This window comes from Vicia villosa, linkage group LG7 (assembly GCF_029867415.1).
Source record: "Vicia villosa cultivar HV-30 ecotype Madison, WI linkage group LG7, Vvil1.0, whole genome shotgun sequence".
In the NCBI taxonomy this organism is placed as follows: Eukaryota; Viridiplantae; Streptophyta; class Magnoliopsida; order Fabales; family Fabaceae; genus Vicia; species Vicia villosa.
In genome coordinates, this window is record NC_081186.1 from 128123626 (window position 1) to 128195714 (window position 72089).

At 34.5% G+C, this 72089-nt stretch overlaps 3 protein-coding genes across 5 annotated transcripts; 2 read left to right on the forward strand and 1 right to left on the reverse strand.

The window, feature by feature from the left end:
* The first annotated feature begins 10041 nt into the window (after positions 1 to 10041).
* LOC131616800 (protein RBL-like) lies at positions 10042 to 14538 on the forward strand. Its single transcript, XM_058888247.1, has 5 exons — positions 10042 to 10180; positions 10332 to 10436; positions 12155 to 13236; positions 13320 to 13581; positions 13764 to 14538. Exons 1-5 carry the CDS (start codon positions 10162 to 10164, stop codon positions 13943 to 13945), a joined length of 1650 nt encoding a protein of 549 aa, XP_058744230.1. The 5' UTR covers positions 10042 to 10161; the 3' UTR covers positions 13946 to 14538.
* A 2618-nt stretch (positions 14539 to 17156) lies between these two features.
* LOC131616801 (FAD-linked sulfhydryl oxidase ERV1-like) lies at positions 17157 to 27024 on the forward strand. 3 transcript variants are annotated; one of them, XM_058888248.1, is made up of 8 exons: positions 17157 to 17306; positions 17684 to 17753; positions 17878 to 18071; positions 19119 to 19196; positions 20737 to 20784; positions 21495 to 21559; positions 25356 to 25433; positions 26642 to 27014. In XM_058888248.1, exons 3-8 carry the CDS (start codon positions 17883 to 17885, stop codon positions 26748 to 26750), a joined length of 567 nt encoding a protein of 188 aa, XP_058744231.1. In that variant the 5' UTR covers positions 17157 to 17306; positions 17684 to 17753; positions 17878 to 17882; the 3' UTR covers positions 26751 to 27014. The 3 variants fall into 3 exon arrangements, with proteins under 3 accessions (XP_058744231.1, XP_058744233.1, XP_058744232.1); XM_058888250.1 differs by lacking the exon at positions 25356 to 25433 and having other exon boundaries at positions 26642 to 27024; XM_058888249.1 differs by lacking the exon at positions 17684 to 17753 and having other exon boundaries at positions 26642 to 27015.
* A 32905-nt stretch (positions 27025 to 59929) lies between these two features.
* Positions 59930 to 60774, reverse strand: LOC131618537 (MLP-like protein 34). The gene is made up of 2 exons (XM_058889741.1): positions 60529 to 60774; positions 59930 to 60450 (listed from the first exon to the last, which is right to left on the reverse strand). Exons 1-2 carry the CDS (start codon positions 60713 to 60715, stop codon positions 60161 to 60163), a joined length of 477 nt encoding a protein of 158 aa, XP_058745724.1. The 5' UTR covers positions 60716 to 60774; the 3' UTR covers positions 59930 to 60160.
* Positions 60775 to 72089: the final 11315 nt, after the last annotated feature.

Genomic DNA, 72089 nt, shown 5'->3' on the forward strand with positions numbered 1-72089 from the left:
CGGTACTATGTATTAAATGACCATTGCCATATATTAATTGATATATAACAAGTGACAGTAGATGCTAATTTGGGATACTGTAGCGGTAGCTGTTTCAGTGATTATTAGTAAATTGAAAATCCATTTCAAGTTTATAATATATAATACTTACTAGTGAGTTATAGCAATAATAATTATAATAAAAATAATAATTTAATATTATTTAATATCATCTTTTAGGAATTTTGAGTTAAGGATAATATTTGGATTATTCGACCAACTTAAGTGATTTTTAATTCTGTTTGAGTTGTCAATAGGGTTGTCAGAGTTGATTCCGAGATGTTTAGAATTAAATCTAATGAACTGTAAATATTAAAATTGAAGGTACTTGACCCTTTAGATCTGTTTTATTATTACTTGAGTCAGACAATTAGCCAATTTGGTGCATAAGAGTTACCCTTATATGTAATAAGAATTGTCAGTAGGGTATTTTTGGGCACTTTAGAGTTGTATGAATTATTGTAGAGTTGTTTAGAGTCCCTTCGAAACTCTGTCGAATTATAATTATATATTATTATAATTTTTATAAGTTAATAATATAGAATAATATTAGGAGTGTTCGAGAATAATTCGATAACCGTTGTGCTTGCGGTGTTTTTCATGATGTTGAGACGTGACATATTTTTGTGAGTTTTGTGAAGTATGGCGATGTTTGCGTGAATTATCTGTGATTAATTATTGTTGTTGAGTTGTCGTGTGATATATTGCGATGTTGCGATGAGTTTTTGTGAATTCTTGCGAAGCGCGGGATTTAAGGTGACGATTGTCTATCAATAATTATAGATATATTTTGGCGATGTAGGCAAATGCCTTTGTGACGATGTTTGGCGACGTATTTGTGATTTGTTGCATTTCATCAGTGTCTCATGATTTGCATGTTTTAGCGACGGCCTGGATTGGCAAACAGCGACGAAGGCTTATGCCTGTTTTGATGCCTCTATTTATTGGCAATTGGCGATGGGGGCTGAAGCCCTGGGTACCACATGCATGTGCATTTGTTAGAGTTGCATTTCATTTGTGTGATTATTAGTTTATGTGTTGTGATGTGTGAACTTATGCGAATTGTTGTGGAACCTGAATATGAATTTAGGTGAGATTTCGTGATGTGTGTTGTTTTGATTTAAACAGGGAAGTGAATTAGACGGTAACGATTATACCGCAAAGTGATGATTATTATGACTTAAACCGTATATATACTGTTTATCATCACCCTGTTTATATTGTTTGATATCTCACTCCTTTCTTTTGTTTCACCGTTACCTTTATACTGGTAACGTGCAGGTGATAACTTTGATGAAGATTTAGACGTTGTGAGTTGAGTCGGTGGTCGCTCTAATACGTAGCACTCGGGGGGATAAACGATTGTCTTAATTATTATTTGTTATGTTTGCTGAATTTTAGTGATGTTTTATTGTTGAATTGTAGCTTAAAGCTATTCTGCGAAGATGTTATGATTAAATTGAAAATTGTGAAGTTTTGTGAATTCCGCTGCGAGATAAAATAATTATTTTGATAAAGTAATTTTTTAGGATTAATTTTAAATTCCTATGCTATGTATCTATGTGAAGGCAAATAAGCCGTAACTGTTTTTGAGATGACGAATATGTGATACCTCAAATGAACTTGTTTGGAATTTATACTCTGATTTTTCCGTATAATTTATCGAGTAGATTTGGGGTGTTACAGTATGCATGTCTATGATTCCTGTTCACATGTTTTATCTACGATTCCTATTTGCATGTTCTATTTGTGATTCCTATTCACATGTTATATTTGTGATTCATGTTCACATGTTATATTTGTGATTCCTGTTCACATGTTATGTTTGCGATTCCTGATCGCCTGTTTTATTTGCGATTCATGTTTGCCTATTATGTTTGTGATACTTGTTCACATGTTATGTTCGCGATTCCTGTTCGCATGTTCTATCTGTGATTCCTGTTCACATATTGTATTTTTGATTCCTATTCGCATGTTATATTTATGATCCGTGTTCACGTGTTATATTGGTGATTCTTGTTCACATGCTTTATATTCGTGATACTTGTTCACATGTTCATATGTTATTTCGTGATACATGTTCACATACTTGTCGGTGATGCTTGTTCACATGTCTTACCTGATATTTTTCTAGGATCTTTGTGACGTTTCTTGTTTGTTGCATGTTCCCTTAGGCTCACGATTCCGTCTTACTAGGAGACATGGATTGAGATAGAAACAAAATGTAGTTAGCCGAACTACGACGCTCTGATTTATCTATTACATGTTGGAGGTACGTAGGCATAGGGTACGAACGCCCTATCAAATGACTTTTCTTTTTATCTTGTTTATCCTTTCATTGTATTTTCCCTTAGCACATCACATGTTACACACACACACATACACCATTTGATTAGAAACTAGCACGAATGGATCCTGTGGAGTACCACAGACGTGAGTGATGCTAATACCTTCCCCTTGCGTAACCGACACCCTTACCCGTTTTTGGTGATTTGAGTCAAGTAGCAAAGTAGTATGGAACAAGATCCACACTAAAAAAGAGACTCTTTTTTTATTCAATTCAAGAGTAAAGCATGATTCGACTCGCACAGGCTATGATTCGAATCATGGTTTGGTCATGATTCGACTCAAACTTGGCAGAGGCTGAAGAAAGATTTGTGATTCATCTCATGTACTAATTATGATTCGACTCACAAAGTGCATGATTCGAATCAAGGGAAAGTTATGATTCGACTCACAACCTCCAACATAACCCTGATTCTCCTCTGCCTTGTTTGATTTGACTTAAGAGAACGTGTGATTCGAATCACACATCCAAAATCTCAAAAGCTCAAGTTTTCAAAGATGTTTTGAGATTATACTTTTGACATGACTTGAATTAATCTCAATTATGGTTGGCGTTCCAAAAACTTGACTAATTGACTTAAAGCATAATGTTCATACTCAAACACAAAACATTTTGAATTATGCATGCTAAAACACAGATAAGAAGCTTGATCTTTAAAGATGCACAATTGAAAATGAGACTCAAATGTAAAACTAAATTCAAAGTAAAGCTTAAGGGAATCGCAACAAAACCACCTATAGGTCTCCTCTTTAATTTATTAGAGACATGTAACTTCAATGGAGAAAAGAGGAATGCGAAAAACATGATCAAAACAACATTATGAAAGAAGAAGAATGAAGATAATAACGAGGATTAGAAGAAAAAGAAGGAAAATTGAGAAGAAAATAAGTTATAGCAAAAAAGAATGGAGAGAAAGGGAAAATTTTGAAAGGAGAAAGAAAGAATAACAAAAAGTGAAATCTAAATATTTTGAAATTTAAATTAAAGAGATGTTGTGACAATTTTTTTTAAAAGAAAATTTAAAACATGTTTCAAAGGAAAATAATTGTGTGGTAGTGGTTATTTAAAGTGTAATTTTAAAAATAAGAAAGAATAATTTTAAAAACCATTAGATACATGATTGATTAAGGACAATTACATCATCTTCATTATTTTATAGAGATTAATTAGTATGTATTATCAGTGCAACAAAATTTACACCATCAATACATCATAATCATCTAAATAGATGACTTTAATAAAAAAAAATTAAATATTTTTTATAAATTAATAGTTGTGATTCACTAATAGTGTAAAACTTCTTCACATTGTTAGTATATTTTAATTAAATTCTAGTTCATAAACAAAATCAACATAAATAAGAAAGAGATAATAGAGAACTCAATATCAGAAGAAAAAAAAACACATGAAAATTAATAAAAGGAACCAAAGCGATAAAAAGACAACACCTATGTTTGATTCTATCATGAACGAATTGATTGTGTAAAGTTAATTTAATTATACGTGAGTTGAAGTTAAATCATATCATACTAAATTATAATCCTATAAGTTATTTCCACAAAATTTCCCACCAAAATCTTTAATAAATGATAAATTAATTAATTAAATAAAAAATAAATATTAATAATAATAATAATTTAATAAAATAAATAATAAATTAATAAAAAATAACTTACTTAATTGGATAAAAATTATTTAAAAAAACTCACATCCCACGTTTTCAATTTCAACTACTTAGTTAAATAAAAATCTTACACCTCACATTTTCAATACACCCCACATTTTTCAATTGCTTAATTAAATAAAAGACTTAAAAAAATAGCTCTCATTTTTCTAAATATTTACGACTACTTAAATAACCCACTACTTCTCCCACTAGCAAAAATAACCACCTTCGTTAATGTTTGATTCAATTCCACGTTTCTAAAACTACCACATGCTATGTGCAACTTCTATATATATTGTTGACATGAAACACTTCATTTAAAAAAATATGCTTCATAATGGTTGACATGAAGCACTTCATGGCTCATGTTCTTTCTCTCTTTTTCATTTCTGTTTTCTTATTTGCCCAATTTAGAGGAATTACACATAGAATCAATATATTCTTCATTAAATTGTTTAATTTTCTATTTTATTAGTTTTAAATTATTTAAAACTTTTTTCTTATTTCATTTTTACAGGTATGAATATGAGATAAATGGAGAAATTACACATAGAATTGAGGTATTTATTGTTCAGTATTTTTTATGTATCTTACCTTGTATTCTAACTTATGTATGTAGTTTTTAAATATGTTTTATTTTTTAAAAATTGTTTTCAACTTATTTTGTGCATCTATGACTTCAACCGTCAATGTTGATATCTATAATATAAGAAAATTAATGGCTCTGGAAAACACAAATTTAACCTTTTGTCTTTGCCCTCCACCTCATCAATTTGGGGGCATTTTGTGTCCAAAAATTACTTTTTGCAACTGATGATGTCATGTTGTTGAATTCTAACTATATGCTTATAGTATTATGTCTTTGCTTATTAGGTTTGAATTATTTGATGATGTCACTTACTTTTCTTTGGTTCCAAAATAACCTATCAAATTCAAATTTTTCTCTTTTCTCTTTTCCCTCACTCACCTTCTCTATCTCTCTTAGTCTGCTTTTTTCTTCTCTTTCCTCTTGTCCCAATTCACCCTCTCTTTTCTTCTCTAATTACTCTTCTTTCTCTCTTTCATTCTTACCACTTCTCTCTCTCATTCTTACCACTTCTCTCTTTCACTCAGATCTCATATGAATGTATTGTTTTTTTTTCTACAACTTCTTCTTCATCCATTAACTAACACATTATGTTAATGTTTTCTAGGTTTTCGATTTTCTTCAACTGTTGCCATCAACTTCAATAAAGGTTTCGTTTTTGAATTTTTATTTGATTGTGTGTCATTTCCATCTTTCCATGTTTGTGTGTTTAAAAAATTGTATTTTTATTCATTTTTGTTCCATATGAAAATCAAACTTGCTGTATATTCTTTCATCAACCATGAGAAAAATGGTTCCTTTAACCTTTATTAATATTTTTCTTCCATCAACAAAGTATTCGTTTTTACTTTTCTGACATATGTGAGTGTATTTATAAAATTCAACTTTTAAACTTTTTGTTACATCAACCATGTAAAAATGCAACCTTTCATGTTTTTTATTTATCAACCATGTAAAAATACAGTCTTTCATGTTTTTCTTGCATCAACCATGAAAAAAATGCAAGCTTTAAGCTCTTTCTAACATCAACCATGTAAAATATCAACATTTTCTTTTATTTTGGTTTTGGACAAATTTTATTATGGTTTTGCAAATTTGAAGTTGTATGTTTCAAACAAAATATGATTTATTGTTTATTGAATAATAGTTTGTTGATTCAATTTTTTTTTTTTTGGACAAATTTTGTTCTGTTATCATTTAGAACTTTGTTTTTCAGAATTTGCATTGTAGATCTACTCTTATTATTTGCTTATTTTTATTATTTGCTTATTTTTATTATTTGCTTATTTTTGAAAACTAACCTCAGAATAAGAACAAGGAAGGGAAGCCGCTCCTGGTGATGTAATTTTTTTTAAATCTCCGGTCGGCCTTCGTTGCTTTTTGGACAGATTTAAGTTTTAATATTTGTGTTTATGGAAGAAGAAGAGTGGATCGTGAGAATAGAGAGAGGGGGGAGATGATTTGTCTAATCTGACTATTCTCTCTCCAAGTTTAGTAGTATTCTCTTTTATTTACTTTTTAATTTTTGACTCATTATCATCAATAAAGGAGGTCTGACCAAAACATTAATTGGAGAGAGGAGAATCTCCTTCCCCTTTCCAAGGTGTGCGCGTGCCACATGAAGGAGAGAAGGAGAGATTTGATTTTCAAAAGCAGACATCATTTATTGCATTAATTTACGTTATTTTTTCTTTGATTTTTTGACGAAGAAGGACCGATTGGTCCTAGAGAGAAGCAAAAGATATTCCAAATATTCAAATTTATTTTTTATTATTATTTCTATCTTTTATTTTTTAAGATTTTCTGGTTTTTGTTGATTTTTTTTCGTTGGAAGGTGTTATTTGGAGGGATGAATATTGGATGAAGGTGTTTTGTGTTTTTGAGTGTTGTTCTTGATATAAATACATGTCAACCAGGGGTGTGCATGGATCAATAACCAAATCAAATTAAACCATATATATGGTTTGGTTTGGATCTTAAAACCATTTTTTTGAAATTAAGGTTGTTCATTAATCATATCATGATAATTTATATTTCCAAAAAAATAATAGATTTTAAATATATCTTTATCACAATAAAAAAATAGCAAGAAAGGATGTTTTTTCGATCAATTTTTAAATTTAGGATCACAATTATTACATTAAAAGAAATAATTTATTTATTTATTAAACAATTTAAATTTTAATATTTTTATTATTTAAGATGACAATTATATTTAAGATCAAAATTTAGTTAGGATCACAATTATATTTCAGCATATAAATATTGTATTTATTTATATTTGAAAAATATTAATAGAAATTTTAATATATTTTAAAAATTAAGATAAATTTAATATATTGATCTATCTTTCTCTCTCATCTATCACAAAATTTACTCAAATTTAATAGACTTGACCTATCACTCTCTCAATTTTCTTATGTCACTCTCACTTCTCTTTCTACGATTTTTTAAAATATAATAAAAGGAGATAAAAATTTGTAGTCATTGATGTCTTTAAAGTTGTAGATGTTGAAGTGACCCGAAAAAGTAATAAATATTGTCACCATATAAGAATTCATTTAAGTCATTGATATAATAATAAAAATATGAATGATCAAAATTTATGATAAATAAATTAAATAATGAATATATTTTTAAATTTAAGATATATAAACACAATCTTATTAAAATGTTGTAATTTGTTTGTATTTATCAAACAATAATTGTAATATTTTTCATTGATGTTAAAAATGTTCACATCTTAAATTCTGATTTGAATTATTTTGTTTTTTTTACTTGAACAAAAATAATATTTATATATGGAATAAAATTTATTACTGCTCTACATATTTTTATATAGAAAATGGTATTTATGATCCAAAAAATTTTGATTAAAAAATAGTATACGGGAAAACAATCTACTATCTATCTAAAAAATTTTATATATGAAAATTTACTATTTATTCAGATATTATGGTAAACGATACCTAAACAAAAATAATATTTATATACGGGATAAAATCTATTATTGGTCTACATAGTTTTATATACGAAAAATAATATTTATGATCCAAATAATTTTGATTAATGAATAGTTTATGGGAAAAAATTCTATTATCAATCTAAATATTTTTACATAGGAAATTTTGCTATTGATTCAGATATTTTTGTAAATGATACATAAACAAAAATAATATTTGTATACAGAAGAAAATCTATTATTGGTCTACATAGTTTTATATACGAAAAATGATATTTATGACCCAAATAATTTTGATTAAAAAATAGTATACGAGAAAACAATCTATTATCAATCTAAATATTTTTATATATGAAAATTTACTATTTATTCAGATATTATTGTAAACGATACCTATACAAAAATAATATTTATATACGGGATAAAATCTATTATTGGTCTACATAGTTTTATATACGAAAAATAATATTTATGATCCAAATAATTTTGATTAAAAAATAGTTTATGGGAAAAAAATTCTATTATCAATATAAATATTTTTACATACGGAATTTTGTTATTGATTCAGACATTTTTTTAAATGATACATAAACAAAAATAATATTTGTATACGGGATAAAATCTATTATTGATCTACATAGTTTTATATACGAAAAATGATATTTATGACCCAAATAATTTTGATTAAAAAATAGTATACGAGAAAATAATCTATTATCAATGTAAATATTTTTATATACGATAAAATCTATTATTGATCTAGATTTTTTTTTCTTTTTTAACTTTCTATTTAAAATAAATATATTATATAAACAAATGCGCGTAACAAACCAGAACCCGTGCGTATGCACGGGTTTGTTACTAGTTTATAGTATTAAGGCTTGAGATTCGTCTTCATCTTATTCACACACTTCTCTCTTCTTTGATCTATACTTGATATGTTTATTTACAATTGATATTTTTCTATAATCAATAATTTGGTTAACAAATTCTTATCTATTGCTATAGACAAAACTGATACATATATTATATGTAAAATGCCACAAAATTAAAATAGGTAGGTCATTTGTGATTACTTTTAAGGCCATATCTTACTCTCCTATTTCTCTTAAATTTTGTTTTAATTTTATATAAAATATCACATTGTATTCTAACTTAATAATATATTTTATTTTATATATATTTGTTTTTTGTTTAAATTTTATATCTTAAAGTATACAAATAATAAAAATAAGTTATAAAAAACATGGGGTAGAAAGTGGGTTTCAAAGGTTTTTTTTATTATTTATTTAATTATTATTTTTATTATAAGATAGAAATATGAGATTTTTACCTTTATTGTTTGTTTTTATGTTTTAACTTATATTTTCTTTTAATTTTGTATGCAGATATATTAACATGCAGTGATTTTTATTTCCATAGATATAAATATGTTATGGATGGAGAAATCATATTATTTAGAGGTCAATGATGGTTTGAGATTTGTAATTTAATACATATTTTTTTTTTCAACTATGATTTTAAATTTGTGATTTAATTTATAATTTCTTCTTTTATTTTGAAGGTCAACGATGGTTTCAAATTTTGGATCTTAACCAATTTTTTCTTAGTAAGTATCATTGTTGTATTGTTTATCATACACAAATTTTAATTTTATGTTATATAGTTGTTATGCTGTTTTTTTCTTTTTCATTTAACGTATGTGTTTTCATGATACTTTTGTTTTTATCTTTTAATCAATTTTTAGAATAAGCTTTCGTCAAGAAAATTATCATATTATTTATACAGATAAATATTATTTTTCTATAATATCTATTTAAATTATTAATACTTTTTGTTACATTTATTATTTATACAGATAAATATTATTTTTCTATAATATCAATTTAAATTATTAATACTTTTTGTTACATTTATGTTTAAAATACAATTTATTTATTTTATCAATTATTTAAATAAATCTGTGCACGGCACGGGTGTACGGACTAGTTGATTTATATTTGTATAAATTTATATGAAAATGAGTTAAATAGTAAATTGTAATATAAAAATCATTTTTAAACTCAAATTATACATTTCACTTTAAAAAATTAATTTTAAAATTAGAATTAATTCTACTTTATAATAATCAAATTTCTTAAAATCATTCAAAAATTAATTTTTTTTTTTGAATTTAATTGGAATGCATCAATTATATTAAAAATTGTTACACCCAGTGAATAGTAACAGTCAGATCTTCAATTGAAACTCCCACCGTAATTTTCAAAAACTACTATTAATAGATTTTATCCACAATTTTCTATTGTAATTTTTAATAAATTTCAAACATAAACAAAAATTCATTACGACCTAAATTCCAAATTAATATGAAATAAATAAAATTAAAAAAGAAAAAGAAAAAGAAAGAGTTAGGGAAAATTTTGTCTTCTAAAACATGAGTAAGAGACTACTGATGTTGTTTCTCACAAGTTTTCGCATTCCTCTACCGTCTACTTTCAATAGCTTCGGTTTCTCGCCGTCCCAACTTTGTCACCATCCTCTTGAAGCTGCCATTGAAAACAATGAACGCATCTATAATCGGTTAGTTTTCTACCCTTCTTCGTTGTTAGGGCACAGCTTTTAAATTTCATCAACCCGCATTTAATTATTACCCTAATGTTCATGTCAAATTTTAGTTTATATTGTTGTTATTCAAAGTTCTGACAATTAATTATGCTGTTCCATATTGAAGATCCGTTGCAGGGAGATTTCCCTGAAGTGATAGAGGAGTATCTCGAACTGGAACATGGAATTATGAAATGTATTGCTTTCAACCGTCGCGGTACCCTTCTTGCTGGTAAACAACACTTATTTACCCTCTTTTTTGTTTGTTTGAATAATGCTGGTTTTAAGAAATTCTGCGTTTTTGTTACTGAATTACTTTTCTCTAGTTGATTGGAAAAGAAATAGGCTTAGTTAGTGAATGATGTAATTTGTTGGACTATAGTTCTGTAGTAAATAGAGGCTGTAACGACGAAATAGCAGCGCAGACAAATAGAGGTTGTTGTCGCAGTTGCGCTAGTTGCTACAATGAAGTGCTTCTAAAAACCCAAATATGGTAAATTTGTGAAGGATGGCGGCGCCATATGTCAGGTTTTCGGCTCTTTGCCATTGATAACATGGACTTATCCCGTTCACGCTTTGTATTTGAACTTTTAGGTCCTTTCACCCTAAAACGTATTGAGTATTGACTTTAGATTATTCACAGGGCCTAAATTTGAGGCCTAAAGCCCCACCTTTAGTGGCTCTAGGATGGGGCTGACCCTACTGCTGGATTGGGCTGCCCACTATAGCATTTTTGGGGTTATCTCTAAACTCCTCAATCTGCCATTGACTACATAGAACTTTAGAATTTTTGGGTATTTAATTTGCAATTTTGTATTTGTAAGGAACTGTGTAAGGAACTGGCTGCATTTCCAGCATCGTTTAGTTTCTGTCTACCATATAATATAAGTCAGTATTTGATCACAAAACCATCGTTCTTATTCTCTGGATATGTTCAGAATTCAGATTCTTTGGATACCATATAAGTCAATAATTGCTCACAAAATCACCGGGATCCTAACTGGAACTTTCAAACTGGCCAGACCCTGAAGCAGCATGTCTAGATTGATTTTGACTTTCTAATAGCAGATTGCAGAAAATATCCTTTCATCAAAAATCCAATGTAAGAAATAGCGAATAGTGTAGGAGGCAAATAGAAGAAGCTGCAAGGCAGTTGAAATAAATAATTATAAAATATAGCATGTTGCACATAAATAAAAGCTTACATAAACAGAGGAAAATATTCTGGAAAAAAAACTGAGGAATAGAATAAAGAAAACAATAGGTAAAAAAGCATTTTATTTGCATTTGAGAAATTGTTCCCCGTATTATGGTTAACTCCAATTTTAGTATTTTCTAAATATCTCAAGACCCTTTAGCTTGTAAATATCCAAGTGGTTATAATGCATTAAACTCTTTCGGGAGACCGTGAATTGGGTTCCATGTTCTCACTCTCTTGTTTCATCCTCTATTTTATGGCGGCACAGCCTTAATACTGTGAATTCATACTTCAAAATGTCCATTCTTCTTATCCTTTAGTGAGTGTAAATGTGTTCGGACTTTAACTGCGTGCTGCTAGCGGTAACATTTATATATTTTTTATTATGAACCTACTTCATTTAACTACCTAGAACTTTTGGGTCTGGTTATGTGCGCTGCATGTTAACTATTTGGAAATGAAAAATTCAGTACTTTTTAAGAATTTACTATTAAAAACTTTCTGAGTATATCTTATTTACACAACGATTTTCCTTTACTTGTGGGATTAGATTTCAGGAGGTATTACTAGTGTATTTCTTTCTGGTTTATATTGCAGTTCCTTTTTTTTAAGCATATAGGATTATATTTGCATTTGGATGTGTGGATTGAATAAAATTATAAAAAGTGTTGAATTTTTATTAATTATTCGTTGGAGGTATTACACGTTATCAACTTCTCATTCTTGATACTTTATTTGATGAATTGAATCAGCTGGCTGCAATGATGGAAGTTGTGTTATCTGGGATTTTTTAACCAGGGGCGTTGCTAAAGAGCTTCGAGATAGTGAATGTTCTTCTCCCATTACCAGTATTTGTTGGTCAAAGTGTGGTAATCGAATTCTTGTATCTGCTGCTGACAAATCGTTATCCCTGTGGGATGTTTTGAGTGGTAAGAGGATAAGAAGAATAGTTTTGCAGCAAACCCCTTTACAAGCCCGTCTTCATCCAGGCTCCTCCAAACTCTGCTTGGCTTGTCCTCTCTCATGTACTCCGATGATTATTGACTTAAACACCGAAGATACAACTTTTCTTAAAGTTTCTGTCTCTGAGAAATCAAGTGGACCAAACCCTGCCGCCCGCAATAAGACTTCCGATGGAAGTACCTCCTTCACACCTACTGCCGCGTGTTTTAGTAAGTATGGAAACTTGGTTTATGTGGGAAACTCTAAAGGGGAAATTCTTGTAATTGACAGTAAAGACGGTGAGGTGCGTGGCATGGTTCCCATCTCTGGTGGTTCTGTAGTGAAGAGCATTGTATTCAGCAGGAATGGACAGTATCTTCTAACGAACTCAAATGATAGAGTAATAAGGATCTATGAAAATCTTCTTCCTCCGAAAGATGAAGTTAGAGCACTAGATGAACTGAATAAGAACCTCAGTGATCTAAATGGTGTTGAGAAGTTGAAGGCCACAGGATCAAGATGTTTAACTTTATTTCGAGAGTTTCAAGATGCTATAACAAAGGTGCACTGGAAAGCACCCTGTTTCAGTGGTGATGGTGAGTGGGTTGTTGGTGGTTCTGCTAGCAAAGGAGAGCATAAGATTTACATATGGGATAGAGCCGGACATCTTGTGAAAATCCTTGAAGGGCCTAAGGAAGCCCTTATTGATTTAGCATGGCATCCTGTACGCCCTATTGTTGTATCTGTTTCTTTGAATGGCATAGTTTTTATCTGGGCTAAAGATTACACCGAGAACTGGAGTGCTTTTGCTCCTGATTTCAAAGAGCTCGAGGAAAATGAGGAGTACGTGGAGCGGGAAGATGAATTTGATTTGAATCCCGAGACTGAGAAGGTATGTGAGATTCTTATGGTCATACAAGTCTTATTATTCTTTCCTTTTCAATTTTATGATCTTAAAAGTTCATATCCTTGCAGCCAAAAGGATCTGATGTCAATGAAAACGAGGAAGTTGACATTATGACAGTGGAGAAGGATCCTAATTTCAGCGACTCTGATATGTCCCAAGAAGAATTATGTTTCCTGCCAGTATCTCCCATACCCGATGTTCATGAACAGCAAGATAAGTTCTTAGAAAGTTCTTCAAAGGTGGTGGACAGCAATAACTCTGGATCCCCATTTTCAGAAGAGGCTGTTACAAATGAACATATGATGAATCATGCTTCAAGTCCAGTAGAAGGTAATGAATGTCGTCACGCTATGCAAAATATGCTCTGTGAGGCCTTTTTATGGGCTTGAGTTTTCATCCCCATATTCTCGAATTCTCGAATTTGCATCTCTCAAATACATTGATTCTATTATTTAAAAAACATTACTGTAGTGTTTGCATTTGTGACATTTTTCGTTCAACATTATTTACAGATGATGCTATGGGAACACGGATTAAAAGAAAGCGGAAACCATCAGAGAAGGTGTTGGAGTTGCAGGCAGAAAAAGTCAAGAAACCTTTGAAATCTAGCAAATCATCGAGAACCAAAACAAAATCTTTGGTTGATGAGAATGCTGATAATGATTTTTATTATGACGAGCTTTCTGATGAATAGCAGCAGATTCTAATTCCTTTTATTTAAAAATCTATCTTCCTTTTTTAGTTTTGACAATTCTTGCCTTTGCATTATGTTGCATATCCCTGCCACACTATGTAATTTGGTTCTGTGGTGGTGAGAATTGATTTTGGGTTAAAGTTAGTTGAACGGACATTGATTTAAGTTTAGATTAAAAAAAAAAAAAGTAAAAAAAGTGATTCTTTTCCATTTACTTATTATCCAATTGTTCTTATATCACTTCTAGCACATCCAATAATACGAAAGATTGAAGAAACTCTAGGGACGATTTGTCTAATATTATTAAAGTGTCGAGAGTGACGTAAGATCTAAAACCTGTAGGTGAAGGCTTATAAGGAGTACAGGAGAGTCAATGACCATGAAACATCCATCTTTTTTTCTGAATTTTCTTCCATGCTTCCTACTTTCTATCTTTGAAAATGCACTCGTCTATACTAATTCCTTTCACAATTGAATTTAGCTATACTATTTCAAAATGGTTGATAAAACTAATTAAGAAAAACACAAATTGAACCAAGAGTTATAGGGTGTGATTGTTTCATGATGCAAATAGGATTCCTAGAATATAATCTCATATTTGTTTGAAGTTTTAACAAATTATTCCGAAGTATTTTTTATTTCTTGGAATGTAATTTATTTATGAAATTTTAAAAATTTATTTTGATGGAAATGTAAGGTGGGATAAAAATTTATTCTCATGTCAAAAGGTGGAAATTTCCCAATTTACATTCCCATGAAAATAACTAATAACTAACTATAACTACCCACTTATATATTACTTTAATATTTTTGTATTTATTTTAAAAATTATAAAAAAATGAAATTTCAAAATATTCTTAGAAACCTAAATAGCTTGCCAATAATCATTATAAATTGGGTCTAATTGAATGACCTAACACTTGATTTCATGGCCTTGCCAAATCGATAGGAGTCGGTTTTTAAAATATTTTTCAATCCGTCTCTTTGCTAAAATCTGTAAAATTATAATATTACAAAATTTTAAACAAAGAAAATACATTTGAAATATCTTTATGATAAATTTGACTCGAATCAATTGTTCATTTAATCATCTATTTTTGTACCTTACCTCTATCGTCTATATAACCATCTTTGTCATTCTCTCCACATCATATACATATACACTAATTGATGATTCAACTATAATAAGAAAAATTTATATCTTCATAAATCTAGAAAAACTTGAGTGTTCTTTCTTTCAACATTCTTTTTCAAGTCAAGTCTATAGAAAAACTTCATAGTGTGTTAATTAAGTTAGTTATGTTTAAGAGTTGTGTGAGTTTGAATAGGATAGCTAGTCATTTTCAAACTTGAACCAAGGAACTCTATTGTTGTGGTACTCATATCTAAAAATTGAGTGTTAGTGGTAGATACAAGGTACATTTAAGATTATAATGTTTTTTTAAGCTTTTAGTATGTATCCAATTGAAGATTTAATATTGTGATTATGTTGTTTGGAGAGTGACTTCCAACAAGGAAAATATTATTTTCTTATCCATGCGGAACGAATTTTGGAATTTCTAAGATCTTTGAGTAAAATAAAGGCTCAAACAAGGTAGGGTGGCAAACAGACATGCCTGTCCCGTTTAGGTTCGTCCTGCAAAAGCCCACAAGAAAACGGGACGGGGCGGTCATAGTTGAAGGTTCAGACCTAAAACCTTGGCCCTCACGACAAAAAGTGAGGGCGGAGCGGCTAAGTCCACGGGCACTGCATTTTTAAGTCTAAAAATATAAAATTTATGTTAATGCATGTGCCCGCAAAAGTCTGCATAAAAAACGGGGTGGGGCGGGACGGTCACACTAGAGGGTGAGAGCCTAAAACCTTGGTCTGCCCCACACAAAAGTGCGAACAAAACGGGCATGCCCAACGGGCCGAACCCGTTTTGCCACCCCTTCAAGGTACTGATAGGGTTGATAGAAGACTACCGCGGAACTGAAGTTTGGAATAAAACTTTGAATCTAGCAAGGAGTTTGGGACAAGATCAAGTGAAGATCTTGTGAATTCAACTATTTTGAGTGTTATGCTATTTTGAGTGAATTTGACTATTTTGAGTGATCCTGTGTTAGCTTAAGCAATTTGGCTTGAAGTGTTAAGTGTTGTTTTACTTGTCCATTGTAATAAAAACTCTTATATTTTAATTTGCAAAATAGTGAAAGACCTAATGAATTTTCCGTGGTTCACCATTAAAGACTGAACTAAGCATAAAGCGAGGACGAATGTGTTGAACGAACATGGTGTACAAATCTCTCTCTCTCTCTCTCTCTCTCTCTCTCTCATATACTTTATGACAATTGTAATTGTATAAATTGTTAATGTTAGATTGTCTATTCGATTAATCAAAGTTCAATTTGAACCTTTTGTATAAATTTGATTATATTAATTGATGCATTGCTTGTTTAAGCAACTTCATATTTCTCAGTTGTAATTTCTAATAAACTGTGCAAATCATGAAATCCGTTCAAATATATCTTTTATAATCTATGCTATCTTTCACTTCGTTCATAATCTACACTTCTATTTGTAAAACTCTGATTTTCAAAGAAAATGTTTTGGAGAATTATTTTAGGGAAAATATTTATTCAACCCTCCCTTTTCTAAACCATTTGACACCTATATTCTTCTCTAACTTAGTCATGAAGTAGAGCTCATATGAAATGAACTAATTTTTTGATGTGGTGGATAAGACTTTGGTGCGGTGGAGTGGGAGTGGACCTGCAAAACACTCAAATGCAAGTCAATGCATTAGTGAAAAATAATTTTAAAGTAAGAATGAATTGAATATCTGATATGACGCGAAGTAATCTTTATATGTGAGCGAGCGAGTATTCTAGTATTTGCCATACATTTATCAATATAATTGATTCAAATTCCTTTAAAAATATATAATAAATTTCACATTTAAATTTAATATGATAAAATTATCCCATGAATATTTTGAACTATATTTAAATTAAAATAAAAAATTTAAAAAATTAATAAAGAAAGAAAACATGTATAAAATGAGTTTTCTCTTTTTTTCATTTTAAAGATATTTTAAAAAAATCTATCTTATTTATTTTTCATTGCTTTTAAAATATATTTCCTTCAAAAACATGTTTTTAAAATTAATTTATAAAAATAAATTTAAAAAACCAAAAAAAAAAAAAACTTAAAAAAATATCTTTAGTTTTGGATTCGACTTTGAGTTTGAAGAAGCCCACCACTCCCGAAAGACATTCCCCGCTATTTTGAAAGCATTGCAAGAAGTTGCACTGATTTCAACTTCCAGTAAACGCACACGAACTTTGCAATCGTTGGAAGCAAAGCCCCAACAATAACACAGTAAGAAACTCTTCCACCCTTTTCTCTTCTTACTTTTTCTGTAATCTTTCATATTTTCCTTTGCATTTTCGGTAGCGTGTGCGTGCGAGGATACAATTTTGTAACTAAGCTTTTCTCATAACTATCAATGTTGTCAAAATAGCGATCATAGTGGTACCATAGGTAGTTGAATTTGAATTATATTCTATTGTTTTGCCATACAATGCAATTTCTTATCGAGTAGATGCTATAGTGGTAGGCGCTATAGCAATTTAGGGCAGTGGAATTTTAATTAATGGTTATTTTCCTTAAAATTGGCAACACTGATTGCATACTGCATACAAATCTGGCTTCTGTTATGTGATGAGTTCTTTTTTGTTCGCCACGCCGATTTTCAGATTCCTTTGTTTATTTATTGTGAGCAAGCTCTTCTTGGAAGCCTAGAGCTGTATACTGTTGAAGTTATTGGTGCGTTCAAATTGTAGTTATTTGTTTGTGTATAAATCATATCTTTTGTTTGGAATTTTATTTTTGATTTAATTGTTTGATGAGCTTTGCCGACTGATATATTTATCCCCAACTTGAATCTTAGGTAACATGTCTGAGAATCCAGTGCAGGCCTTATTTTATAACTTTGAGAAAGTCGCAAGTTTTGTTCAACATCATGTATCTAATTTTATAGGCCATCATATCCAGTCATCAGGAACCGGCTCTGTCAATGCCTCTATCAAAGCTCCGGTTGTGAAAACTACATCTTCTGGACAACCCCGTGGTCCTGTTGTCAAGGTATCCATCATCAATGGCTTGCAATCTTAGTTTTTCAAGACTTTTATCATGAATCTAGTGGTAGTGATAATGGTTTTGTCATTTGTTCTTTGGGCTTATGAACTATAATATGCTGTTATTATTATCATCACTGGTTAGTATCCCATGGATTAAATAGTATTTTTAAAACAAATATGTTACTTGAACATCAACTTGGGATGCTTAACTTTGACAGCAATTTAATTGGCTGATGTCGTTCTTACCTATGGTTAATGAAGTATTAAGTTTGGTTAATAGATACATCAGATGTTGCAATTCATTATCATCTACTGAATTTCATTAATCATGAATTTGATGAAATTAAGAAAGAGAAAGACATATTTTGATTTATATGGTTATATCAAGTGTTGAAAGTAATAACAAACAATTCTAGGATTGACTTAATTTAAGGAATAGTATTCAAGAAAAATAAATAACATTTTAAAAAAAATCAAAGCCTTCATGTAGGAGGGAGTTAAATGGAAGATTGAAAGAGAGTAGATCAAGAATTAGGATTGGAATTTAGCATATAGGGGTTAATATGTTGATTGTGTGTTCGATTGATCTCATTGTAACCTTTTCAGTAATCAGGCAGGGCAACATTTCAAATAGTAGCATACACAATAAACATGGCTTTTGGGGGAATATTCACTAGTTTATTTTGCTAAGATGCAGTTCTTGCAATGTTTTCCTGAATATATAACCCTAAAATGTTTCTATTGCTAGTGAATAATAATTTTTCATTTTTATTGGGAGGGTTGGAGGTGAAGCAGAACTTTGTACTCATTGATTATCATTTTTTGGCAGTTATATAGGAAGTTTTAATCCATTTAACTCAGTCCGCCTGAAGTTTTATGCATTTTACTATATTTACTATTGTAATTGTAATATATATCTGCATAGTGATTATATGTTCTCCTTTTAGAGAGTATTTATTGAGTCAAGTAATTTATTAACCAATGCAGTATATATTTATACAGATATGGATTTATTTTGATTAATTTATTTTTCATCATTTTATTTTTATAGGGTAAATCGTCTACCCCTGTGACTAAAGAAGAGCTTGGAAGGGCTACATGGACTTTTCTTCACACTCTTGCTGCTCAGGTTTTGTGACTTCTGTCATTGCAACTGTCCTGATAGTGATTCTATTGGTTCCCCCATTCTTTTCAATCACCTTATTTTTGCCATTACTTTATCTGAGAAGTAGGTGGACAGATATATTAGTGAGTAGTGACCATTTTCCCCGTTCTCGATGATGTTATTGCCTCTTAACTGCTTTGGATGGGATTGAGATGTTCTTTCAACAAATTTAACTTTGTATTTGTGATACATTTTCATGTGGTTAATCACTATTGAATGTTTGCTGTGTAGCCATTGATCATTTAACCCCACATTAGAAAAATTGTATCCGGAGCTGTTTCTCGTTATCATGGAGTTCTACCAACCTGTTACCAAGTTTTTCAATATCTTCAAATTTTGCTTCCTTCATTCCCACAAGTAAGCTAATGTATTATACTAGTCTATGTTATCAATCTCGTATAGCGGCACTGCGCGACCATCTCTAGAAATGGAACGGGAGCAGGAAGCAGAACGGCCGATATTTAAGTGACGCGGATACTAATATAGTTAATATTAATAAACACGTAATTGTCAAAAACTAAAATAAATTAATAAAAATTCAGGAAGTATTCATATTTAGAAATAAAAGTCAGAAGTCTTGAGCAAAACATATTTGCAAATGCGAATAAAATAACCTTGCTATCCTTAAAAATTTACGACTGATGCGGCCGGAGCGGCCGCTTTGACGCGGTGTCATTTTGAATCCAATCCCATTATTACGCTTGTTCCAGCCGAGTCACCCATATGTGACGGAACGGCACGGCCTGACGTGGTTTTCTTGATTTTGCTGTTCCGTGCTGAGATAACGGCTGGAACAGACGAGTTTAATAACAGAGATACTAGTTTTTCTTAGTTGTTGGCTCCTATGAAGCACGGATACCTCTAGAAGTAGGCGTATCGTGGTGTCCGACACTCATTGATGTTTGACACTTGTATAACACCCCTACGACATGTGCTAGAAAAGTCAGATAAGTGTCTTAAAAATAATTTTTTTCTTTGCTTCGACACCTTGAATCAATGTCCAACACATGTATGACACTTACTACAACACATGTCAAACCAATTCAGACAAGTGTTTCAAAAAGTTTGTTTTTTTATACATTTTATTTGACAAATCTCATACACATCTTTAAGGGTTAAATGTGTATTAAATCAATGTTATCACAGAAGAATTAAACATTTTAATTTTAATTATATATCGGTGTCCTATGATTTTGACATTATTGGCGTCGGAGTATGCGTGTCGGAGTCTGCGCTTCATAGGCTGGCTCTCAACTTCCCAAAATCTTTACATGCTGTTAAGTTTTTCTACAAATTTGGTTTATTATTTTATGACGCACATAATTTTTTTTCTTCAATTTTGTATCTGAGGATGTTCTAAAGGGAAAATATAGTTACAATTTATCTTGTTTATGGGGTTATAACGGGTTTGATTTTGAAGTTCTATCACACAACTGAAACAAGAAATTGAAAGATTTGACATTTTTAAATACACAGTTTTGAACAACCTAGTTTCTATTTTCAGTATCCAGACAATCCTACAAGACAACAGAAGAAGGATGTAAAAGAACTGGTATTTTCTTTCCCTACTGTTTCCCTGTTATAAATTATAGAATTTCATTGTCAGAAATTAGATAACACCAAGTTTTTTTAGTTTTATAATTGATAGAAGAAAACCCTTTCAATTAAACTGATGTTTTGTTATTGTCTTATGAAACTATGATACTGATATATGATTTATCATGTTGACACGATTACAAAATATTTTTTCTTGTTTTTCCTTTCCTTTAATTAAACTTTTTCATTTAGTCAAATACAAAGAGTTATAAAACAATAATACAAAGAACCGATAATACCAAGGTCTTATTTAGTATTATAATTTTTAGGAGAAAACCCTTTCAGTAAAATTAATGCTGTGGTATTGTCTTACGAAACTATGATACTTGTATAAGATTTATCATATTGACAAGATTTAACATTATACTTATAATTAGTTTGAGATAAATTTTCAATTTTTTCCCTTGTTTTACCTGTCCTTTAATTAAACCTTTGGTTCATTCATTTAGTCAAAACATAAAGAACTGTAAGCGATAATATAAATGGTTCAAAATGCAGATAACATTGAGTCATCTTTTACACATTTGATTGGCGGTTTCTTACAATGGATGAGTATATGAGATATAATTTACTTTGTTGAAATTTTCCTCCATATGGTAGAGTATATGCATTTTGTTATCCTTTTGGAAAATAAAATACTTGTAACAGACTGTATTTGCACCACAGGTACAGATCTTGTCTCGAATGTACCCGTGCAGTGAATGTGCAGATCACTTTAAAGAAGTTCTTAGGTATATTAATCTTTCGCTGTTTAATTGATTAGGATTTTTTGTTTTGGTTTTGTTCCACTTTTAATCCAAATAAATTTTCATTCTTGTTCTGACTGTCAGACTATCGCTTTTTGTCAATTATGTTTTAGTAAGAATGAACAATAAATGAATGATATCCTTAATGCAGTGGTTGGACTAGGATTATTTTGGTGAAGGTGAAGCCTTTACCGCAATATGACAAGTTTTTCTAATTATAAATTGAAAATAATTCTTCCTTTTTCTGTCATGGGTTTGGTATATGTTCCCCATGTTTTGTATTCTTTTTCTATTTTTTAATGTAAAGTTTTTGTGTACCACACATAATTGATAGGATCTAGTATACAAACATAGATATAATTTCTTTCTACGTCAATGTCTTTGCATGCCATTTCTTTCGCTTAGAAAAAAGCAATGATTGAAGTTGCTTTTGTGTGACTAGAATATCACAGATTTAGGTTGTTAAATAAATCTCTTGCAAATGCAAGATAAGGTTGCCTACAATAGACCCACAGTGGGTCTGACCCTTCCCTGGACATTGTCTTGACATGAGTTTTGTAGCATTGCTTATGATCAGTTGGATCAACTTTGTAAACTAGTGGTGGATATTATTGAATATTCCTGAAATTTGACCAATTTACAGTAGTTGCTCTTGGGTGTTAACAAGTGTGATTCTGATTTATCTTTTCGATATCAGTTTACTTCTCAATAACAAATTTAGATTTCTTGTCTGTGCTTCAAAAGAATAAAACCGAGTAGTCAAACAAGGTATATTTGGAACAATACAAGTCATGTAGATGCATGCGAGCATTTCTAAATAGCATCTGCAAATCCATGCCTCCTTATTTACAACTGAATTGACCAACATTACTTTGTTCATCTGAATTCTATTCACAAAAATTAAGGAAACTGCTATGTTTCATTAGTATTGTTTGAGTTACTTTAACTTCAACCTAATTTTTTAGTAGGTTATGACCTTAATTGTCTTTGCACTCCAGTATAGTAGCTCTTAGGGATCTTTGATATAGTAGCATGATTCAGAGACACATGCTGCAGTTTTCACGTCTTGCACTACATTGTTACGATAGTGCCCCGTCCGGTCCTATTTAAAAGAAAAAACTTACTTTTTATATTCATTGAGTATACAATGTACTCTCAATGAATATAAGAAGTAAATTTTTTCTTATAAAGAACCCAAAGAAATAACCAAATCTATTTTCACTAGGTGGGGTTTCAGGTTTGCTTGTTTAACTGCTATGTTAGTTATCTAAAATTTCTAATATACACGAGCTCTTTGTGAATAGGAATTAGTTTAAATGTATTTATTTAGTGTAATTACCGATATAGCCCTGTAACCTTTATATATACGAGAAATAATAATGAGAAAAGTATCAAGCCAAGAATTATTGACATGGTATCAGAGCGAAAAATGGGATGGCAGAACGCAAGAATCGTCATTTGCTTGATGTGACCCGCACTTTACTTCTTCAAGCTTCTGTACCACCCCGATTTTGGGTGGAGGCTCTTTCCACAGCTGTCTTCTTGATCAATCGTCTTCCTTCTACGGTTATTGATCTCGATTCTCCCTTTTTTCGTCTTTTTAAAATTCAGCCTAATTATAATGATTTACATACCTTTGGATGTGTTTGTTTTGTTCACTTACCTCCATTTGAAAGGCATAAGCTTGGAGCGCAGTCTGTTCAATGTGCGTTTATGGGGTATAGTCACTCTCATAAGGGATTTGTGTGTTATGATGTCACTAACCATCGTTTTCGTATTTCTAGGAATGTGACATTTTTTGATAATCAGTTTATGTTTCCATGTGTTTCTCCTGTCATGAATGATATTGTTACTCTTCCTAAGTTTTCTATTATGCATCAATCTATAGAACGCTATAAACCAGGTCATGTATATGTCAGAAAACACAAACAGCAGGTTCCCACACCCCTTCCCGACGCTGAACCGCCACCTGATCCTGTAATGGTTGAACCACGACGTTCTGGCCGAATATCTCGAGCACCAGATAGATATTCACCAGACAGGTATGATTCCTCACATACTTCTCTGACTGCCACACTCTCTAGCATATCTATTCCTACTTGCTATTCACAGGCTGTTAAAGATGTACGTTGGATAAAAGCAATGAATGAGGAACTTCAAGCTCTTCAAGAGAATTTCACATGGGATATTGTCTCCTGTCCTCCTGATGTTAAACCCATTGGCTGCAAATGGGTGTATTCTGTGAAATTGAATTCTGATGGGTCCCTTAACCGTTTCAAGGCTCGCTTGGTTGCCTTAGGAAACAAGCAGGAATATGGAATTGATTATGATGAGACATTTGCACCGGTTGCCAAAATGACATCTGTCCGTACGGTACTCTCTATAGCTGCTTCTAACGGGTGGACTCTTCATCAATTAGATGTGAAAAATGCTTTTCTTCATGGTGACCTGGCGGAAGATATTTATATGACTCCTCCTCAAGGTTTATTTCCGTCATCTAAGGGTGTGTGCAAGCTCAAGCGCTCCTTATACGGTTTGAAACAAGCGCCTAGAGCATGGTATGAAAAATTTCGCTCCACTCTACTTGGGTTTTCCTTTACTCAGAGTCAGTACGATTCTTCTCTATTTATTCATAGAACATCTACTGGAATTGTCCTACTTCTTCTGTATGTTGATGATATGATTATTACTGGTTCTGATCATGCTTCCATTCAAAGCCTTAAACAGCAGTTACAAGCAGCGTTTCATATGAAAGATCTTGGTAATTTGCATTATTTTCTTGGTCTTGAGGTTCATTCTACATCCAAGGGCATATTCCTCCATCAACACAAGTATGCCACAGATTTAATTTCTATGGCTGGTCTGCAATCGGCTAATCCAGTAGATACTCCTCTTGAGGTTAATGTTAAATATCATCGTGATGATGGTGATCTGTTGCATGATCCTTTATTGTATCGTCAACTCGTGGGTAGCCTTAATTACTTGACTATTACTCGCCCTGACATATCATTTGCTGTTCAACAAGTAAGTCAATTCATGCACTCTCCTCGCCACCTACACCTGGCAGCAGTTCGACGTATAATTCGTTACTTGAAGGGAAGCTCTCATCGTGGTTTATTCTTTCCTACTGGCGTTCCTCTTAAATTGAGTGCTTATAGTGATGCCGATTGGGCAGGGTGCCCTGATACTCGACGATCTGTCACTGGTTGGTGCATGTTTCTTGGCTCTTCATTGATCTCATGGAAAAGTAAGAAACAAGCGAGAGTCTCTAAATCTTCTACTGAATCTGAGTATCGTGCCATGTCTGCTGCTTGTTCTGAAATAATTTGGCTTCGTGGTCTTTTGGCTGAACTTGGATTTCCTCAAATAGAGCCAACTTCACTTTATGCTGACAATACAAGTGCCATCCAAATTGTTGCGAATCCTGTTTTTCATGAACGCACCAAACATATTGAAGTTGATTGTCACTCAATCCGTGACGCTTATGATGACAGAATAATATCACTTCCTCATGTCAGTACTCAGTTGCAGATTGCAGATATTCTTACCAAGGCTGTTCCGCGTCCACGTCATCAGTTTCTTGTTAGCAAATTGATGCTCATTGACAAGCAGCATCAATTTGAGGGGGGATGTGAATAGGAATTAGTTTAAATGTATTTATTTAGTGTAATTACCGATATAGCCCTGTAACCTTTATATATACGAGAAATAATAATGAGAAAAGTATCAAGCCAAGAATTATTGACACTCTTACTTGATTGCTTCTTGATATGTTTGGCAGATCAAATCCTGTACAGTCTGGGTCACATGCTGAATTTTCTCAGTGGCTATGTCATGTGCATAATGTTGTCAATAGAAGGTAAGTATAATTACTGTTATCTTTTGACATATATCTCAAACTTTTTTTGTTCTCGGGTTTTGTCGGCCACATTTAGTATGATAATAGGCAAGCCCTGTTAAAACTTGTGGTATGATTTTCTCTAGTATAGACAAATACCCTTTTCGAAAGGTGAAATCTTTGACAAATGTTCCAATTTTTATTCCATGAAAAGTTTCCTAGTGACAACAGTCTGCTACCGGTTAAGACGTCCTTGTTATGTTAATGCCTAAGAAAAATGCTCCTGCCCCTTTTAAATATTTGGTTTTATAACTGATAGGTTTGGTTAAACTTTAATTTCCATTTTCTGTTGCACTTTATAGAAGAGTTAAAAGATAAAATCATGCATGGGTTTCCATTATCCACCTAACCCACTTTCCAAATGGGTCTCCACTCTTCACCTAACAACAAATGTGATTTGGATAGAATTAATTTTTTAAAATTGATTTGGTTACAAAATGTGTTTAAAGTGAAGTGATTTGCATTTTGATGATTTTACTCTGAAACAGTTTGATAAAGAATTAGTGTTAGTTTTTCAATCCAGATCAAAAGTTAATTTTGATCACTTCTAGGAAAACTGAGATTTGGAGGCATAATCAAATTTTCAGAGAAACCAAACATCTTTATTTTGATTAAAGTCATGTTGGTAGAAGGAAAAATCAATTACAATTCAATTCATTGTAAAACCAAACACTTAAAAAAAAACTTTTGGGATATTAGCTCTTGATATCCTATTCTAGCCTCTATGACAAAGTGGTCTGGATCAATCTGGACTCTGATCCTTGGAATCTCATTATTGTAAATGATGGCTATTATTGTAAATGATGGTTTTTTATCAGATTTTTGAGGGCATGCAAGGCGGAATACCGCACATGGTCTAAATTTTGCCACAGTTAAACTGTATCTAAATAAGTCATGATAAATCTTTGTCACTGTTAAAACATGGTTGAACCGTGACTAACCTATAGAAAACCTCCAAAAACTTGAGACAACTCTGACTCTTACACACGAGGAAATGCATCAAATATCTTGTGTCATACTGCAATCACACTTTTAATATGAAGTGTTTGGTCCTACCTATGTTGTTGTTTCTTGTACATACTTGAGTAGCTGGCTTACAGATTTAGCTATCATACTAGTGTATATTGTTTTGAAACTCTGTTCCCATGACACTGAATGTTTTTTGGCAGCATCGGCAAACCAGCATTTCCCTGTGAACGAGTCGATGCAAGGTGGGGAAAACTTGAGTGTGAGCAGAAAGCATGCGAGATTATTGGAAGTACATCAATTTTTAACTAAACAGTAGAAACTCTTTTTAGGGAAATAGTTACAAGCTATGCATTGAATTAGAACCGTTTAATACATCTTTTTTATAGGACAAGATTGGTGTTATCTCGTGACATTGTACTAGAGTATGCCAGTAAATCATGTTACTATATTGTATCCAACAAAACAAACTTTGTTTAGTCTATAAAATTTAAAACATATTAATTTTATTTTCTATAAATTTTGTTGTTTTTTTTCAATTCTTGCTTTAATTAAAAAGTATTTTTTAATATTTCCATCGAAGACTGTAAGGCATTGTTTGGCCAGATATTTTTTGAGCTTATAGTTTATAAACTTATATAAAAATAAAAGACATGTTTGGTAATAGTGTTTTAATCATAAGTTTCTAGTTTATTTTATTAGCTTATGCCTTATTTTTTTCAGATGCTATTTTAAATAGTGTTTTAGCTTATAACTTACCATTTTTCCTTTCATTTTTACCCGCATTATTTTAACTAAAATTCACTACTATCTTTTATAACTTATTTTAATTTAAAATCAAACAATTATATATTAAATATTTTTTATGTTATTTTAATTTATCAATTACTTGAATCGTTTATCGGCTATAAGTCATTAGATACCGGCCATAAGTTATAAGCTATCGGTCATTAACCATTATACTCTTTATGCACTATACCTATAAAATTTTTTAATTGAACAAGTTATTTTTGATGGAGTTTTTTTTTTTTTGTTGTGCAAAAATTATCTTTAATGGAGTTTTTATTTTATAGATAAAGTGGTAATAACTACTATAAACTCATGCATAATTGTGAGTATCAAAATTCAAACTCATACATAATTGTGAGTATCAAAATTTGAATTCACGTAATGATGTTCAACTTAATGATATTAATTTTTGTCATTTGAGATAGGGGATATTTTTGATCAAATTTATATTTGCAAAAATTTGTTTTCTGATATTTAACAACTTTTAGTTGGCAGATTTAACAATTTAATGTTCATATAAAATTAGAGTATTCATCAAACTACAATGGTCTAATGTTATTAAAGGTTACTTTTTTAATCATGAGTATTAGTTAGAGGTGGGAATAGGCCAGACGGATTAATAGGGACACATGACTTGGCCTATACGGGCTCAAACTAGGTCATACTTTTTTTAAAGTAGAATAGGTCTAAATTTTTTTATAAGCCTATATAGTTAAAAAGGTTATGTCCATGCCATTAAAAAGCATTTAAAGCCTATTAAGCCGGTCTATTTAAATAAATAAGAATAAATTTATTATCATTATTATTATATTTTATCTATACTTTGAAATAAAATACAAAAACAAATCTTGGTTATCTTGAAGAACTTATGAAGATAAGTTAAAAAAAAAATTGTGAACAATGTCATTAGTTGTTATCATAAGTTCTCTTAAATGAATAGTATTGTAAAACTTATGTTAATATGTAAACTTGAATAAGTACATGAAAATAAGCATTAATTTTCATTGATATTTGAATTTGTTAGTCTATTTAAATATTAGTTAAATTGCTTATTTATAAATTTTCAAATAAAATAGGCTTTTATGTAGGCTAATTGGCCAAATAAATCTTCGAAAAGGCTAGACCCAGGCCTAAAAATAAGCCTATGATAGGCCACAAGCCAAACTTAGACTTTATAATTTTTAGCAGGTCATGCCCAGACTTGACAACGTCTAACTCGGCCCAGCCTATTCCCACCCATAGCATTAGTCATATATATTATACTGTTATATCACTGGCCTCCAAAATTTGTTATTTATAGATTTTTTTAGTCATTATTATGAATAAAAGTTAAAGTTTTCTATTAATAAAATTATTAATTTTTTATTAATTCATTAAATAAGGTGATCTATTAAGGTCGTTCCTTTTTACCTTTGTGTTACACCCATTTATTCATTAGATCAGTGACAACCGTAGGCTTCTTCTTCATGTTTCATATCTTGATGATGAGATCATCATAGGGAATTCAAAGAAGGTAGCTAAAGCCCTTGACATCATTCACGAGACCACTTCAATTAGGTCTCGAATTGAATATTTATAACACTAAGATCTTTTGACTTTTGTGTGATGGTAGTAAACTTCGTGGGGAGTTGTTTCCTTTGGGACATTAGGAGGCTGATGTTGAGAATGAAGGTGCTTTGATGGACTATTAGTTGATGAAGACTTTATCGAGGGGTTGCCCATGAAGACAGCTGCCAGGACTATCGAGTTAATGCATCTTCTGCCCTAACTAAGATATCCTCAAAGTGAGGTTCTTTTACTTCGATCTTGCATGAGAATTGCTAAACTCTTTTTTGGCTTAGAACATGTCAACCTAATCATATGGAGAAAACAACTATTTGATTTGATGAAGAGTTGCAAAGGGCGGTTGAAGATATTGTGGTTGGTGAAAGTTCTTTTTTGGGAACCTTTAATGGAGGATGGTTTTCTTACATATTAGAGTTGGGGGATTGAGTTTGTACTCGGGAGTAGAGGTTGCCTCATACGTGTTTATGCCTTCTAGGGTCCAATCTTGGGTGTTACATGATCATATATTAGGAGACAATGGAATATATGGTAGAACCTTGATTTCGAAATTTTTTGAATGGTCTTAGTAGCGCGATTCCTGATTTTGACCTTAGCAATTTTACTACCATGTACACCGTCCTTTCTAAAGTGCAACATGTTTTGGCGAGTACCCTTTCTAGTAAAAGTGTTCAAGACATGCATGTAAAGTTTGATATGACCACAAGATATAAAGTAACTTTTGGTTGTTTGCAAGCAGCACATGCTTAATATTTCTCCTTGCTATCCCTATTAATAGTCTAGGCCAACATATGTCTCCGGTAGAGTATCGTACCATCTTTAAATACCGGCCTATGATTCCCTTATTTCCTAGTTGATGAGGTTTTCCCTATTTTCTCTAAGGCGTGTGATCGGTCACCATTTCTAGTAATTTTCCGCACCTTTTTTCGACCAAAATTCGTAATCTTGGTAATACTAGGTGGCATTGTCATATGTTTTTAAAGTAAGTTTCTTGTTTTTTCGGTTGTGTGATGTTGTTGCATGTTAGTGTGTTTTGAGTATTATACAAGTGCCGTTTTATGCGTTGGTTGTTAGTTTGTGTTTGGCCAGGTTGATGCACGGGAGAGGTAGAAACTTATGGCGCGCACGAGCGGAAAAAGAAGCCAAAAGAGCCAAAGCTGAGGTCAACACGGGCACCCGTGTGCATGCACACGGCCCGTGTCAAAAAGTGGATGGAAAAGCATTTCTTGAAGGCTAGGCAGAGGTTTCACACGGGCACCCGTGTTTCTGCACACGGTCCGTGTGAAAAGATGAGCAGAAAGTGTATTTTTGACAAAGGAGCAGAGGAACAACACGGGCACCCGTGTTCCTGCACACGGCCCGTGTTGGCAGGCGCGGGCAGATCTCCAACTTTTGAGATTTTGAAAGCCTTGAATTCATTAAGGGTATTTCGGACCTTTCGGATACTGGGGATGTGAGCCAACACTACTAAAACCTAACGGGAAGAAGGATTGAGGCATCTTGGATCATTCAGAATAGAGAATTACAGAGAAAGAGCAATCAAGGGATTTGGAAGAGATCTTCAAGAGCAATCGCAATTGGAGATCATATCGACCGATAATTTCTTGTAATGTCTACATTTACTCTTGTTATTTTCTTGAACACTATGAGTAGCTAAACTATTCTATGCTAGGGTGATGTCCCTAAATCTTTTCATGTAATGACTTGTTAAAACCGTTGTTGATGAATTTGATGTTTTTATAAATTGAGTTTATGATTCAAAGTTTTTCATGCTTCATCATATTGGAAAATATTTTATCGATCTACGGTTAGGGTTAGGCGTGACACACCTACCTAATGCATTTTGAATCAAAACACTACCGGTAAATCGCTTAGGAATAAGGATTTCACTATAGTGATCATCCATTCTAGATTACGATGCATAATGTCTTAATACTAAATTCAATTATTGAGGAATTGAAATTGACTTTTAAGTATTAAGAAGTTCTCCACTAAGGAATTAGGGAAAACCATTTTATAGAATTGATACTCAATTGTAGTCACATCTTTTCGTTAACAACGGTGTTCTCAAGGAGTCACGTAAGATTTATACATCAACCTTAGCATATCTTCTCATATTTGTACCAAATTATCATTTACTTATCGTTTTTATTTATAAACAGTTAGTTAGCTTTTATCAAACAAATCAAAAACCAACCATAGCTTTTTGTTCAATTGAAATTTAGTCCTGGCTTATATTTTATCTGCAGTCCTTGTGATCGATACTTGGATAAATCTCCACTTTAATAACTACATCGGTAAAATAGTAGTACACTTGCTATTTCCCGATCAAGTTTTTTGGCGCCGTTGCCAGGTTCTTTTGTTATTTTATTGCTTTGCTTTCCGTTTTGAATTCATAGTGTAGTTTGTTTAATTTGTTTATGTTTTATTTCTTTTAATCTTATCTTTAAGTGTGTTGCTTAAAAAAAAAAATAAAAAAAAAAAAAAAAAAAAAAAAACAAATAAAAAAATAAAAAAAAATACAAAAAACAAAAAAAAAACAAAATAAAAAAAACAATAAAAAAAATAAAAAAAAAAAAAAAAAAAAAAAACAAAAAAATAACTAAAAAAAAAAAAAAAAAAAAAAAAAAAAAAAAAAAAAAAAAAACAAAAAAAAAACAAATAAAAAAATAAAAAAATAAAAAAAAAAAAAACTAAAAAAAAAAAAAAAAAAATAAAAAAATAAAAAAAAAAAAAAAAACTTAACCGACCCGGTGAGATTTCAGAGCCAAATTCATAACTCCACATGAGAGTCCAGTCAGGTATGGCACTGTTCACTTTGATTTTGCGTATGTTCTCATAACACAAGCACACTATGAAAGCGCACACTGAGGCAAGTTTTTTTTCGTAACCCCGAGCCTTTCTAGCCATCCCGTATGCATGTTATCCATCGTTAACCCCCTTGGAGCCGTAATGTTTGTTTTGTTCATTGTGTTATTCTTTTTACCACCCGCTTTCTCTTTGTTCATGTCATCGCTCGACATTCATGTTAATCACTTGAAAGACACTAAAGGATCTAAGTGTGGGGTTATAAACCATTGAAAAAAAATGGGGCAAGAAATAAAAAAAGAATATCTAAAAAGAAAAAAAAAAGAGAGAAAAGATGAATATGGATCTTGTGAAAACTAACAAAAAGAGGTTTAAAAATCAAAGCAAGAAAAATCTTTGCCCTTGTCCACTTTTGTGAAAGACTGAATAAGGTTCAAACCCCATTTTTACGATTCAGATCAATATGAGTAGAGAAGTGAATCCAATATTAATGCCGAGCACCAAAACCATTTGGTATCCCGTTCCTTGTTCACCCCACCAAACCAAAGCCACATTACAGCCCTAAGACCTCATGAAGTGTGTGTAATCTGTGTGTGTAGTGATTTGAGAATTTATTCAAAGTTGAAAGTAATATGCATGCCTTGATACTGTGAGTGTAGACACTTTAACCCGAAGAGATTTTGTGAGAATGTGAAAAGCCTGCAGGTGAAAACGTGCTCGAAAGTGAGAATGCAGTTGATAGTTTGAAGAAGGAAACCAGAAACTCGATTGCTAAGTGAAGGAATCTTGCGAAAAACCTGGTTGTGTTGTGGAGAAAAGAATCTCGTCGGTGACCTCTGTTTTGCCTCGATACATCACTTGAGGACAAGCAATGAGATAAGTGTGGGGTTGTGATCGGTCACCATTTCTAGTAATTTTCCGCACCTTTTTCCGACCAAAATTCGTAATCTTGGTAATACTAGGTGGCATTGTCATATGTTTTTAAAGTAAGTTTCTTGTTTTTTCGGTTGTGTGATGTTGTTGCATGTTAGTGTGTTTTGAGTATTATACAAGTGCCGTTTTATGCGTTGGTTGTTAGTTTGTGTTTGGCCAGGTTGATGCACGGGAGAGGTAGAAACTTATGGCGCGCACGAGCGGAAAAAGAAGCCAAAAGAGCCAAAGCTGAGGTCAACACGGGCACCCGTGTGCATGCACACGGCCCGTGTCAAAAAGTGGATGGAAAAGCATTTCTTGAAGGCTAGGCAGAGGTTTCACACGGGCACCCGTGTTCCTGCACACGGTCCGTGTGAAAAGATGAGCAGAAAGTGTATTTTTGACAAAGGAGCAGAGGAACAACACGGGCACACGTGTTCCTGCACACGGCCCGTGTTGGCAGGCGCGGGCAGATCTCCAACTTTTGAGATTTTGAAAGCCTTGAACTCATTAAGGGTATTTCGGACCTTTCGGATACTGGGGATGTGAGCCAACACTACTAAAACCTAACGGGAAGAAGGATTGAGGCATCTTGGGTCATTCAGAATAGAGAATTACAGAGAAAGAGCAATCAAGGGATTTGGAAGAGATTTTCAAGAGCAATCACAATTGGAGATCATATCGACCGATAATTTCTTGTAATGTCTACATTTACTCTTGTTATTTTCTTGAACAATATGAGTAGCTAAACTATTCTATGCTAGGGTGATGTCCCTAAATCTTTTCATGTAATGACTTGTTAAAACCGTTGTTGATGAATTTGATGTTTTTATAAATTGAGTTTATGATTCAAAGTTTTTCATGCTTCATCATATTGGAAAATATTTTATCGATCTACGGTTAGGGTTAGGCGTGACACACCTACCTAATGCATTTTGAATCAAAACACTACCGGTAAATCGCTTAGGAATAAGGATTTCACTATAGTGATCATCCATTCTAGATTACGATGCATAATGTCTTAATACTAAATTCAATTATTGAGGAATTGAAATTGACTTTTAAGTATTAAGAAGTTCTCCACTAAGGAATTAGGGAAAACCATTTTATAGAATTGATACTCAATTGTAGTCACATCTTTTCGTTAACAACGGTGTTCTCAAGGAGTCACGTAAGATTTATACATCAACCTTAGCATATATTCTCATATTTGTACCAAATTATCATTTACTTATCGTTTTTAATTATAAACAGTTAGTTAGCTTTTATCAAACAAATCAAAAACCAACCATAGCTTTTTGTTCAATTGAAATTTAGTCCTGGCTTATATTTTATCTGCAGTCCTTGTGATCGATACTTGGATAAATCTCCACTTTAATAACTACATCGGTAAAAAGTAGTACACTTGCTATTTCCCGATCAAGTTTTTGGCGCCGTTGTCGGGGACTGCCAAACTATAAGCCGAATTCTAAGTCAATTGAAATTTTGTTGCTCTGCGACCAAAATTTTATTTTTATCTGTTATTTTAATTTTATTGCAATTTTGTTATCTGTTCTAACTGTTGTCTAACTGTTTATGCGAGGTCAGACCTCAGCTAAATTTTCCTTTGACACAGAACCAGAAAGAGCTCTGCACGAGAGACGCCGCAAGGCGAGAATTGAAAGACTGGCAGTACCAAGTGCAAGTCATAGTGTTCCATAACAGGAAAGCGACGACGAAGTGTCTGTGCATTCGGAGCACAGCGACTCGGACTTTGACAGGGAGATAAATCAGGAATTGGTTAACATGGCTGGAAATCAACCTCCTGCGGAGAGATTGTTAGGGGACTATGGAGGGGCAAATGCTCATCCCAACCGGATGACTATTGTTAATCAACCAGTGAATGTGGCACATTTCCAGCTACATCCATCCACCATTCGCCAGTTAGAGAGCAAGCCTTTCTCCGGAAGAATAAACGAGGATGCAAATAAGCATCTTCAGAGATTCCTCACTACTACAACTTCGTTGAAGATTGAAGGTCATTCAGAGGAGGCCAAGAGACTTGTGATGTTCCCATTTACACTTACTGATGATGCAGAAGAGTGGTTTTACTCACTTCCGGCTGCAAGTATCACGACATGGCAAGAGATGGAAACAACATTCCTCAATGAATATTTTCCTGCTTCGGTGTTTATCCGAAAAAGATATGATATTGTAAATTTCAAACAAAAAGAGGGGGAATCATTGGGGGATGCATACAGGAGGTTCAAAAGGTGTCTGACTGCATGTCCTACTCATAACATGGACGCTACCGAGCAGATGCAGAATTTCGTGAATGGTTTACGACTTAAGATAAAGCAGCTTATTGATACTGCTGCTGGTGGTTCAACCAATTTTTCTACAGCCACTGTTATCAAAAGGATCATAGAGGCAATTGCTGCTAATGAGCATCTTGAGTTGTATGATCGAACCGTGAGCCAACCGGAGGGCAAAATTGATTTGAAGCTGCCAGAGCAGGTTGTTAAGATGGAGGATCAGATTGCTGCAGAGGTAGAGAGAAGGTTAAAAAAGATGAATATTGGAACTCAGACAGTGGCACAGGTGGAACCAGTTAAAGCGGTTCTTTGTGAAATATGTGGTGGACCGCACTTTGCTATGCATTGTGTGGCAACTCAAGAACAGGTTGAGCAAATTCATATGTTGAGGCAGAATAATCCTTATGCCAACACATATAATCCGGGGTGGAAAAATCATCCGAACTTATCATGGAAAGACCAGCAAGGAAACGTTCAGAAGCCGGTTCAAGGCCAACAACCATATAAACCTCAGACTCAACAATACCAACCACATGGGCAACAATATCGTCCGCAACAACAACCATACCAGCAACCTCAACAACAATACCAACCACAGGGTCCAAGAAAGGCGGATTGGGAAATTGCCATTGAAAAGATGGCCGCTCAAAGCTCCCAATTCCAAGAAGAGACACGAAGCAATTTAAGGAACACCGGAGCCTCAATCAAGAACCTTGAAGTGCAAATGAGACAAGCTCAACACCTTGCAATTCCGCAAGCACCGGGAGCCCTCCCAAGCACAACTGTGACTAATCCTAAAGACAATCAAAAAATCAATGCCGTCACTACACGGAGAGGGAAACCACGTGAAGTAGTGGAAAAGAATTCAGAGAGTGAGGATCAATTGCTTGAAGTGGAGCTGGACATAAGAGAGAATGAGGAAGTGGAAGAAGAAGTGGTAACACCAGCACCGGTTACGAAAGAAAAAGTGTTAACACCAACACCAGCAATCAAGCTGCCTTACCCTCAAAGAAACAAGAAAAAGGGGCAGCAAGAAAAGAATTTTGAGAAGTTCCTGGAATTATTCAAAAAGATGGAGCTGAATATTCCGTTGTTGGAGGCACTTGAGCAAATGCCCACCTATGCCAAATTCATGAAGGATATCATCGCTAAAAAGCGAACCATTGCAGACCATCCCATTATTCTAACAGAAACTTGTAGTGCTATTTTGCAGGGTCTGAAGATTCCAGTGAAAAAGAAGGATAGAGGAGCAGTAACCATCCCTTGCACTATTGGAGATAGATCTTTCAAGAAAGCTCTAATTGATCTGGGGGCAAGTATCAGTCTCATGCCTTTATCCATCTACAAAAAGTTGGGAATTGGTGCAATCCAAGACACGCGGATGACTCTCCAATTTGCGGATCATTCGGTCAAGCGACCTTACGGAGTAGTCCAAGACGTCCTTGTGAAAGTGGATAAGTTTGTGTTTCCGGTAGATTTCGTAATTCTTGAAATGCCAGAAGATGAAGAGATGCCGATAATTTTGGGACGACCATTCTTGGAAACGGGGAGAGTCATGATAGATATGGATGGGGGTACTCTTACTTTGAAGGTTTATGATGAAGAGTTAAAAATCAATGTTCATAATACCATGAAGCATAAAGAGGATATTGGCACCAGTAGCAATATACAAGTGCTCGAACAAGTGGTAGAAAGTGACCATGTGGAGAGTGTATCGCAATTACCTCTCGAAAGAGTTTTGGGCATGTCAATTTTTGGGGAAAATGAAGAAGCCAATGATAATGAATTAGAGGTGGTATCAATGTTGGAAACTCAACCTATCCTTAAAGGTTCTCGAACACATAGGTGGGAAGATCTAAGGCAACCAATAGCATTGGGTTGTAATGAAGACAAGCCAAAAAGTTCAGAATTGAAACAGCTTCCGGGGAATCTTAAATATGTTTTCCTTGATTCTGAAGAAAAATGTCCCGCCATCATTAGCTCTAGTTTGAAAAATATACAAGAGGACAAGTTAATTGAAGTTCTGAAAAAGTTCAAGGGAGCTATTGGTTGGAAAATTGAAGACCTCAAGGGAATAAGTCCTACGATGTGCATGCACAAAATTCTCATGGAAGAAGATCACAAACCGGTGGTGCAACCTCAAAGGAGATTGAACCCAGTTATGAAGGAGGTAGTGAGAAAGGAAGTCGTGAAGCTGTTAGATGCAGGACTTATTTACCCGATATCAGACAGTTCATGGGTGAGCCCTGTTCATGTGGTACCTAAAAAAGGAGGTACAACGGTGATAGCTAATGAAAAGAATGAGTTGATTCCTACCAGAACGGTCACTGGGTGGCGGGTGTGTATAGACTACAGAAGACTAAATTTGGCCACAAGGAAAGATCACTTTCCATTGCCATTCATTGACCAGATGTTAGAAAGATTGGCCGGGCATGACTATTATTGTTTTCTGGATGGGTACTCTGGATACAACCAAATTGCGGTTGCACCGGAGGATCAAGAGAAGACGGCCTTTACCTGCCCATACGGTATCTTCGCTTATAGAAGGATGTCGTTCGGGTTGTGTAATGCCCCAGCGACATTTCAAAGATGCATGACTTCCATCTTTGCTGATATCCTTGAGAAGCATATGGAAGTCTTCATGGATGACTTCTCTGTTTTTGGTTCCTCATTTGATAACTGTCTGGCTAACCTTTCACTTGTTTTGCAGCGATGTCAAGAAAGTAATCTGATCCTAAACTGGGAGAAGTGCCATTTTATGGTACGAGAAGGCATTGTTCTTGGTCATAAGATTTCCCACAGGGAATCGAAGTCGATCAAGCTAAGGTGGAAGTTATCTCAAAATTACCACCACCTGTGAATGAGAAAGGTATTCGGAGTTTCTTAGGACATGCGGGATTCTACCGTAGATTCATAAGGGATTTTTCAAAGATAGCCAAACCTCTGACTACTTTGTTGGTTAAAGATAAGACTTTTGTATTCGATAAAGAGTGTGCCGATGCATTTGAGACACTGAAAAATAAACTAGTGTCGGCACCCATTGTGATTTCCCCTGATTGGTCTCTACCCTTTGAGATCATGTGCGATGCTAGCGACATTGCAGTGGGGGCTGTACTTGGACAGCAGAGAGAAAAATTGCTTCATGTTATTTATTATGCCAGTCACATTTTGAACCCTGCACAGATGAATTATGCAACTACCGAGAAGGAGTTGCTAGCTGTTGTGTATGCCTTTGATAAATTCAGGCAATATCTGTTGGGTTCGAAAGTGATTGTTTACACTGACCATGCTGCTTTAAAATATCTCTTTGCCAAGCAGGATTCGAAACCCAGGCTCCTGAGATGGATTTTACTTCTCCAAGAGTTCGATGTAGAGATCCGCGACAAGAAAGGGTGTGAGAACACTGTTGCAGATCATCTTTCGCGGATGTCACCCATTGAGGAGACAGAAGAGCGGCGTCCAATAAAGGATGAGTTTGCTGATGAACACATCCTAGCTGTTATTGGAGTGCCTTGGTTTGCTGATTACGTAAACTACCTTGTTGGCGGTATAATACCTGACGATTTTGATTCTAACCGTAAGAAAACGTTTGTTCATGATTGCAGGTTCTATCTATGGGACGACCCATACCTGTACAAGAGAGGAGTAGATGGGTTGATACGAAGATGTGTGCCTGAGGAGGAGCAAAAGGATGTGTTGAGAGCATGTCATGACTCTGAATATGGAGGTCATTTCAGTGGGGATCGTACTGCATCCAAAGTCTTGCAGTCAGGATTGTATTGGCCATCATTGTTCAAGGACTCCCAGGAGATGGTCAAGGAGTGTGATAAGTGTCAGCGTACTGGGAACATATCAAAAAGAAATCAAATGCCCCAGAATTTCATGTTAGAGGTGGAGTTATTCGATGTTTGGGGAATTGACTTCATGGGTCCGTTTCCACCATCATTCGGGAAGAACTACATCTTAGTTGCAGTGGACTATGTATCGAAATGGGTGGAGGCGGTAGCTTTACCAACTAATGATGCGAAGGTAGTAGTCAAGTTCTTGAGAGAAAACATATTTTCAAGGTTTGGAGTACCGAGAGCGCTGATAAGTGATGAAGGAACTCACTTCCTCAATCACCTCATGGAGAAGCTTCTTCAGAAGTACAATGTGAAACATCGGATAGCCACTCCTTACCACCCTCAAACTAGTGGTCAGGTAGAGGTGTCTAATAGACAGCTCAAACAAATTCTAGAGAAGACAGTAAGTTCGTCGCGAAAGGATTGGGCAACAAAGCTAGATGATGCGTTATGGGCTTATCGAACGGCGTTCAAAACGCCCATCGGGATGTCACCATACCAGCTTGTCTACGGAAAAACATGTCACCTGCCTTTAGAGCTTGAACACAAGGCATTTTGGGCAACTAAATTCTTGAATATGGACTTATCTCTAGCAGGAAATTCTAGAATTCTGCAGTTGCATGAATTAGAAGAGTTTCGGAATCGTGCGTACGAAAATGCCAAAGTTTACAAGGAACAGACCAAGAAGTGGCACGATAGGAGGATCCAGAAAAAAGAGTTTTGGGAAGGACAGCTGGTCCTTCTGTACAATTCCCGCTTGAAGCTATCCCCGGGAAAATTGAGGTCCAAATGGTCGGGACTATTTGTGGTTCATAAGGTGTTCCCTTACGGAGCAGTTGAAATTAAGAATCAAGCTAATTGAGACATCTTCAAAGTTAATGGGCAGAGACTAAAGCCATATTTCCAAGGTCAACCAGTTGGACAGGTTGATGTCATTCGTCTTGCTTAGTAGGACGATGGACCGTCGAGCCATGCGACGTTAAACAAAGCGCTCCGTGGGAGGCAACCCACGTTTGTTTTCTTTAACATTTTTGTTGTCGTTATTTTGTTTTATTGTAGGTGGTAGAGTTTGGACCGGTGGGCGCAACTCGAAGTAAACAAAGCACGAAGATTGTTCCATTTTGATGCATAGAAGTACATTAAACGCGGGCCAAGAAAAATTTGCGAAAATGAGGATCAGCATTGGAAACACGGGCGCCCGTGTGCAGAGACACGGACCGTGTGGCCCGTCAGCACGCCTCCTTGAAAATGGCCAGAAAATTCACACGGCCACCCGTGTGCAGCCACACGGACCGTGTGGGCTATGCGGGACAGAAATTTAAAAATTCTTTTTGGCCACCCATGTGGCCCCATCTGCTTTATAACCTTCTTCCTCTTCATTCCAATCATTTTCCCACTTCTCACTCCCTTCCTCCATTAAAACCTAGCCTCCACCTTCACAAATCTCGCTCTACCACCATCAACCACCCACTTAAACTCTATAGTGCCTTCACAAAAGTTGCTCTACTCTCCATCCTTTACACTTCTATCGGTTTATATTTTTATTTCGTGCAATTTTATTTTTTTCGTATTTCTCTTTGTTGTGTGTTGGTCTCTTGTTTCATTTTTGTGCAGAAATTCTATCATGCCTCCACGGAGAACAACCCAGCGCCGCAATGTCCGAGATGATTTTGCCGAATCCTCCCAAGCATGGCAGCGGGTCCGTCGCGCCCCTAGTCGCGCAATCGGTCGTAGTGGGAACGAAGAAGAGAATGCCCATGGCATTACATTTACCCTTCCTGAACACAAAGCAAGGTATGATGTTTTAGTTCAGCGTAAATTGCTCCCGACTAGATATATTTGTGATGACACTCTTGTCAAGTTAGGCCTTAAAGATGAAGTCTACCGTATGTTTCACAACATAGGGATGTTGCCCTTTATGCTATTTGAGGCACCGACTTATGTAGGCCTAACTCTTGAATTCCTGAGCACTGTAGAATTTAAATTGAGACACAAATGGAATGGTTCCGAATTTGAGTATTTTGGTGATCTGGAATTTTATATGTTTGGAAATAAGCATTCTTTATCTGTGGAAGAGGTTGGGGCGGCCCTTAAATTACCTTCTGCTGGACCGGGAGCCCCACCCGAAACATTTCCTGCTTGTGAATTTTGGGAAGCAATCACAGGTTCACCTGGGTACAATCTTAGTAAGGCTAAAGCCTCGGGGATTCATAACCCTTGCTTCAGATATGCTCAGAAAGGGTTAGCCTTTACTCTTTTTGGGAGAGGAGATAGTACAGGGGTGTGTGCAAAGAGAGAACTGTTTCTTTTGCATAATATGATTGAGGTAAGCCGAGTGAATATAGCGGCCTTTGCTGCTAATCACCTTAAACAGGTTGGGTATGCTTCTTCTGGGGAGATCTCTGTTGGTGGCATGATCACTCAGCTGGCTGATCACTTAAACTATAGCCAGCTCTTGATAGAGGAACCCTCAATCCCGGGTAAGAAGATTGACTTGCAAACTCTTGTCAATCAAAGGATGATTGTGGTAAAGCCCGGGCACTTCTCCCTAACTGTTCATGGGCAACATGTTATGGCGTTGCCTGCACCTGATAGTATTTCTATTGCAAATCGTGCTAACTGGTTGTATGTAGCTACAGGTGAATATATGGGTGAAAGCCCTCCACATGATCATAATTTTGCAGGTGACGACATGGAGGATGACCTTCCAACCCAAGATCACCCGGTCCCGCCTCCTCAGCAGTTCTTCCAACACACTGCTGGATCATCCTCCATGACTCAGGATCAATGGGGGTGGGTACAAACGGAGATTGGCGCTCTCCGCACCGAGCAAACACGACAAGGTGTTGAGTTGTTTCGTCAAGGAGCTGTGGTGGATGATGTCCAAGAGATGATGCGACGCCTTATGTTGCAGTTTCCTCAGGACCCTCCTCCTCCACCACCATTTCAGTGAGCTAGGTAATCTCCGTCACACTGGAATTAAAACATTGAGGACAATGTTTCGTTCAGGTGTGGGGGAGGTTCTTTTGTTATTTTATTGCTTTGCTTTCCGTTTTGAATTCATAGTGTAGTTTGTTTAATTTGTTTATGTTTTATTTCTTTTAATCTTATCTTTAAGTGTGTTTCTTTCAAGTTTGTGTGGTGCAGTGCCATCATGGTGTTACCAGATAAAGGATACAAGTCGGAAGGGAGCGAACTAATAGTTAGTGGTTGAGCAACACATTCCACACTTGATCTCCGCAGGCACCACGGAAGCTGATACAATCAAAGAGAAGAAGGTAGGACGCAAGAAGTCGACACTGAACCAAGAGAGGAGTATGGTATACTTTAGATGAAAGGAAACTGCAGGACACCAAGAGCACCTTGAAGCATGCAAGCTTAACCGACCCGGTGAGATTTCAGAGCCAAATTCATAACTCCACATGAGAGTCCAGTCAGGTATGGCACTGTTCACTTTGATTTTGCGTATGTTCTCATAACACAAGCACACTATGAAAGCGCACACTGAGGCAAGTTTTTTTTTTTCGTAACCCCGAGCCTTTCTAGCCATCCCGTATGCATGTTATCCATCGTTAACCCCCTTGGAGCCGTAATGTTTGTTTTGTTCATTGTGTTATTCTTTTTACCACCCGCTTTCTCTTTGTTCATGTCATCGCTCGACATTCATGTTAATCACTTGAAAGACACTAAAGGATCTAAGTGTGGGGTTATAAACCATTGAAAAAAAAATGGGGCAAGAAATAAAAAAAGAATATCTAAAAAGAAAAAAAAAGAGAGAAAAGATGAATATGGATCTTGTGAAAACTAACAAAAAGAGGTTTAAAAATCAAAGCAAGAAAAATCTTTGCCCTTGTCCACTTTTGTGAAAGACTGAATAAGGTTCAAACCCCATTTTTACGATTCAGATCAATATGAGTAGAGAAGTGAATCCAATATTAATGCCGAGCACCAAAACCATTTGGTATCCCGTTCCTTGTTCACCCACCAAACCAAAGCCACATTACAGCCCTAAGACCTCATGAAGTGTGTGTAATCTGTGTGTGTAGTGATTTGAGAATTTATTCAAAGTTGAAAGTAATATGCATGCCTTGATACTGTGAGTGTAGACACTTTAACCCGGAGAGATTTTGTGAGAATGTGAAAAGCTTGCAGGTGAAAACGTGCTCGAAAGTGAGAATGCAGTTGATAGTTTGAAGAAGGAAACCAGAAACTCGATTGCTAAGTGAAGGAATCTTGCGAAAAACCTGGTTGTGTTGTGGAGAAAAGAATCTCGTCGGTGACCTCTGTTTTGCCTCGATACATCACTTGAGGACAAGCAATGAGATAAGTGTGGGGTTGTGATCGGTCACCATTTCTAGTAATTTTCCGCACCTTTTTCCGACCAAAATTCGTAATCTTGATAATACTAGGTGGCATTGTCATATGTTTTTAAAGTAAGTTTCTTGTTTTTTTCGGTTGTGTGATGTTGTTGCATGTTAGTGTGTTTTGAGTATTATACAAGTGCCGTTTTATGCGTTGGTTGTTAGTTTTTGTTTGGCCAGGTTGATGCACGGGAGAGGTAGAAACTTATGGCGCGCACGAGCGGAAAAAGAAGCCAAAAGAGCCAAAGCTGAGGTCAACACGGGCACCCGTGTGCATGCACACGGCCCGTGTCAAAAAGTGGATGGAAAAGCATTTCTTGAAGGCTAGGCAGAGGTTTCACACGGGCACCCGTGTTCCTGCACACGGTTCGTGTGAAAAGATGAGCAGAAAGTGGATTTTTGACAAAGGAGCAGAGGAACAACACGGGCACCCGTGTTCCTGCACACGGCCCGTGTTGGCAGGCGCGGGCAGATCTCCAACTTTTGAGATTTTGAAAGCCTTGAACTCATTAAGGGTATTTCGGACCTTTCGGATACTGGGGATGTGAGCCAACACTACTAAAACCTAACGGGAAGAAGGATTGAGGCATCTTGGATCATTCAGAATAGAGAATTACAGAGAAAGAGCAATCAAGGGATTTGGAAGAGATCTTCAAGAGCAATCGCGATTGGAGATCATATCGACCGATAATTTCTTGTAATGTCTACATTTACTCTTGTTATTTTCTTGAACACTATGAGTAGCTAAACTATTCTATGCTAGGGTGATGTCCCTAAATCTTTTCATGTAATGACTTGTTAAAACCGTTGTTGATGAATTTGATGTTTTTATAAATTGAGTTTATGATTCAAAGTTTTTCATGCTTCATCATATTGGAAAATATTTTATCGATCTACGGTTAGGGTTAGGCGTGACACACCTACCTAATGCATTTTGAATCAAAACACTACCGGTAAATCGCTTAGGAATAAGGATTTCACTATAGTGATCATCCATTCTAGATTACGATGCATAATGTCTTAATACTAAATTCAATTATTGAGGAATTGAAATTGACTTTTAAGTATTAAGAAGTTCTCCACTAAGGAATTAGGGAAAACCATTTTATAGAATTGATACTCAATTGTAGTCACATCTTTTCGTTAACAACGGTGTTCTCAAGGAGTCACGTAAGATTTATACATCAACCTTAGCATATCTTCTCATATTTGTACCAAATTATCATTTACTTATCGTTTTTAATTATAAACAGTTAGTTAGCTTTTATCAAACAAATCAAAAACCAACCATAGCTTTTTGTTCAATTGAAATTTAGTCCTGGCTTATATTTTATCTGCAGTCCTTGTGATCGATACTTGGATAAATCTCCACTTTAATAACTACATCGGTAAAAAGTAGTACACTTGCTATTTCCCGATCAGCGTGCTTGGATACATTTGAACCATTCATCGTAAGGAGCTTCCAAGATTCAAATACCGACATGTCTTTGTTAAAGATAGCTTATTTGATGTATTTCGGTGTGTCAGGGCATATGTGAAGAAGGAGACGAAATTGAATTTATCGACTGACCCACAAGAGGGGCGATCGACACTTAGGTCAGCAGATGTTCTGATGTATGAGTGAGTAGGAGGAAAACATGCATGTGTAGACTTGATTAGAGTTTCCAATTATTGGAACTGAGTTATGAAGGTCTTACTGTGGGACAGATAAGTCTTAAAGTCGCTTCAAGTAAAGTGGTGAAGCATGAGAAAACATGTTCTAACAATCAACATGCTTTCATACCTTTTGTCTTTGACACTTTTGATTTTCTAGCACCAAAAGCATTTGATCTTTTACAGAGAATGCAAAGGCTAATACATAGCAATGTCGTGTCTCGTAGAAAAATGAATGCAGTTTTTCGAAGGATTGATTTTGTCAATTAATATTGTGCCTATTATTATTTATATATATATAAGGAGGAATCAAATTACACTGAAGAGTTACACGAGTTACACTCGCTTAATAACTTCACATCAGATAAATATTTTTTAAAATCAACTGTTATATTAAATTATACTATCATACAGATCATGCCTATAAATTTTGAGATTAATCTATAGCGATTTACTATACCATCAAGATATCCAAAGATTAACAACAAAATGAACTTTTATATAACGTTAATTTTGATGTAATTCAATGACATAATAAATCCTTATAGATTAGTCTCAAACTTCATAGATATGATCTATATGATAGTATGTTTCTATTCAACGATTAATTTTAAAAAGTATTTATTCGAAATGAAGTTATTGAGCGAATGTAACTCGTGATATAACTCTTCAAATATAATTTGATATCTCCTCATATATATATATATATATATATATATATATATATTGTGAAAAACGATGTCAAGAACAAAATATAATAGGAATTAGGGAAGATAAGAAGAACACAAGAATTGGTTATAACTGCTATTCTTTCACTTTCTCTTAGAAAACAAGATTACAAGTTTACAAGAATAACAAATAACCTCTCTCACCCTAAATTAGGATTTGCAGCTTAGCAATGATGAGAGACTAGTATGCTATTTATAATAAAACCTAACATACTAACTAATGGGCTTTTTCCACAAGGCCCATTACACAAGCCAACTTAATAAACAAGCTAACTTAACAAATTAGGGTTTAAACACTAAATCTAATTTATCATGCTAACAACCCTAGCATCTTCGACACAAGAATGTGAACAACCTTCGACTTCATGCTTAATCTTGTCGAACCAAGAAGCTACCCTTCGGCCATACTAGAGTTCGATCCAATATCTCACAAATCTCCACCTTAGATCTAACTCTACAACATCAAGGGAACAAACTAGATTTCTTCATGCAACTTTATCAACTGCATACAGTGGAAAAACTTGCAACTCGACAATGATTTGGTGATCATATCAGCAGCATTGTGATCTGTCAAAACCTTCAGCACTTGGACTTCTCCACGCTCGATTACTCCTCTGAAGAAATGCAACCTCACATCGATGTGCTTAGTTCGCTCATGATATGATGAGTTCTTTGACAGGTGTATTGCACTTTGACTATCACATTTAACAGTGATACCTCGACCTTGAAGTTTCAGCTCCTTTGCAAAACCTTCAAGCCACAATACTTCTTTCACAACTTCAGTTAGAGCAATATACTCCGCTTCAGTGGTTGATAGAGCAACAACCTTCTGAAGTGTTGCTTTCCAACTAATTGCAGTGCCAAACATAGTGAAAACATATCCAGAAATAGATTTTCTAGAATCCATACAACCTGCATAATCAGAGTCGACATATCCTTCAATTGCTGCTTTACTATATTCACTCATGGCTCCACCATAAATTAGGACTTTGTTTAGAGACCCATTTATGTACCTTAAAATCCACTTCAATGCTTTCCAGTGAGCCTTTCCAGGATTCGCCATGTACCTGCTTACAAGACTTACTGCATATGCTATGTCGGGTCTAGTACAGACCATAGCATACATCAAAGAACCAACTATATTAGCATATGGGATGCTATTCATATAGGCTCTTTCAACATCAGCACTGGGACACTGATCAATACTAAGCTTGAATTGAGGGTTTGTTGGAGTCACAACTGGCTTCGAATTCGACATACCAAACTTTTCGAGAATCTTTCATAGATATGCCTCTTGAGATAAGCATAACTTCGACTTCTTTCTATCTCTTCGAATGTCAATTCCAAGAATCCTGGAAGCAGCTCCCAGATCCTTCATATCGAACTCCTTATTGAGTTCAACCTTCACCCTCATCACATCTTCAACATTATTGCTTGCTATGAGAATATCTTCCACATAGAGCAACAAAATAACAAATGAATTACCAGGTCGAAGTCTGAAGTAAACGCAGTGGTCGAACTGGATTCTAATGAAACTTATGCGTGCCATGAACTTGTCGAATCTCCTATTCCACTGTTGAGGAGATTGTTTCAGCCCATACAAAGATCTCTTTAGCTTGCACACATACTCTTCCTTCCCTTTTTGACATACCCTTCAGGTTGCCTCATCAGGATCGTTTCATCTAGATCACCATACAAGAACGCAGTCTTCACATCCATCTGTTCCAGTTCAAGATCGAACTATGCCACCATGGCAAGCAACATTCGAATGGACCTATTCTTCACAACAGGAGAAAACACATCATTGAAGTCGACACCTTCTTTCTGAGTGAAACCCCTTGCAACTAACCTTGCCTTGTATCTTTTCGACGTCACTCCTTCGATTCCTTCCTTGACTTTGAAAATCCATTTACAGCTGACTAACCTTGCCCCAGCAGGTTTCTTGATCAGTTCCCAAGTGTGATTATCATGAAGAGATTTCATCTCATCATCCATGGCCTTCAGCCATTAAGTCTTATTTCGACTCCTCATAACTTCATTGTAGTCTCTAGGTTCTTCGTCTAGAACCTCACTTGCAGAGATTAAGGCATAAGCTATAAGATCTGCATATCCAAGTCTCTGAGGTGGCTTGATGGCTCTTCTCGACCTATCTCTTGACAATAGGTAGTCATCGACAGTTTCCTCAATTTCCTCAGCATCTTCTGCTTCTTCTTTGACTTCATCAGGGATATGCAATTCAACATCAACATGCTCCACCTCAACAGGAATCTCTACCTGTTCCAGCTCTTCGTCAGATATTTCTGTACTTCGACCAACATCAACAGTTTTCTTAAAAGCCATTTCAACTTCATTGAAAACTACATCTCGACTGGTGATACACCTCCTGTGACTTGGCTCTAGGCACCATAACCTATAAGCTTTGACTCCTTCAAGGTATCCCATGAACATGCATTTCAGAGCTCTAGGTTCGACCTTGTCTTGCCTAATGTGAGCATAGGCTACGCAGCCAAATACTCTCAGTTTTTCGAGATCTGGTGGATGTCCCGACCAAACTTCTTCAGGTGTCTTCATATCTAACATTGTCGAAGGACATCTGTTTATCAGATATGTTGCTGTCGAAACAGCCTCAGCCCAGAACACATTCTTTAACCCAGCACTAGTCAACATGCATCTGACTCTCTCCAAAATAGTTCGATTAAACCTCTCAGCCAAACCATTTTGCTGTGAAGTACCTGCAGTAGTTCTGTGCCTTGCAATACCAGAGGCCGCACAAAAACTGTCGAACGCCTCATTGCAAAATTCAAGGCCATTGTCGGTTCTCAACCTCTTGACCTTTCTGCCAGTCTGATTTTCGACCAGAGTCTTCCAACTTTTGAAATTCTCAAAAGTTTCATCCTTAGTCTTCTGGATGAATACCCATAACTTCCTGGAATAATCATCAACTAAGGATAGAAAATACCTTGCTCTTGAATATGATGGACACCTTGCAGGCCCCCAAAGATCAGCATGGATGTAATCAAGGGATCCATGTGTTATGTGTTTGCCTTTGTTGAACTTCACTCTGCAAGATTTTCCAAGTACACAGGGTTCACAAAATTTATGCTTTTCGACTTTGTCTCCACCAAGCAAATCTTGTTTCCCTAATTCGACCAGACTCCTTTCACTGACATGGCCCAATCTCATGTGCCATATTTCTGTCTTCGACAACGATTTCGTGGATGCAACATTTGTCGAACCACATACAACTTCAGCCTCAAGGGTATACAAGCCTTGTTTCTTCACGCCTCTCAAGACTTCCTTCGACTCCTTCATGACTCTTAGGATACTTTTCTCTCCTTGGAAAACATATCCTTTCTTGTCGAATTCACCAAGAGAAAGCAGATTTCTCTTCAAATCAGGAACATACCTGACTTCAGTCAACAACCTTATTGACTCATCATGGAGCTTGAATCTCACAGATCCAACACCTGCAATTTTGCAAGCCTTATTGTTTCCCATCAATACTGATCCACCATCTTGATCACATAATTCCTCGAATAAGTCTTTGTTTGGAGTCATGTGCCAAGTGCAACCTGAATCCATTATCCACTCTCTTCTCGAGTCACTGCTTGAAACCACAAGAACATCAGATGATTCGAAATCATCTTGAACAATGGCTGCATTGCCATTATCCTTACCTCCATGATCTTTCAGGCGTTCAGGGCACACATTTCTCGTGTGACCCTCCTTCTTACAATGATAGCATCAAATACCAGATGCTTCGCCACTGTAAGACTTCGACTGGCTTTTGCCCTTCTTCTTATCGAACTTACCATCCTTTCGCAAGAATTTTCCTTTAACGGCCAAACCTTCACCAACAATCGAAGGTTTATGCTCCTTTCGTTCATTCAAGTCCTTAGAATACAAGGCTGATTGAACTTCTTCAAACGTCAGGGATTCCCTTCCATACAAGAGAGTTTATTTGAAGCGAGCATGTGATCGAGGCAAAGAACACAATAGTAACAGCGCTTGATCTTCATCATTGATCTTCACATCAATATTTTCAAGATTAAGAATCAGCTTGTTGAACATATCCAACTGCTCAGCCAACACTTTGTCTTCATTCATCTTGAATGAATACAAAGCTTGCTTCAGGTAGAGTCGATTTACCAGCGATTTGGTCATATACAAACTTTCAAGTTTCACCCATAATCCTGATGCCGTCGTCTCCTTTGATACCTGTCGGAGAACCTTATCACCAAGGCTCAACAAAACTGCGCTGTGTGCTTTCTCGATCATATTCGTCTTCTCCGCTGCCGTCAATTCTGCATTCATGGTTGCCTCTCCCTTTAACGCTTCCAAGCAACCCTGTTGTACCAGTAAGGCTTTCATCTTCAAGCGCCACATATCGAAATCATTCACTCCGGTGAACTTTTCAATCTCATACTTTGTTGAAGGCATCTTCTCCACGCTCACCGCACCAATTTGTTGTGAAAAACGATGTCAAGAACAAAATATAATAGGAATTAGGGAAGATAAGAAGAACACAAGAATTGGTTATAACTGCTATTCTTTCACTTTCTCTTAGAAAACAAGATTACAAGAATAACAAATAACCTCTCTCACCCTAAATTAGGATTTGCAGCTTAGCAATGATGAGAGACTAGTATGCTATTTATAATAAAACCTAACATATTAACTAATGGGCTTTTTCCACAAGGCCCATTACACAAGCCAACTTAATAAGCAAGCTAACTTAACAACTTAGGGTTTAAACACTAAATCTAATTTAACATGCTAACAACCCTAGCATCTTCGACACAAGAATGTGAACAACCTTCGACTTCATGCTTAATCCTGTCGAACCAAGAAGCTACCCTTCGGCCATACTAGAGTTCGATCCAATATCTCACAATATATATATATATATATATATATATATATATATATATATATATATATATATATATATATATATATATATAAGATCAAATGACATCAATGTGTCAAATTTAGTAACATGATATCTCCGATAACTATTTACCACATATTCATATAACAAAATTTATCGATGAATTGAAAGCTATCATGATATAGATCATGTATATAAAATTTAACATCAATTAAAAATTATTTAATATGTCAACGAAATACATACAAACTAATTGTTTATAAAACTTAGAAAAAAAAACTAATAATACATAATGTCATACTTTCATATACTTCAGCATTTCTATAGAGCATTGTAGAAAATATATCTACAAGAGATAATGGGCATAAAATGATCTAATAATACATACATGTCATACTTTCCTATACTTCAGCATTTCTCTAGAGCATGTTTGAATAGATGGTATTTAACAGCACAGAATAGAATGACATATAATTAAGATTTTGTTTGGATTTGCCAATAATGAATCGAATGAAATGAATGATAAAGAAATATATTTCATCTAATTCCATTCCATCTTTTCATTTTCATTGCACTAAATATTTAGTGTGTACGAAATGAAATTTTTATAATTAAAATGTTCAAACAATAGAATCTCTATTATACACTATTCACTACTAGAAATACTCAAATTTCCTGCGGATTAACCTGCAGATTTTAGTTAAAATTCCGCAGGAAACACGTTTCCTGCGGATTTTCCTGCGGTTTTACGTCCCCAGCTAAAACCTTCGTGGGTAATATTTTCGGCAGCAAGTTCCGCAGGTATTTCCGCAGGTAAATCCGCAGGAAACTTTCAGCAGGTAAATCTGCAGGAAAATCCGCAGCAAACTAAACTCCGCAGGTAAATCCGCAGGTAATTTCTATCTCAAATTAAAAAAAAATATAAACTTTTGAAACATTATAAAAATCTAAAATATTTTTATAATGTGACTGTAATCATAATATAAAAATAAAATGGAGATTCAATTCAACTATATATTTGTGTGCATTAAAACTAAAAAGTTTAGTTAATTATCACAGCTCATCACAAATTAATCGAGGACAGTTGATATCATATAATTAGCGATTGAAATATAAAACTAGACTTAAATAAATACAAATGGAGATTCAATTCAACTATATACCTGAAAACAGGGTTCGCTTCAGTTAAGAAATCATACATTACTGCCCACACAGATCCTACCAAAACAGTACAACATTACTGCCCTAAAAATAAAGGTTTTAGAGTCGCCACCTATTCTGAAGGGCGAATAGGAAACCCTACGCAGTTATGAGATTTAGGGTAAGTTATTATAATCAGGTCGAGGGAAGATGTTAGGCACCCTCAACCCTTTCCTAAGGTTTTGTCTAAGGCAATGGTTTTATGGCTAAATTGTTAAGGCTTAATAGCTAAGGAAGTGAATAGGGCGAACGGTAAGATTTAAACCTGATTAGGATTTTGAGGAAGGGGACTCGCCTTGGTTATCCAAGTGCCTACGTATCTCCTTAGGGAGAATCAGAGTCAACGTAGTTCGGGCACAGGGTTGTACGCCTTAGAATTAGTATGAGGTTGTTTGGAGGCTTTTTGAATGGCCTGTCATAGTTTTGAATTGTGAGGTTTGTAAGGCATTTTGAGTTACCTGATTGAAAAGGATGAAAATCCGTAGTGTCGTGGCTTAGTGTATTTTAATTTTTGGGCGTACAACCCTGATTTGATTTGTCATTGTTAGATGCGGTGATCAATAGATTTGATCAGTATAGCTAACAGATTAATGGGCATTGCTGGTTACTCAGATCGATATATTGATCGTCGCGGGCAGCAAATTGAATGTGTTTTAGATTAATAATTAATTTTTATCTCTCGTCTAATGCGACTAATAGGTTTAGTCGGGTCGAGGAAAGAATTAAATAAGAGTTAATGTTTTATTGTTTTATCTCTCGTCTAATGCGACTAATAGCTTTGACTCAAACTGAAATTTATATTGAAATGGAATCACAATCAGTTGTAGCATAACCCGTAATGGAGTAAAAACCGTAAAAATGCAAAAAAATCACGAAACAAAACTAACTTGCTCTGAGTTGAAATTTCGAGCGCAAACAAATTCTGAACACCGACGCGAATCAAATCCGGATTCCATAACAATTCGAATCAGTTTTGAAATCCAAATCCCAGCAATTCGAGACCAAGAGAATATGTGTCATAATTGTTGTTGTGTAAGAATTGAGAGGGAGAGAGCATGAGTTTGAGAGAGTTGCACAAGAGAAACCGAGAAAGCTTGAGCCAATGCGCGCGAGGAAAAGTACTTCTCCGAAGAAGCGTTTCTGAATAAGTCGTGTTTGCTTTCAACGAAGAAGCGTTTTTAGGTTTTTTTTTTGTCTAAGCTGCATATTTAGTTCATTGCACAAATATCTTAATCTTCCTTTTTATTTACCCTGTTTTTTTAATTTTTTTTAAACATTTTATATCTATTATTGAGATACACCAAATTATATTATATAATTATATATTTTCAATATTTACAAAACAAAAAAAATTATTAAGTAAAACTAATATATTTATTATTTTATTATAATAAAATAGATTTAAATGATTTTATCTTAATTTGTTTTTTATTAATTGAAAAATTAATTTTGACATTCTATAATATAAATATATGTAAAAAAAATTATACTTTTAATTTTATTAAAAAAATAAATTTAAATTAATTAAAAAACACTATAAAAATAATGAATAAAATTCAAAAAATAAAGATTAAAAATTTCAATCTAATTTTATAAATATCAATGATTATAAAATATATAAAATTATGTTTTAAATGAGACTTAAAAAAATGATACACTTATAGTGTAAATTAATTTTAGAGTATTCTTACATATTTAAAAAACTTCAATTTTGAATCATAACTAAACAAACATAGCATGTATAATTATAACTTTATATATATATATATATATATATATATATATATATATATATATATATATATATATATATATATATATATATATATATATATATATATATATATATATATATATATATATATATATATATATATATATATATATATATATATATATATAAGAATTTATAACTAAAATATATTTAATTTTTTTAATTGATACCCCTGAAGATTTTTTTTAAAAGAGTGCTTCCGGAGATGTATCTACGGAAGCTGGGGGCATAAATAAAATTTTGTGTGGTGTCTAAAAGATATATGGGATGTATTGAGAAATCGTCAACTATGTTTGGGGGTGTTTTTGACCTAGTCGCCATTCCATATGACGCCACCTACTTTTAAAAAAAATTTAAGTTATTTGGAGTAAAATATTTTAATGTCCGATCTGTAGGTAAATTCGCAGGTAAATCCGTAAGAAACAATTAATTCACGAATTTTTGAAATTTTTAAAAAAAATAGAAGGCGCAATATAGAATGACCAAACGTGGTTATTGAGATAATAAATTTGAAATATGAATCACTTATGTAATTTTTTTTAAAAATTGGTTATTATAAAATAATCTTCGATATCCATTCTCAAAATTTTTAATACCTTTTATTAATTTTATTTTTCAATTTTTTATACCTTTTATTTCATTAAAAAATTAAGATAAAAATTTAAAAATAACACAATTCACATTAAAACATTAATTAATATAATAATATTAAATAATTAACCATTAAATATAATAATTAATTTTAAAAAAAATTTAGACAAAAGTTTCTATTATTTTAAGAAAATAGTAAAATTTGTAGTAAAATCCGCAGGAAACTTTCCTGCGGATTATTTATAATAGTTTGGTTTTAATAAAATAGAAATCCGCAGCAAAATTCGCAGGAAACGTTCCTGCGGATTTTGCTGCGAATTTTGATTTGTAGTTTCGTTTTCTGTTTGAAATGTATAAACCGCAGAAAAATCCGCAGGTATTCCTGCGGAATTTTCTGCCATTTCTCGTTCCGAAAGAAAGTTTAGTTTATTTAAGAAAGTCCCAGCAAAATCCGCAGGTAAATCTGCGAAATATTTTTCGCAGGAAATTCTGCAGATAATACGTGTATTTCTAGTAGTGATTCAATTTAATTCAGCACTGTTCAATTCTATTCTACTATGTTTTTGTTCATTATTTTAAAGAGAATGTGAATGAATATATCAAGATTACGATAAATTGGATGAATAGCAAGGAGTCAAATTAATAATAACAACAAAAAGAAGAAGCCAAAGTTCGGACTCATCAAGATTGGCTGGCACTTACCTGAAGATTTGACGCATGCTCCACCTGCCTCAACTCAACCTTGATTAGTAGTTCAACAACTCATCATTTTTGAAATGATTTGCATCTTGATTGACTTCAACAACACACTTTATTTCATTTGCTCATCACGTTTAGATTTGGAGATTTAAAAAATAAAATACATAATTTATAGATTAAAATAACATGGAATGTAGTTTGAAATATGGTTTATTGATGCATAATTATGTATTTATATTACAAAAATTATCAAGATATCAAATGCTAAGACTACTATTGCAAAGTACTCCCTCCGTGTCTTTTTAAGGGTCACTTTTTAGAATTTTTATTTTTATTTTTTTAAGTGTTATTTCAAAGTTTAGAATAATATTATGAGTAGTTTTGTCAAAATTATTCTTAATCATTTATTATATAAAAAAGTTAAATAAATTAATAAAAATTTAAGGATAATATAAACAAAAAGGTAGTTATTATTTAGAAACTAACAATATTTATTAGTTTTTTTTGTGTAAAAAGCAAAAAAAAAAACTTCTATTTTTTATCATAAGTTGTTTGAAAAAAAAATCATATTTAAATATAAGTCGTGTTACAATTTCAATGAATAATTGATGATATTTTTTCTATGATATCCTTAAATATTTATTATTCTATCTCCTTTCAATTATGTTAATTTATCTTCCACATGTCATTAATGAAGGATAATTTTATAAAAACCTTCATAATTTCTCATTTTCATATAACAATTATTATTTTTCTTAACACGTGTGAAAAGTTTAAAACGACTTATAATAAAAAAAGAAATAGTAATACTTAAAAAGCAACAAACAACAAAGGGAGTAATAAATATTTCAACATTAAATTTGAAATAAGATAGAATAAACTCCCTAGGCAACTCAAAACAAGCTTATTTGGGTGCCTTTACTTCATCAATACCTTTTGAAACAGGCAAGCAAAAAAAAAAACCTAAGAATAATACTCACTACGATAGATTGGTAAGACGATTCTCCAATTTAGAGAAAAATATCGAGAAGAACCCCTACCCATAAAGCATGATAAAGAGTTTCCTCATTACTCCACATGATCTATGCTTTGAGTTTAATGAACTTGGTACATAAACAGCGGAAAGAAAATAAAATAAAAGTTAAATGACTAAAATTAAAGAGATATTGTTAGAGAGATGACACCGAGATTTATACAGGTTCGGTTAAATGTTGGTTTACTCCGATTCTCAAGAGATCTTTTTGAGATTTTTAATAATAATCTCGAGCATTTATATATTATGCCTACGAACCTTCGTTACAAGCGAATAAGGAGATTTTAAATTAGCTTATCCCCTAACCAAACAAGAGTTTTTCTGTGGGCTAAACTCGCGAACCAACTTGAGATTTTATTGGGGAATCTGAATAATCAACCAAAACTTTTATTGGCTAAGTTCTAGAACTAAACAAAGATTTTCATTGGTTTATAACCAAACACACACCTTCAAGAGAATCACACTCTAGAAATATACAATGACACGAAACTAATACAATATTTCCCTACAAGTAGTTTTCACTCACAAGACACTAACAAAATCTTAGTGAAGGGAAAATATGACTACGAAAGGAAGAGCGTAATAAAATAGTAAGAAATAAGAAAACTCCGAATTCTAGTGTATTTTCGATTGAGGAGAAGTTTCCTTTATAATGGAGAAAATAAGGTTAAAAAAGGAAACAATCCATGGGCCGAATTAATTAAATAATCGACTGGGCCAATAATTATTTACCTTAAATAATTGATTGTTCAAGCCACAAATGGAAGATTTTGATATTTAGCTGTTACTAATCCTTAGGAGATCATCCTAACCAATTTTAGAGTCAACCTAGTGAAAATAATCGATTAAGTTGTTAGGTATAATTGATTATTCAATTGGAAAAATTCTTTCAATCAATTATACACACCCTTAATAAGTTGGCTAGGCCTTAAAATTTTTTTCGGTGATTTTATCAAATAAAGAAAGATGCTAGAAACATTTTTGGTATGTGTGAGTTGCCTTAGAGCCCGCTTAGGAGTTGAGTTTTGGAGAGTTTTAGAGGGAAAGGTTTTGGATAGTTGCGTCTATATCTTGAAATGTATTTGGTATTTTTAAAAAGTTTAAAAACAATATGATTTTATATGCTAATATAGTATATTTTTTTAAACTTTTTAAAAATATCAAACACATTTCAAAATAGAGACGTAGCCCTCCAAAGCTTTCCCCTCTAAAACCCTGATAAAACCAACTCCCAAACGGACCCTAGTATCTTAGGAGTTACTCTCCTACTTTCACAAGACTTCGGTCACTCAAACAAATAGGACTTTGCGAGCTTTCACCTTCCCCTCTTTCACAACTTTGATGCTTTCAAGTTCCTTTACCAAATATCGATCATATAAGCACTTCACTAGAACCTCAAATATTCTACTTGATGAGGTTTGGTATATCTTCAAGTTAATTACCATCACCATATAGTTGGAAAGATATCACCACCGACTTTAACAAGCATCAACGTTTTCGTCATCAAATCATCAAGATGGTCAACGTCATGATCTTTCGCTTCACACCTATAGGCACATAGATCCTCGATAAGATCAATAAAAATTTAAAGAATAAGTGAATGATAACGACTAAATAATAATGTCTATCTTAAACATTATGCTCAACGTTTAGATACCTTAACGAGTAAGGTTTAACTCATATATTCATTATTTATTTTTGATGTTAATATGAGAGTATCTATGTAAATGTGAAATTTCTAGATATTGTATTATTTTCTTTCCATTAATTATCATAATATACAACGCTTGCATTTCACACGAGCATAGGTCACTCAATTTATAGGGTATCAGATATTCAAAAGTCAAGCTTCAAATGTCCAATAGTCTTGCATTCATGATGTGACATGATCTTCCCTAGTAGACTAAAACACAAAAAATAACATAGTTCTCCATCAACGCGCTTAACAAGAAATGAACGTGATAAGTGACAATTGAGGGTTCCATTGATCAATTCCTAATCATAAATCAAATCAGGGGGTGCTAATATGTTTGTCTTGATTGGTTGCAAGTGTCATTGTCCCCCGTAAATTCCTTTTAACGATATTATAGGACATTCCCTCAAAATTGGGAAAACTTCTTAATTAACACTACCTTTTCAGTTTATCCCCAACTCCATCATTTTGTCACACCTTTGTATTTGGTCTACTAATAGTTGCACTTTGTTAATCTTTTCAACTTGAATCCAATGTTGATTAGGAGATTTTACCAAGATTTAAGATCTTACCCTTGAACATTTATTAGGATGTATGTGAATATATATATTAGTGAGCCCTAACAATCTTACCCTTCAACAACCTCTTTCTTATATTCCCATTTTCCTATGCCGTGAACCCAACAATTTTCCACATTGAATTAAATCTTCAATGACATCTTTCAGTTAGATGCATTTCACTGTGTTATGATTGTTGCTTTTATACAAATGATAATGCCTTGATTTGTGTAGGCCAGGGCGCTCACTGACCTTCTTAGAAAATTTGAGTTCCTCTTTGCAGAATTATTTGTTAATACTTTCTTGGAGGATACACTCTCTAGATGTATTCAGAGGTAGGGATATTCGCGGTGCGGTTTGGGCGGTTTTGACCAAAAAATCATCCGAACCGCAAGAGAAAAAATCACGCGGTTTGGTTTGGTTCGGTTGGCTCTTGGAAAAAAACCAAACCAAACCTATGCGGTTTGGTTCGGTTGGTTCGGTTTTTTACAAATATTTTATCGAGCCATACATACACATATAAATAACAATATAACTTTGTATCTAGACATTCATACACTATCAAATAACAACAAAACTCGTCATATTTTGACAACAACTTTCCATTTAATATGTAAAAATTAAATTAGGCAAAAGTGGAATAATAAACGTAAAATAATAGCATAAAACAATATAATAATTATGATAATGAAAAAAAATAGAAGAGACGAAAGATGAAGATAAAAAAGAAAAAAGAAAAGAGTTGAGAGATTAGAGAAGAAGATGTGCGATAAAAAAGAAATTGAAATAGAGAACATTTGCATAAAAATGAGAAGGTGAAAAAGAAAGAATATAAGAGAGTAGAGATTAGAGAAGAAGAGGGAAGATATATGTGGCAAAGAAGGCGCGATAATGCTATTAGAGATTTGAGAAGATCGGGACTGAAATCATATGTGTAAGGATGAGAAAATTGTTTATAATAATAAAGTTAAGGTATAATAGGTTTAAGTTTGGGTTGGACGTGAGTTAAGTAAACGTTAGGTTGTAATATAATGCGGTTTAATTCGGTTTGGTTCGATTTATAAAATACAAACCGCAAACCGAACCAAACCGTGCGATTTTGTTAAAAAAGGACCAAAACAAATCTGAATCAAATACGATTTTTTGCGGTTTCGGTTTGATTTGGTTTAGTTTGAGATTTTCTATTAAATTAGGTTAGTTTTGAACCCCATTTTCAGAGGCCTATAGACTCGATATCTAGAGGGGGGCCATTTTCTAATCACTACTTGGCCGCTGATCCCTCTTTCTTTCTTCGATGACTTCTTTTTTTTACTTTCTTCGGATCCCTCCTTACGCTTTGTGGGAACATTGACCCTTTATGAAGTCTTAAACTAATTTTTTTCACATTTTGTCATCGACGTCTTTCACCAAATTTTGAACCCAAGCTTATCATATGTTCCCATTCTTAGGGGGCATTTTGAAGCTTCTTAAATGAAATAATCGTTGCTAATTATGGTTAACACATTCTTGTTGGAGTGTCATCTTCATTCCAAAACCTCTCAAATGATACCATGGTGATGAATCTCTACACTGTCTGCTATGGTGGCTATGATGACGATGGGTTTTGGAGGGTGAATGTCTGTGTGGTGCTAGAGAACGAGATCTGTATCACCTGTGGTTTCAGGTGTTATGTCTGCGGGAAGATTCCGCTTGATCCTCATCATAAAACATCATTGTTTCATTGTCTACCTGTGTCGGTCCCGACACATCCTTCGTGGCCATGGCTACATCTGAGGACTGAAATCATCCGTTTAAATCCACCTTCGTGAGTCGAAGGAACGTGGATATCCTCAAGGGTAGAAAAACTGCCAATGGTGGAGGTGGGGGAAGTTGTTCCAGGGGTGATATGACACCATTTATTTTTTTAGGGACTCTTAGGAATTATGGCTATCTCAATCTGCTCTTTTCTGATTGACATGAGGAGTGATCTGAAATCTAATGGTGAGTTATGTTAGACTCTTGGTATAATTTTATTTGTCATTAAAAATAGTGATAATAAAGAAATTATGAATACAAATAAAATGTTTATTGTAAAAAAAATTACTCGAACAAGTACTACTACTATAAACTAAAAAAGCACATATATATTTATTATTATTGATATGCATCACACAATTTAAGAGGCATCTTCACAAGAAACATACAAACTTAAGAACAACATCAGCCAATAAGCGTATACACAACAACATCATTAAACAAACATCACACTTATTTAATTATAAAGGTGAAGTGAACACTTAATTAAGCCAACCCCAAAGTTGCACTAAGCCATTACTTCTTTATTTATTACTTTCTTTAATCCTTTCGAGCGACCCTTGCCTTGGAAAGATTAACATCAATATCCTTAGTGCATTTGCTAAGGTAGTCCATCCATCCATTTGGAGGGTCAATATCCTCATTGATTTTCTCATATTCAATTGCCCATTTAGCAGCAGCAGTACCATCAGCCTTATCAGTTACTTCCAGAATGAGCTTAAAGACCTTATAGTGCTTATCAATGTCTCCACCAAACAGCTTCCATGTGTTCTTTTTGTTCTGTTCATCAACTTCTTCAATAGTCTCATAACATGTGTGTACCTCATCACCTGTTGTCATGTCACATAAAAATTATAAACAAGATGATTTGGTTTGCATGTTTAAAGAATTAGAAACACAGTAGTTACCTATGACATAAGTCCAGTGTTTAACTGTTTCAGTGTCATGCCAGTCTTCACCTTCATGCAGCTTGGTATGATGAATTCTTTCACAATGGTTTTGAACTTCGTGAAGTTCTGATTGAAATAGTTTGTAGAACTTTTCAGCGGGAGTTTTGATACCAAGTTCAGTGATAAGTTTGCCAGCTAGAACCATTTTTGGAAAGAAAAACTAAGCGATGAAAGAGAAGAAACAAAGGTTGATGTGAGGAAAGTGTATGCAACCCTATGCCTTAAATAGAAACTGAATTACACTTTTTGGCATCAATTTGAATTACTCATTTTCTCTTGGAAATCAAATTTTCTTATTTATATTATATTATTCCCTCCGTCCCATATTATTTATCGCAATATCTCATTTCACACAAATTAAAAAGAGTAATAAATAAAAGAGAGAATATTAAATTATCCTAATTAACTATTGATCTATTTAAAATAACATTAATATTAAGTGAGAAAACAATAAATTAGAGAATACAATTGAAAAATTAAATATAAAATTAAATCGGTAATACTCCCTCCGGCCTTATTTATAACCAACGATTCTTTTTTTAGGTTCATTGAATAATAAATGTATATGATCTTTTATATAGACTAGATACATTCATCATTCAATAAATTTAAAAAGAGAATTTTTGCTTATAAATCATACCGGAGTAGTATAAAATAACATATATTTTAGGACAAATTTTTTTTGTATTAATTATATGATTGTCTAATATGAAGTTATCAAAATGGACCTAAAAGCTGGGCCACATTAATTATATGCTTTTATAAAATAGTAAGATTTGGATAAACTCTAACACCATCTCTAATGGTGCAACTCATTTTTGAGTTTTTTATGGGTCCCACCAGCCATATCATCTTAAAATAATTTATTTAATATTTATTTTATTGGTGTAATTCAAATGAGTCCCACAATTTTAATTGGGTACCACAATTTTTTACTAGTTGCATTGCAATGCAACTCTACTATGACATAACAAATTGATTTAATATTTAATTATTATATTGATGTCTAGTTGGAAAACTCATTGAAAAATACTACCATTGGAGATCAACAATTAAATTACTATGCTGTACACTTTACACGTGCAATCCCACCGGTATGCATTCATTTACTTACATTTAATTAATGATTTAAAATTTGTTTTTATTATTAGTTTGTTATAATATTAAAACTGTTACGAAATAAATAAAAAGAAATAGGACAAGAGTTTATAAAGAAAAGATAAAAATTCTGGATTATATTATTCAGAAGTGCATCTTTACACACTCAGATATGTTGTATTTATATGATACTAAAATCGGACAATTTAATCAATCCAAATTATAACACATAAGAGAAAGAAAGTTACAGTGAGACAAGAACAATTAACATAAATCATTCATAACACTTATTCTTGAATATACGTTTAGAGTATATCTACGTTAAAATTTATTAGGAAAAGTTATGTGAAAAAAAATTTAGTGAAGAAAAAGAGAATAATATTTTATAAAAAATTTATTTCTTTTCCTGAGTTGAATGATCAACTCTTGGACAATAAAGGTCAATGTTCTATATTAATTGGTTATAAATTCTATTTGAGAGTTATTTTGTAAAAATATATACAAGATTATTTTACGAACGAATTTATTAAATATTTGTATCACCCCTCATTGAAAATCATGAATAAAAATTTCTTTTGAAGAAATTTGTATCTCCTATAATCAGTGACGGATCTATTAAAGGGCTGGTGGAGACAACGATACCCTTCACATTATTTGTATATCTATATCTAGCGATAAGTAAGTTATGAATATTTTGTTATTTAATTTTTTTTAAAAAAATGCAAATAGGAGAAGAACCCATATTCATCGAGTACATGTAAAAGAAAAAAAAAATAATCACCAAACCAAATCCAAATTTATATCAATTTTGATAAAATATTTTATATATATATATATTTTTAGATTTCAGCACCCCCAATAAATTTATTAGATCCACCACTGCCTTTAATGCAATCTTTCAATTGAGTGATATATACAATATTATCTTTATATATGGTAGATATATGCTAGTTGTAATAATTATTTCGGAAGATAAACCACATGCGAATTATATGTGTTAAATTAAGAATCTATGCCAAACACAATATCAAGAGATGAAAGAGAAGAAACCAAGGTTCATGTAAGGAAATTGTATGCAACACTATGCCTTAAACAGAAACTAAATTACACTTTTTGGGCATCAATTTGAATTACATTTTTTCTTTAGCATCCAACTTTCTTATTTATATTATTAATTATACGAGTATGTCTAATATGAAGTTTTCAAAATGAACCTAAAATTCAACTTTTTATTAGAAATAGTAAGATTTGGAAAATCAATATTAGATAAAATCTAATATGCAAAAGTGGGATATGGATCCTCTCCAACTTTTTACTGTTGTCTATCTAGCTCACATCTCAACCATTCATCTATTTTTTTTACCTCTTTCTAAAACAACAAATTTTCATTTATTATTTTTTGTTGATTCTGAACCATTAGATGAAGAGCTGGAGGAACGGCAAAATAGAAACTGCTACAGGTGATATTTTTCCGCAAAAGAGGCCAACAATTAAATTATGTTGTACCTGCTATCCCACCCATATACCATGCTGTAGCAACCCGCCCTAAAAATTAAAGGTTTTAGAGTCGCCACCTATTCTACCAGGGCGAATAGGAAATCCTACGCAGTTAAGAGATTCTGGACAAGTTATTATATTCAGGTCAGGGAAGGTGTTAGGCACCCTTAACCCTTTCCTAAGGTTTTAAATTTAAGGCAAAGGTTTGTGGCTAAATGCTAAGGTTTATAGCTAAGGAAATGAATAGGGTGAACGACAAAATTCGAACCTAATTAGAATTTTGGGGAACTAATTAGAATCTTGGGGAAGGGGACTCGCCTTGTGTTTATGGTGATTTCCGGCAAACAACCGCTAGTCTTCCAAACTATAATAAATATGATTTGGTTACTCGCAGGATCGACTAGATTGATCCTAGGACATAGTCAAAAAGATTGTTATTGATGGTCATTCGAACCATATCTATGATTCATCTTGTCAATAAGAATTACTTCGAACGAAACAAACAAAATTAGCAATCACTTCGTTATACACGTGAGTATAACTTCAGCGAAAGGTAAGTCAAGATAAAATATGAGATGAAACTGTAAAAGTGCAAAAATCTTAAAGTGCAGAAATGTTAAATACTTCAAAGATAAATGACATGAAAATAATGAATACAAAAAACGTAAATGGCAAGAAGTAAACGAAATGCAATAATATTGAAAGATACTTGAAAATAAAGGGAAAATACACATGTATTAAAATGGTGGTGTCATACGTACATTTCTCAGCGAACTCTTTCTCTTTAACACTTGATACTTGAGTAATATGTGAGTGATTTGTACAAAATGAACACACAGAATCCTAATATTAAGACTCTTATTTATACTAGTTTCGACCTTAACGGTCCTACGCTAATCTAATGCCACGTTTCTCATAAGAACCTCAGGAACGCCATCTGTCTTTAGACAGTTACGAAACCGTCTTCGAATTTCAAATCCTCCCGCCTAAGTCCTTCTTCGACGCATGGCAGTGTATTTAACATTAAAATACCACGGAAATACACTAAGCATCAGTACTTAACATATTTCGTAAAATTTGTCTAAGTCTCGAAGATATACACTCCTACTAGCTTCAGCATTCACTATCTCCGTTATGACTTAAAAACTCTTCATCCTCGAAACATGGCCATCAGGAGCCATTTTATCTTCAAAGACGGTCATCCGGAACCATCCTCCTTCGAGTCTTCACCCTTCGAAGGATCATATTTGCAAAACGAAATCTTCAGCTAACAAATTGCCCCCAATAAATGCCTGTTTCGAAAAACAAGAGAAATAGGCGTTTCTTGTTGTAATAAGATTTCTTTTTTAGAGTTCCAAGAACATTGACTGACGTCATAATCATTGATGACCCTATTTCCAAAACGTCTTGTCATTTTCAAAGATGTCTACTCATAACTTACATTCCCACGTTCTGGTCTTACTTTCTGATCATTACTCCTATATACTAGGAGTAAAGCTAATAAATATTCGACCGCCGTTGGATGAAATCAACGCCTGCCGCGTGTCTCTTGGTTTTTACCCAAAAGATTTGAAAGGGTTTCCGTTAGACCTTTAAATACCGAAACTTTAACCTTCACATAACTTTCACCTCTTATTTCCTTATTTCTCCAAAGAAAAGAACACTCTTGATTATATTCAAAACCCATTCCAAAAAATCAAACTTACTCATGGCGTCTTCCTCAAATGTTCTTCAACCAGCTCTGAAACTTCAACAATCTACACAGATGGGGGATCAAGAGTGCGTACCAAACCCAAATTCTGCGGAAGTGCGCGCCATTTACGCTTCTCAGGTAATCATCCCTTTTGAACTTTCTGGAAAAACTCATGCTTTCATGGGTCCGTTACCAGGAGAAACTAACCCTTCTCTGAATAAATTCTTTCCCGCTTATTATAAAACTAGGCCGTTAGTTAGTAAGAACAAAATAGATGAAGATGGCCGTCCTATTTCAGCAAAGCCTGATGATACGGAACAATCTTCGACCGAAAACCCTTCAGCCCTAGAGAAAATTAGGTTAGACTATGTAACCAATTTTGTGAAAGTTTTTAGGTCAATTCCCTTAGCAAAAGACCCTGAACTATACTATGCCTGGTTGGCAAGAGTAGAGAAACACAAGGCTGCTTTCTGGAAAGAACTGGGCATTTATGATTTAATCCAACTGTCCAAGACTGGTTTAGAATACAACCAAACCATGTTAGTTGCGTCAGTTTATTTTTGGGATGCTTCCCACAACACTTCCCATCTTCCATGTGGAATGGTCACCCCCACGCTTTTCGACATAGCTGCCATTACGGGGCTTCGACCAACTGGAGAACCCTTCGACCCCAACGTCATGGACACTGATACTATTAACTTCAATGAAGCAACTGTTACTTATACTGCATTCATTCAACAGTATCATGACAAAAATAATGAGGTAGTCTCAGACGAAGAGCACATTGCTTTTTTAGCCTTATGGCTTTCGAGGTGCGTCTTCTGTTCTAGGTCCATACAAGTAGCAAAAAGATATCTCTGTATGGCTAATCAACTCCATGCCGGAACAAAACTAAACCTGAGCCAGTTAATTCTAGGGTTTCTCTACGAGAACCTAGGTGAAGCAACAGACCCTGTAAAGAATTATAAAACAGGTTCTTTGCTTTTCGCTGGCCCCTTCTGGCTGCTACAACTATGGCTCAATGCTACTTTCGAGACTCAGCTCCCATTTCGAGGTGTTGTGAACGAAGAAGATCCGGATATTAAAAATCGAACTGTAGAAGGAACCAGGTTGGCTTCGCTAACTCCAAAAGAAGAGACTGGTAAACTTCGCGAGCATTTTCTAGCATATATCATGATGTTTGCTCGGTGTCATCAATTCAGCCCTTCGATGGCTCCGTTCGTAAACAGGACAGTGGGTCCCGAATGGTTCACTCGAAAGTTTCCACCAACATCTCAAGATCAAGAGACTGAATCCATGACTATTTGGGGAGCTTTCCTTACCCCAAGATTATTCTATCACCGTCTTCGCCCCTCCAAAAGCCAATATGTTCTCCTCTGCTACCAACCAAATCTGGTTTCGAGACAATTTGGACTGGTTCAAATAAAACCCAAGTGTCTATACGAGAAAAGGAACCACATGTGTTTGCACACTTTATATCTGACTGAAGAAGAATGTGAGTCAAAAATTGCTAGATATGCTGATGTGACCTATCTTTCGCCTATCCCTTTCAATTCCGTATTTTACTCTACTCTAGATTTTCAACAATGGTGGACAGACTATTACACCACGCAAATCTTTGACGCCGAGAGCCTTACTCGCGAACTAACTGAAGCTTTTGCTGATGTGCAGGAAAAATTTCAAAAAGGTACTTCGACTCATATTAAAGAAATACAAGCCTTTCAAAAGTTCTTTGAAACCATTTACAGGCCTGATGATCTTAGTCGGACCGTTCGTGAAGCTGCAGTCACTTTGCGCGAAAAGTTTTCTGCTAAACTGGATAAGTTGAAACTGCCCTCGTCTGTTCGACCAGAACTGCGTTATGAAGTGGCTTTCAAACTTAATCTTCCAAAATTCCCTCCACTGCCAAGCGCTGATTTTGGTGTGGCTTTAATCCCTCCTTTCCCAGACTGGTTCGTGTGTGGGAATGCTTTTAAAATTCTTCAGGAAAGTACTAAAAAACGCGCTGAACGAGTGGTCCCGACTAAGCATACCCTGGATACTTTCAAAGGACATCTCCATATAGATCTTGAACATGTTCGTGTCTTGACTCCAATACCTGAAGGTTTGGATTCAGAAAAAATTCTTTGACTAACGTTCCTTTTCTGCTGAAACACTAATTCCAGTTCCAACTACAGCTGTCGCTCGAAGGAGAAAGATTAAACAGCTCCCTGCGCAGAAAGCTTCTGAAGTTTCGCAGAGCAACAAGCCCAGTGAGAGTGACTCTTTCACTGCTGACAAAAAAACCACGGTATGTACATACTTTATCTTTCATTTGTATGTTATATGAATCATCCTTACCTTACCCAATTTATATTTTCAGAGTTCGAAGCCTCCACCACATTCGAAGCGAAAAACCTCTCCAGTAGTTGTCTCAGATGAGGATGACAAATCTCCACCTCGAACCAGACAAGCCCAAAAGAAAAAGCAGAAGGCCGCTACTCCTTCAAGAAAAGAAAAGGGATCTGGGTCTTCGAAACTTACTTCACCGGGTGACAAGGTATCTTCTGAAGAATCACCTTTGAAAGGTGGTAGTAACGCTTTTGTTGTCGAGAGCCACAATTCGAGCCCAGATAACATCCTAACTAAGGTATTTGGATTTCCCAACCTGCTCATCTTTATAAATTTTAACTTAAAATAATTAAGTTAACGTTTTACCTTATGATTGTAGGATGATGTTGGCACAGCCACTTCCGACCTCAAATCATTCACTCTTAATATTGATCTTGATAAACTCCAAGGTAAATGCATATTCTTTTTACAGCGAAGAAATTTCTTGCAACTTCCCTTACCATGACATGTTCTAATTATTCCATGCAGGTAAATCTCATGTGCTTTCACCAGTGATCGAAGACGCTCAACCTCTTGCGACTATCATTCCTAGTACAGCAGTCGAAGGGAGCCATTCAACTGATGATTCTCCACCTACCCACAAGAGCGAAAAAGCAGACCAACAATGTTCAGGTAGCAACAATGCAGCTGGTCATCCAACTGGTAGTGAGGACACTTTATCTGAACAAGATGTCATGGAAGAAACCTCCAAATTAACCACAGTAGTTTCTCACGAAACCACAACTTTTGGGACCATAGTTTCTCCTGAAACTACTTTGACTCCTGCCCCAACAAAGCCTACTCCTTCAGAATTGGAGCAGCTTAAACAAACCGATCCTCTCAGCTTCCTCAAGGCTATGATGGATATTGATAATACTTCACCTTCTGAGCTCGAAACTTCTCCAGCTGTACAGCCAGAATCTGGTAATAAAGAGGATACTTCTGTCCTTCTTCATCAGATAAAGGAAAAGTTCTTCGAAACCAACCTCGTCGAAACTCTTAGCAAGGATCCTATCAAAAGTCACAGCTTGAATCAACTTCTGAAAAAGGTGGATCTACTCCTAGTTTCGAAAGAAGTCTCAGAGGTGATTGTTTTGCTGGGTTCCCTGATCGAACAACTCCAGGCCAATATTCTTCGAAAACACAATGTCGACGAACAGTTGACTGCGAAAATGGCCTCTCATAATTCTTCATGGAAATCTGCTATTGATGCAACCAAACAGGGTGAAGCCCTTAAGCTTAAATATTCGAAGAACCAGGAAGCATATGACGAATGTGAGAAGAGCATCAACTCCTGGAAGCAAGAGATAAAACTGCTCGAAGAGAAGATAAAGGAGGCTGAATCTCGTAAGGCAACTCTTCAACAATCCAGTGAGCAGTGTCGCACGCTCGCGAAAATAAACAGAGTCGCCACCAATATATTTATCCCAAAAAGGGAAAGGAATATCAGGAAACCTAAGATGAATAAAAACGAGGTCTTTCGACCAGAGATAGGGTACAGGAGTCGGTTACGCAAGGGGAAGGTACTAGCACCCCTCACGCCCATCGTACTCGATGGTATCCACCTATGTTTGTTGCTATCTAAAGGGTGTGTAAATCTAAAGCTTAATCCTAAGGAATGTATGCAAATGTAAAAAAAAGAAACACGGGGAAAATAAGGTTTATAAATAGTTGTGCTCGCTTAGGCCCCACAACCTAATGCCTACGTATCCTTTTCAGGAATCAGAGCGCCGTAGTTCGGCTCTTTAGTTTTTGTTTGTTTTTGTGTTTTTTTTAGTGGACGAAGTTACATTTGCACTCCGCTGCTCGACCTCTGGAGTCTTAAGCTGGGAATGGAGCGGAAATAACGTGTCCGATTAGAGAAGGCCTCGGAGGCGAGATGAAGAAGAGATTTTGAGCGTTTCAAGTGACACCCTTAAGCAAGGGAGACTCAAGTTGCTCTATGGTTTGTGTTTTTTATGATTGGGAACTTACGCTCGAATGGTTCCCTTAAGCAAGGGAGATCCAAGCACTCGAACGATTCCCTTAAGCAAGGGAGGTCCAAGCTTCCATTCCCTATTTAATGATTTTCACTTTTTGATTAGTGCTTTTTAGTATTTTCTTAGTATTTTTTAAAGGGATTTTATTTGGATAATTGTTAGATGCTTTAAAGTTGAAAAGGGAAAGAAACTAGCCTAAGCATGAAGGGAATTTCTACCTAATGTTATCATGGTTTCTACCTAAGGTTAGGAATAAAAGAATATGAAGATAAAGATCACAATTAGAAGTCAACAAGTAGGATACATGAAAATAGTACAAGAGCATGAAATAGAACAAGTCAAAATATAGCACAAAGTGAATTAAAAGTACTATTATTTTTATGTTGATTTTTATGAGAGAAATTGAATTACAAGTCAAGTAAAAAGACTAAAAAACAAATAGCCTAAAATCTAATATTTTTTTGTGCATATTTTTATGTCATTGAAGTCTAAAAAGATAGGGAAAAAATTAGTATTTTTATACCTAAAAGAAAAGGGCAAAATCCAATTAAGAACCTAAATTAAATTAGAAATATGAATGGAAACCAGGGGTGTAAAATGAATTGCATGGTGTGATTAGCAAATGGGCGCAGGGCCCAGGCCTAGCCTAAAAGACAATTTTTGTTACAGGTTTTTGTTGCCAAAAATGGCAGTGAGCCTGAAGGGATGTGCGAACAGTAAATCAGGCCCAGAAGTTATTGTTTGTTTGAACAGCATTTTGTGGTGCCAAAAAAAAGGCATGGGCCAGGGGGTGTGAAGAGGATTTCGTATGGCCCCAGAGATGAGTTTGATCCATTTTATTATCAATCTAAAATAATAATAATAATAATAATAATGAAACAATTATATAAATAATAAAAAATAAAAAAAGAAGAAATTGGAAACGGATGTTAGGGTTACCTTATGACGTTCCTGATTCCCTTCTCGTTCTCAGGCTCTCTCTTCTTCGACGACGGCGCGGTGGTGATACGGCGAAGAAGTTCGTCTTCTCCGACCGAAATCTTGGTTTCTCATCTCCGATTCAACTTCGTTCGATCCTCACGGTTAGAGATACTCCGGCGTTGCTTCACCGGCGCAAATGGAGAGAAAATAACAGAGATGGAGCTCCGGCTAGATTGGCGAAATAAACGCGCATTCTTTAGGTAAATTTCAAACACTTCAATCTTCGCTCGTGTTCTTCCTTCCTCTTCTTCTTTGAATTTTCTGTTAATGTGAGCGTTGAATCGATGATGATGACGTTGATTGTTTGTTGTTGAAAATGCAGAGGCGATGAATGTTGATGGAGAATTCGTCCAGAGATGAGTTGTTGCGTTTCTGCAGAGAAAGCGTAGAAGATTGAAGGAATGGAACGTGAGGATACATTTGCTGGAGACCGTTGCGATGAAGATGATGAAATCGTCGTGACGAATTTCTCAAGTTGCGCAGGTTCTCTTTTGCTGATCTTTTCCTCTCTATTTTCTTCTTCTTCTTCCTCTATTATTCTTCTGAACCTCTCTTTTTTTTGGTTTCTGTTAGATTCAATCGGAGAAGAAGCAAGGACATGGAGTGTTGAAGGATGGGAAGTCATCAATGGTAGAAGAAGATGAAGGTAAGTGAAGGAGCGTTGATGTTTGATGAATGATGAAGGTTTGAGAGTGTGAGAAGTGAGGTGAAGATGGTGATCAAGTGGAGAGAGTGTGGTGGTTCTGGTTGATGAGTGAAGAGAGGAAGAGCAATGGTGAGAGAACTTGAAGGTGAAGTGAATTATGGAGAATGAAGGGAGAAGGGGAGAGAGTGCGAAGTGAAGTGAAGATGAAAAATGGTGGAGACCTTTGAAGATTGGAGGGAATTGAATTATATAGGTGAGAGTTTGAATTCAGTTAGAGCTTGAATGATTGGAGCCCTTGGATTGAGAGAGAGTTTGTTATGTGATGAATGGTCAGGATTGAATCAAGTGTAAGGTCAGTTATAACTGCTATTTCTGGTCTTTTTTCTGTTGTAGTTCAGTTTGGAGATTCTGTTTTGGTAGTTATAGGTGGTTATAGGTTAGTTATGTTGATGAAAACAGTTAGTTACATGACAGTTGGGAAGTGGTTAAGGGCTTGTTTGGAAATGTTTGATAGTTATATGCTGTTGTAGGTTAGTACTTGGGCAGGATCATGGTAATGCAAAGAATCATGAGGTGCATGGGATTAATTTAATACCTAACTGTTATGCTGTTAGTTAATGTTAGGGGTGCTGGAAATTAGTTAGCTTTGGAATTGTGTATGGTTAATGAATGAGCTGCTGGTTTTTTATGGCAGGGACTGATTTTTTTCTTTTTCCTTCAAATTCTGTTTTGAACTGATATGGAATGATGGGCTGGTTGAACCTGATTTAGAGCTGAACCTGTTTTGAACATTCTATTTTTGTGCAGGGGGAATTCTGGTTTTGCTTGATGTTTGGGGCTGAAGCGAATTTATCTTGCAGCGGGCCCGGTTCGACTTCAAGTGTAGGCTGCAGAGCATGAAAAAAGAAGACGAGCTTGGGATTAGTTTATGATTTGTTTTTTTGCTGAAATTTTGTAATGAATATAGGATCCAATGGATTTGAACTTTGATTTTCTTTTGCATAACTGTAAGAATGCATGCTGCAATTATAATGGTTTTGTATTTGTGATAAGTTCCAAATAATGTTTGAATGCTCGTTTTCCTTCCATGCATTATTTGAATTTCAGATCTTTTTTCCATTTGCAACTTGAATGAAGAAACCCAATTGGAATGATTCAAAACTCAACTTCACCGTTGATTTTGACCAAAAGTCCAAGTCTTTGCCAGTAGCTACTCAAGGCTTTCTCTCACTAATATGCGTTAATAACCAAATGA

What these genes read in the sequence shown, in the direction of transcription:
- LOC131618537 (XM_058889741.1), bottom strand. Translation starts at nt 60,715, where the DNA reads ATGGTTCTAGCTGGCAAACTTATCACTGAACTTGGTATCAAAACTCCC. An exon ending in ACACTGGACTTATGTCATAG is followed by an intron (nt 60,451 to 60,528) that starts GTAACTACTGTG and finishes ACATGACAACAG; the next exon opens with GTGATGAGGTACACACATGT.
- LOC131616801 (XM_058888249.1), top strand. Translation starts at nt 17,883, where the DNA reads ATGTCTGAGAATCCAGTGCAGGCCTTATTTTATAACTTTGAGAAAGTC. An exon ending in TTCACACTCTTGCTGCTCAG is followed by an intron (nt 19,197 to 20,736) that starts GTTTTGTGACTT and finishes TTCTATTTTCAG; the next exon opens with TATCCAGACAATCCTACAAG. An exon ending in CACTTTAAAGAAGTTCTTAG is followed by an intron (nt 21,560 to 25,355) that starts GTATATTAATCT and finishes TATGTTTGGCAG; the next exon opens with ATCAAATCCTGTACAGTCTG.
- LOC131616800 (XM_058888247.1), top strand. An exon ending in TCGCGGTACCCTTCTTGCTG is followed by an intron (nt 10,437 to 12,154) that starts GTAAACAACACT and finishes GAATTGAATCAG; the next exon opens with CTGGCTGCAATGATGGAAGT. An exon ending in TGAATCCCGAGACTGAGAAG is followed by an intron (nt 13,237 to 13,319) that starts GTATGTGAGATT and finishes ATATCCTTGCAG; the next exon opens with CCAAAAGGATCTGATGTCAA.